We start from the raw sequence: 69,362 nt of genomic DNA on the forward strand, positions 1-69,362 counted from the left end.
TTATTTGATTCAAGGAATAGCAACAGGGTCGAAGCCATGTCAAAAAGTAATTTTCTCCTCTTCAGAATCTGAGCACAGGAAACAAAAAGGTGAGAGAAAAAAAAATGTTGGGGCCGGAAGCAACTCTATTTTATCAGAGCCAGGTTTCGATCCTGGGACCTGTGGGTTATGGGCCCACCACGCTTCCGCTGCGCCACTCTGATTTGGTGATACTTGATCGCTTTAGTTCTTCTTTAGCCCTTTGTTTGACTGTCGAGACATCGAAAAGGAAAGTTATAATTGTTTTGGGTTGCAGATCCTTCTGCGGGTTAAAAGCACTTATTGCCGTTGTCATGCGATCTTGATTTTCTCACAATAAAACAAAGGAACAAGAAAAGGCACAAAAAAGAAAAAGCAGAAGTGAAGGAATTACTAGAATTAGGCTATTTCAATTTTACAAGCTTTAGATATTGGGGCTATGGGACTCACCTATCTCGGGAAAGTGGGTTCAAACGCTCAAAATTGCTGGGGCAGATGGGTTTTCACAATCTACTTTATTATGCTGCCTAAAATTTTTAAAGGACAATAAATTCTTACAATGTATGTGACATTAATGTTTTATCATACTTTAAATGGTGAATATAAGCCTAATGTATGTTTTGCAATGTGATTTGAAAGAAACAGTTTTTCAAAGAAAGTATATAGTATAAAGTTTTTTAGCAATGAAAGTTAACCCATGGCAAGGCGTAGTGGGACAAGTGGGAATATACAATTATAGTTCAATTAATCTTCCTTTTTCATTTTAATGTCAAGTAATAATGGTAACGTCTCATGAATTTTTACAGAGGGAAAAAAAAAAAGAAAAAACATAGTGAATGTTGGGGGGCGTTAAAGTAGTGGATCCTTGTCCGTAAAGGGAAGGTAGAGAGTGGGACAAAAAGCAAAAGAATATAGAAAGTCGTGCCTTGAATTTACTGTTTATGTCATTATCATGCTAAATAATATGAGTATCACGATCAAGGTATTTGATGCGTTACTTAAACTGGAGACTTTCTTCTGCTTCAATCCAACACTTTTCTCGATTGCTAGAGATGGTCCCTTTCATTGTGGCAACTTTCAAGATTCCATTAGGTTTTTACACTTCCTACTCAAAACATGTAGCTGGACTAACATGAACATTTGTAGCTTCAGAGTATTCAATAATTTGTCCAAATTTTCTTTATTTCTTCTTCCAAAGGTTAAAAAAAAAAAAAAAATGAAAGCCTTTACTATCATCGGTCCATCTTGATAACACCTTTTTTTTAGCCTTCAATTACTATATGACATATCATTAATTTAAAAAAAAAATGCAAAAAAATAAAAGTGAACAACCATACCAAATCAAAATGAAAAAAAAAAAAAAAAAAAAACCTAGCCGGCGAGACCCACGGCATGGGTCTCGCTAGACCTAATGCCTCTAAACCCGCTTCTAATGCCTCATAACATTTTTCTAATGCCTCAAAACTCATTTTTGGATTCAAAACTAAAACCTAAAAGTGGAAAGTTAACTCTTTAAGAATTTTATCACCCTAAAATCTAGTGTATTTTGATCCAAGTTATTTTTATGCACTTTTTATATTTTTGCTTATGTGTCAGTTATTAATTAGGGATTGTAAAAATAGGGTTTTAAGGATCATCTTGATATAAGTTAAACTCTAAAAAAATTCTTTTTCTTAATCCTGTCATTAATAGAGTCCATTTGGTGTCACAATTTCGCGGACAAATATGTGTTTTTGAACAAAATCTTGAAAAGTATCTTGTTTGAATGGATGTGAAATTTGTGATTCTGTAAACATATAGGGTTGACTCTTGACATCTCATTACTAACTTCAAAGTTGTTGGATTCTATACTAAAAAAGAAATTTTATCAATTTCTTTTACAATTTCAAACAAAATTCAGCCATTATAAAAGAATATGCAGAAGAGCTCTTTGTCGATAATACAATGTTAAAAAAAAATATATACATATATATTCATATTCATGATCGAGATAATCCAACTTGATGTCCTTACGGTTGTGAATTGCTAGTTGCAACGACTATGGCAGTGCAATCTCCATTTTCTCCATCATCAGGAACATTACTTCTGTCTTCTTTCTGCACAAGTGTGTAACATTAGAGAAACTAAACAAGGTGACCAACATTTAAAAAGAAAAAGAAAAAAAACTGAAACAGCAGAGACCATCTAACAGAGCAGAAATGAACTTGACCCTAATAATAATTATTAAATCAAAAAACCACCAAGCCGCTAAGATTCAACCATTTAGTTCATGATGGGAAACCAAACTCAAAAGGGAAAGGGCTTGTTGCCTAAGTCGGATCCTAGGAGGGGTGAGGGTAGAGACAACACCAAAATTTACTTCTGCCCTTATAATTTTTCCATCTTCTTTACGTAGCGCTAAAAAGAGAAGCCAAAGTAAGTGTTAAGTCTTTTCCGACTTAATGAAAATTTAAAAATGAATACATTGAAACAAGAAGCTGTTGAATAGTACAAAACCATAATGGAATAACTAACAGAAAATAAAGAACGATAATTCTGGAGTGTTATATGAAATATTTCTATCAGTCAAGGAAGACTGCAGGTTCTGAGAGCAGAACTTATTATGCAACAATTCTTGAGTCTCTCAAACGAAAAATCATACAAACTCAATGCATAGATATATATAATTTAACATATTTTCTCATCCTGTAGTCAATTGTATCCTACAATTTGACACATAGAAATTGTGTGAAGTTTTCAGAGAAAGAGAGAGAGAGAGAGGATATATAATTTCCTTTAACAAATTGTAAGATAAAACATGACTACCTACAATTGTCTCCTTGACTTTCTCAAAAAAAAAAACAAAAAAACCATACAAACTCTATTAGAAGATTTATAATTTGACAAAAACAAACTGTTAATCATAAAGTTCTCTCTGTGAGTGTGTGTGTGTGTGTGTGTGTGAGAGAGAGAGAGAGAGGATATAATAATTTCCTTTAACAAAATGTAGACAAAACATGACTATCTACTAAGTGCAATTTGCATTCTCAATGCTCAAACGAACTGAACAAAATTGCCACCAATGGACACAGGAAAATTACAAGCAGCAGCACCATACTAGGAAATGTATGGCGTGAATGCATCCCTTCTTAACTCCCTGTTGTAACTACAAAGAAACCTCATTCGAGCTTGGTGTTACATGAGGGACTTTGGAGTTTGTCTACTTTACTAGGTTTCAAGCATAATTTAAATCAACTATCACAGTGACCGACTAAGATGAAGCAAAACTATAAGCCAGAAATCCAAAGACCCAAAAAGTATTGCGGATGAAAATGATATGAGCAATATTTTTGTTTCTTATCTAAGAAATTCCAGATTATGAATTTATTTAGGCTCCTATGAGAAATCTTGTTTTCCCAGGAACACTTGAAAGTGATAAATAAGATGCTTAGGCCATCCTAAGATTACTGTATAAACTCCAAGATGAACATACCTTTTTAAGTAGACCATGTGTTGTCATTATTTCATAAAACTTGCGCATCAGCATTTCTTCTTCTACCTACAAATCACAAATCTGGAAGATTCAGTATGGTCCATTTCAAATTAAAAAACGGAACCAAATAACTACATGATATTCTTCTTCTCTCAATATACACTTTGCAATTGAATTGCTCTCTTAGGAAGCATGTATGGAAACTTGTATGCATGTTTTCTTTTAATTTGTAACTTGTTTGAAACAGTACATTCATGCAGACAAGTCAGACCGATGAGTGTATGAGAAAACCTAAAAATTGGGAATCCAACATTGATGATTTAAATCGACTAGTATCATGTATGTATTGTACAGTAAAAATATGAAAGGGAAATAGACAAGCACTGCTAATCCAAGCATATCATGATAAGAAACAACACTATGTTCTTATCATGAATGCACCCAATTGGCTATTCTTGAAAGCATCACAGATTCACAGGGATTGAGACTAAAACTGCACAGCAAGATAATAAACAAGCAACTGGGTAATTAGAAAGAACCTGAAGTTTATGCAGTTCATTTGTCATTGTTCTATAGGAATCCAGAAGGAGCTCACTCTGCTTCTCCAAGTGCCTAGAAATTCACACGGAAGAGAAACCAATTAAATCAAGCAAAACCCAAATAGCAAATCAAACATAAAGCGCGTCACTAAAGGAAGAACCTTACTTCAATAAATCTCCCTTGGATCTTGGATCCATTGTAACGTTATACTGATACGCAACCCTTCAAAACCCTAGGCACCGATGCGAGCTCCAGACTCTGTTTCCCTGTAAAAAGTTCTGGTGCTAAGAGAGCACCGACTTGATCAAATAGCAGAAGAGAAGGTCTTACCACAAATCAAGAATTTTGTGCACTTACTTATAAAAAAATAAAAAAAAGAATTTTGTGCCCTCCAATAAGATGTGGACACATAAGCATGTAACAAAAAATCCAAATGCTACCAAAACATCATATCTTACCCTTTCTTTCCCTCATCTACGTAAAAAAGGAGAAAAAAAATAAAAATAAAAATTCCTCCCCTCTTGAGTGACAAAACATCTCCCCACAACCGTTTCCAGACGCCACCCTGCGCCCAACGCCGTCCTGCGTCTATTGCCAATTCCACCGCTTCTGTAAGATTCGCCGCTGCCCTTCTTTGCTTTTCCTACCAAAACTTTTCCTTCACCTTCTTTGATTTTCCTACCTCGTTAGACCAAGAAAACCTCTATACCACCTTCCTTTACAGCGCCACATACAAGACAAGAACCAAGAAAACGCTTCACAATGTACTTGCACGAACAGAGATGTCTGCAAGGTAGAAAAAGAATACACGGCGGTGGAGAATTTTTTTTTTTTTTTTTTTTAACGGAGATGAGGGAAAGAAAGGGTAAGATCCGGTGTTTCGAGAGTATTTGGTTTTTTTTGTTTAGGCTTATGTGTCCATCTCTTATTGGTAGGCACAAAGGTCTTGTTTATGCCAAGTTATTCTATAGCAGAGCTGCAGAAGCCAGAAAACCTATTCTTCTAGGCGCGACCCATTCTCCATGGGCCAATCACTTAGGCCTCCAATGGGCTTACATAGTAGTCTAGTCTTCAGGTTGCCGATTGCCATTATAAATTTGGGCCCGTCTGTTTCAGCCTAAAATAATTTCTGGTAAAATAAAAGGCTCAAAATATTTTGGGAAAAAATTGATTATATTTCGATGTTTGTTTGTAACTCTGAAAATGCTATAAAAACCTCTCTCTCTCTCTCTCTTCTTTTTCTTTTTTCTTTTTTTTTTTTTTTGGGCTCATATGAAAAATTAGCATATTTTTTTTTTATATTTTCATCATACTTATATTAACCTATAAATAACAACTTGAATTCACAACAAAAAATATTAATACAAAACAACTAAATATATTAACCTAAAAATTGGGTAAAAGTTTTACTGAAAAGGTTTTATGCTGAAAGAAACGGAAGGCCTTGGTTCCCTTTCAAGTTTCAGGGTATAGGTTCTACAATGTTAAATATCTTGAAAACCCAATTAATTATGTTCCTTTCTATAAGATAATAGTAGCTCTCATCACTCAAATTTGGACGGAATTCATCATTTATGTGAAGAAAAAAAAATATTACTTTAGAGTGTTGAATTTTTTTATTTTTATTTTTTTTAAAGGAATGGTCCAATCATACCATAATTTTCTTTAAAAAATTCAAATAAAGACAGACTCTACAGTACAAGAGCAAACATGAGGCAATAAGCATGTTTTGTTGTTCCTTTTTTTTTTTAGTTTCTATGGAAAGTAGGTGTGTAGTACGTTCAGGTTGCATATATATTCAGAATGGCCATCATTAAAAAAATCAAAAAAAATCAAAGTGGCCATCATAATGCCACGGTCCTAACTGTAAGCAGAAGCATCTCATGCAGGGCGTGGCCCTTTATACTCATCATGCATGAGTAGGTTAGCGTGTGATCTCTCTCTCCCATGGAACATATTCAATATTCTCTTCCAATATATATATATATATATATATATATATATGAGAAAGTCAACACGAGACTCATCTGTCTCAATAAGTGGCCGAACAATTCAAAAATTATCTCGACAAATAAGTTCAAAGTGTTGTTTCCCATTCCTTTTTCCATGAATGTATTCGTATATTACATAGAGCCTCTTTTATGGATATTTTGTGACAAGCTGTTTTGATACGTAGAGTATATTTACGGGAACTTAAGGACTAGAACAATAAAATAAAACATGTTGCTGATGGGGGTAGACTCGATCGGGGCATGCTATAGCCTCCAAAATTTTAAAATTCACCCCTAATTTTATTTAATTTTTTTTTAAAATATATATACTCTTAAAAATATTTTTTTTGCCCCCCTATTATTATTATTATTATATTTTTATTTTTGCCCCCAAACCTATAAAAGTCTGTTTCCGCCCTTCTTTGCTGAGTCATACGTCTTGAAGAAGAAGAAAGCATGTAGGAATTAGGATATGCGAGCGCTGGCTTTAACGTAAACTAAGGCATAAAATGGGGAAGCTAGATAGATGCTTTTAACTCTTGATATGATTGTTGAAAGATTCGAAACTGATTTTTTGTCACCCTAATCATCACACTTTTAGAGCAGCCATATATACACAGCAATTACTTTTGAAACTAGAATTCTATATATTATCTGATAATCTTGACAGAAATATGTTCTATCAGTACCCAGGATGCTTACATGCATGTTCATTGAACCCCACTTTTCACACCTAACCATCATGTTCCTGGTCGTGTTCAATGTTCATAAAAATTTGAGTTATAATGTAATTGTTTACTCCACCACCTCGGCCCGCCTCCTCTGCTGCTACTGCTTGTGCCACCGTACTAACGACGTCAACCACTTTATCTCTTTCTTTTATCCTAACTAGCCGTGGGTATCTAACCATAAATCTGGAGTTGAACCGATAATTTTCATTTAAATTGTCATGTCAATTTGTGAAGATTGAATTTATAAAAAAAATTGTATTAATGATGTTATGTTCAAAAAAGAATTGGCTCGATCCCATAATTAGCTCATAGTCCTCGCACAATTTTTGGGTACGCATGGGAATCCTACGAGATTAGCTTTTACATAAGAGTCTGTGGCCATGTGCCTTGCTATAATGATGTTAATTAATTAATTAATTAATATGAGTATCAAAAACCATTCCTTTAGAATTGCTTGCAAATATATTAGTACTCGGGTGAGTTGTAAATGTGATACACAGCTTCTATCCAAGTTTCTTTGGATGCTTTTCTTGTATTGAAATCCTGCTCTTTTCAACAAGATCCTAAGGGTCAAAGGGTGTCCTTAAAGGGGATATTAAACCAATTTAAAAATATTATTTAGTAAATTGTTATACAACTGGCATACGATTCACTGACACGTTATTTAAATTATATATCAATCGTATAACAGTATGCTAAATCACATTACTCAACCAATTTAGTCTCCTCCTAATTTGCCAAAAAAAAAAAGGCATAATAGTAACAACTATTAAATAAATAAAATGGTCCCATTTTCCATTGAGCTGCAAAGACAATTCTTTCAGAAAAGTAGCAGATAATGTTGGGCAGAGGCTTCAAGTAGCTAGCAAGAGCACATGGTATGGGTCATATATCCACAATGTTTCCCCCCTATCTTCTGTTATCTTCGTTGTGGGCACATCTTGATTTACTTAGCTTGTGTGGTATGCCATTGATGTACTAAAGTTCCAAGTTAGCAAATGTAGGACCTAAAATTCTCCACAAGCATGGCATGTATTGTGATAGCAAAATGGAATAAAAGGGTATTGCGATCTAGAAAAGTCAGTCTCATGTTAAGAAGATGAATTGTCTATATAAGTAATTTCATACACGGCAGTGACCACACTTTTATCTCACTTTGTTATGTAATACTACTAATTAATCTTTAGATTTATTTTTTCAATGAATGGTACATGCCACATTTTTATCTCATAATGCCTTAGGATTTCATATGATTTAAATTAGTTATTGAGTTTTTTTTAATTTCAAGAATACAATCTTTAAGTTTTGCCCAAATTTAAAATAAATTCCTCTATTACTTTACAATCAAAGGTAATGGTTTATCATATGCCACATTTCTCATTTAAACGTCATCTACACTCAAATGCAATGTTACGTCAACATGTGCTAAGTCATTTATAGGAAAAAAAAATCAATATGACACGTTAAACTTAGAAAAATATAAAACCTAAAGAGCAAACCTACAATAACAAAAGACTTCTGTTCCATTGGCATGGCATTCTATTAGGGTGTTGAAATGGACATTGACGTGTCAAATAAGACACACGTGGCGGATGACAAACTGTTAATTTTGACGGTAAAGTGATAGAGTTTTATTTTAAACATGGAAAAAATCTAATGACCTTATTCTTGAAATTGAAATCCCAAGAATTAAATCCAAATAAGATGAAAATCTATGGGACTAAATATAATTTTTCCCATCTTTCTAAAATAATAATGCGTATATGTATAACTAATTTTTTGTTTTTAATTTTTCATATCATTACAAAAGAGTCCTTTTGACTGAAAACAATATAGGGAGTCCTTCCACTTGAAAAACATTAAATTTCCAATGTTGATCTAACCCGACCGGTTCTTTTGGACAGGATCTTTCTAAACATCGCGGCACAGATGGATCTCATCTTGCGCAGATTCTATAGGTGTAAAATCAGGTACGGTGCGCAAAGCAAATATTTTAAAATTTATATGAATGTGATCAGATTCTTGATACAGAGTAGTAATAATAAAATCTGAGCATTATTATTGGGATGTGTTAAAATTATAAACAAGGAGAATATAGGTATAAACCAAGTAATTGTATACAATAGTTGGATGATTTTTAGTGACATTGGGGGAGGGGGATTGGAGGATCCATTGCATGTGGGTGGAGTGGAGGGAATAAAAGATTAGATAAGGGAAAGAAAGCATTGTGGTCACAATTCGTCCACCAGGAGAGAAGAGTTATGATTGATTGTATGAGTCCCACACAAACAAAATGAAATTAATACATTCAGATGTATCTCCTTGGACTTGGGTCACTGGGAACAAATTATACTATTACAAAATTGAGAACAAATTATGCTGAAAAACCACCCCATCACTCATTCCACCCATGTTGAATCTTATTTCCTGTTTGCCAAATTTCAGGATAATCCATGTCGAAGTACTCGAGGGACCATCACTCTCCTTCAGTGGCGGTAACAGTTAGCATTTAATGCCAACTAAACTATATTAAAATGAGGATTATACGCAATCCATTAAGGGGTGACACTCAATATAATTTTACGAGAAAGGAGAGAAGACCAAAAAGAAAAGTAGGCCACTCATCTCATTCATTGCTAAAAAAAAATTCTATTAGATATTGGATCACTCTTCTCTTACAAGATATTTTTTTTTTAGTATAATAAATTTACTAACTTAAGTATTAGAAGTATTTGTCTGTCGGATCAAATCAATAGGCCTCAAAACTATTTTGTCTTATGATTTTAAAGTGTTTCTTGTCGTGAACTTGGTTGGTAGTGTGAATTTCAATATCATCATAAATGATCATATCAAACTCAAAAAGCTAGTATTTTTAAATTCACATTGCTTTTTTAAGTGAATCCTTGGTAGGTAGAAGAATCACCACTCTATTTGATTGATACAGTTTATAATGATCAATTCAAATCTCCACTTTCACAAAGAAAAAAGAAGGTATAGTTGTTTGATACAGTTTATAAATAAAGAAACCAGTTCTACTGGCGGCTTTTCTTCGTATATATATTTCTTTTATTATGTCAAATTTAAAAAAGTGAAAAAGATCCTCCTCCGTGATTTTCGTGGCCTCCTGTTTCTGATAGGCTTTATTTTGGTTCTATTTCTATTTATGTTGTATTTCGGACTGGCTTGTTGTTTCTTTGTATTATATAATCTACGTATAAGAGAAATATTAATTGATTCTTTTTTATCTTTTATTTAAATTAAATTAAATAATTCCAAAATAATCTTGGTCAAATTCACTGGACTCACCCCCTCCGTGGTGGGTTCCTGGAGTACTACTATATTCTCATCTGTGGAGGGAGAGAGGGAGAGAGAGAAGGCACCACTGAGCCATGTGATGGCCACAGTTTGGTCCAGGGCTCCAGGCCCATCTCTTTAAGTCACAGTAGTGTGGTAAAAATATTGCGAGAAATCAAGAGACAACCTTTTCTATTTGTCCATTCAATCTTTATAAAGTTTTGGGTAATATTATAATATTAATAAATAAAGCTTCTTTCTTTTGGCAGTGAGATGGATCGGTCGTTATCTTTGTACACGGCCACTTCTCTCTCACTCACAAACGCACACTCGAACGAGTTGGGAAAGTCAGATTGTATTTGGGAAGGGGGGCAACAAAGCTGTGGTTGTCAGATTGGCGTGCATTAAATGGTGTGGAGATAGAGTCATAGAGAAGAAGAGGAGGAGAGAGAGGTAGGGGCCTCATGAACAACTCCCATGCTGTGTGTGAAAGAGATTGTTTTGCTTTCTAGCTAGCTAGAGCCGCACAAAAATAAAGTTTCGTCGTTAAAAGAGAAATAGAGAGTATAAAGGGGGGAAAGAGAGAGGAATATCGCTTACTTTTTTCTCATTTTTCACAAAGTAGGACTAATATTCAAAGACTTTTTTGGTATTTTTTATAAATCTCGGGGTGGTGAAAAAATGAGTATATGGGAAAAGTGGTGGTGGTGGGGGCGGTGGTGCTGATTCAAAGGGGGATGAGATAGAAAGAGAGTAGAGAGAGTGGGAACATTCTGAGTCTTGTTGGCTTTTTGTGTTTGGTGTAGCTGCGGTGGCTGTCAAAGATGAGGAACAGCTCATCTTTTTGATAGCTGCCTTTTTCGGGTTTTGTTGGGTGATTTCAGTGGTCTGTGGGGTTGGTTCTCTACCTCTGCGGATATAGTGCTTATGCAGTGAATGTTTTGTGTCTCTTGTCGTTGTTCCACTGATATTTGATTCTTCCTACTATGCAAAGTGAGCTGAGAAGTACATTGGGACATTTAATAGGTTGGTTTTGGAGACCCCTCTTACGGCTAGGTCCTGATTGCTCTAATTTCCCTTCTCTTTATCGTTTATACAATCTTTTTAGTTTCTAATTTCTTATGGAGGGGAGATTCTGAATGTTGTTATTTGGGTCTGGTTTGCTTTCGTTGAGGTGGGATTCAGTTCTTTCAGTTTCTTGTAATTTATTCTGTTTTGTGCATTAGAGTTGGCTCCTTCTTGCTTAATTTCAAATAGAGATCATTTTGTTGATGCAATACCATATTTAGTTGTTAGGTTATGTTGAAGTTCTTTCATTTGTTTGTGTATCCAAGCTGAACAATTATTTGTATGATGGGGTCCAATATGCTTTGTTGGGTAAAGAACGTGGGATGTTCTTGGATTCATTTCTGTGTCGCATTCTGACATTGATCCTTACAATTCTCCTTTCCATTTAGTTTGACACATTTTTGTCGTCACTGACGTTTGCCTATAGTCTTTACAACAGAGACCGCCATAAATTATGCCTTTTTATCTTCTGTTTTGGTGGTTGATTCGACTCATACCGAGATATGCTGTTTTCTGCTGCAGGTGTGTTCTGGGTTCAAGACAGGGAAGAGGTGAAAGAGGATTTGTAAAGGAATGTGAATTCTGGGTTTTGGGCTTCCGAGACTTTGTGGACCATGAATGTTCTTGGTGATCTGTGATCCATTGGATAAACAAAAGAAAAGAAAAAGAGAAAGCGAATATCTAGAATGAGAGCGATAAACAATTAAGGGTAGGGTGGTGGTGTCAGTTTTCAGCAAGTGGGGGTGTCTCTGGCTTTGGAATTTATATATCTTTGGGAAGGAATCTGTTGGCAATGTCTCCTAAGCTGACCCTCTTTGCCCGGGGTCCTTGGGCTGTGTTACCAATCTAGGAAGCAACCACTTCTTTGGGTCTCTTCCCATTCAAGTGAAGGCTTTGTAAAAATCACATAACTCCACTCACACACACACACACACACACACACACACACACTCTTCCTCTCTCTCTCTCTCTCTCTCTCTCTCTCTCTCTCTCTCTCCCCGACCTTGCTTTGTGGAAAAAATCAGGCCATACTAGGAAATACCAAAACTTTCGTGATCCATCCATCCTTATTACTTTGAACATCAAAAAGTTGATCTCTTTCAGGTGCTCAACCCTGCTTCTGCGATTCTCTTCCTATTCTTTGAGGAAGATTGGATTTGATTGGTGGTGGTGCTTCTGCTTTGGCCATTCTCTTCCTATATAATCTTGTCGTCGCCAAAAATGAAGTTTATGAAACTTGGATCTAAGCCTGATTCTTTTCAGACTGATGGGGACAATATTAGGTGAGTATGATGTACTTCTTTCAAGATCCACCTCTTGTACATATAGATATGCCAAAAATTTATATAGAGTCATGTGCTTGCTATTGTGTTTGCCAACCTTCATCCTACCCCACCATTGCGTTTTTTTGTTTTTTGTTTTATTTTTTTTATCAATTTTCTCCGATGTGCTTGTTTTCTGTATGCCTTATGTGTTGTAGGAGATATCTTCTGAAGCAACTTACTCTGAAAAATCTTTTTTAAAATTTTTTTTGGGTTTAAAAAAAAAAAAAAAAAAACCTTAGCTGATTTAGTGCATGGCTTGTTCGAAAAATTACTATTAAAGTCATTGCAAGCTCCATAGTGTGGGCTTGGTTCACAAAATTGCTTAATTGAAGAGGTTTTCTTTTGCTTCCCTTGTGCTTCTAAAGATTTATGGGGTTTCTGCATACCACACCCGAAGAGAATATTCTGTTATGTGGCATTTGGAAGAGAACTTTCCTGTTCTTGTTTATCATATGAAGGATAAGTTCTTCATCTTCAAAAAATTACAGGGTTTCTTCTTTTTCTCCATAATCATATTAGATAATGATTGAATCCTCCTATAGCAGTTCCCATATCTCAATGTGACCATCTCAATTCTGTATAATTTGATTTCTACTTGCCAATGAATGTCACTCCAATTTATACTTGGAGTTAGTTGGCCTATCCAATCATCTTAAAACAAGGCCTATTCGATCCGCTTGAAAGTTTTGAGTAAGGGTTTCAAACATGCTATGATTTTGCCCCAGGGTATAGAACTAGGCTGTTAACATTTCAGACATCTTATTCAATGTATGGAACTATAAGTGTACTCTTTGCACTTAATAATTCTACATATGTCATAGTACAACCTCGTTGTCTAAGATTTTTGCAGCAAACTTTAGGATTTGAGCCCACCGCCAGTACTCCATGATGACTATGCATTACCACTAAGCAAGCTCACCTATATGCTGTCTATGTTAAACCTTCAAAAAGTAGAGGGTTTTCCACTATAGTGGGTAGATGGTTTCATTAGGATTTCATCTAGCTTCCTTTCAACTGTTGAAGAAGAGAAATTTTATATTTTAAAACATAATAATATGGGGACAGTTTGGTTGATAAGCATCAAGCTTTTCATGTCTGTAATGTCTCTTTTTAGGGTTATGCACCTGCATCTAATAATAATAATAACCGTTATAACTAATATATTATTGTTTTCATAAATAATCTTGCATGTTATTTCCTTCTTTTGATGAGACAACTAACAGATAAAGCACACTGAAAGGAGCGCTGGGGGGAGTCATTCAACTTTACTCAGTCCAGAACCATTAAGTTGTGGTGCCTGAAAAATGATACGACTAGCCTTTGTCCTGATTCTTTCACTTTATTAACAATTTTCATTCTTCTTAGTCCATGAAGCTATGTATATCTGTGTTTTCTTGTTCTGCTTATGCTTACATTTTTCAAATTCAAATAAACTACATATGTGTATCAAGTTTATTATTATTTTTTTTTGATAAGTATCAAGTTTATTATTAACTTCGAGGATTGTTTGTTCTTTCAGGTATGTGGCGACTGAGTTGGCAACTGACATAGCCATTAACATCAGCGATGTGAAATTCTATCTGCATAAGGTATAAACCCATATGATATAGTTTAGGTTAGTTAATAGCTTGTTGCGTATGAAAATTATGGAATGGGTCCAAAATAACGTTTTGAGCTCACTAACCCTGTCTGGCACATGGACTTAATTCTGGTTTTAAACTTAGTTAATCAGGTCTATTCATGTAATTTTCTGTGCCTCTCCAAACCTTATCTAAGAGGTGGGGATCAAGACCCACCTAATTGTACAGGTCACCTTGGTTCATTCACTTTACATTGGTTGCAGCTGAAATCACAGACAACCATTTATAGGTCAAAGGATGTCAAACCATTGCTATGGCCTTTTTTGATGGTATAACCTACTTAGCCAGACAGATTGGCCTGGATTTAATAACCCTCAGCAAGGGTTTTAGAAACAGAATTATAGTAGTTTTTTTTCTTCTTTTTTTTAGCCTATTGGTTTTTCATTAGGTTGCTTGTTTGGTCATCTAATACTGTGCAATATGTCTGTAGTTTCCTCTTTTGTCCAAGAGTGCACGCTTGCAGAAACTAGTTGCAACTGCAAATGAGGACAACAGCTATGAAATCCACATCCAGGATATTCCTGGTGGGCCTGCTGCTTTTGAGATATGTGCCAAATTTTGTTATGGCATGACAGTTACTCTCAATGCGTATAATGTGGTTGCAGCTCGATGCGCAGCCGAGTACCTCGAGATGTTTGAATCTATTGAGAAAGGCAACCTTATCTACAAGATTGATGTCTTCCTCAATTCTAGCATCTTCCGGAGTTGGAAAGACTCAATTATTGTTCTTCAAACCACAAAGTCTCTCCTTCCGTGGTCTGAGGAGCTTAAGGTGGTCAGCCACTGCCTTGATTCCATAGCTTCCAAGGCTTCCATTGACACTGCCAAGGTGGAATGGTCATACACCTATAACAGAAAAAAGCTCCCATATGAGAATGGGAATGATCCAGTTTGGAATGGTGTTAGAAAACAGCAGATGGTTCCAAAGGACTGGTGGGTAGAAGACCTCTGTGAGCTTCAACTTGATTCATATAAGCGGGTCATAACAACAATAAAGACAAAAGGCAAAGTTTCTGGTGATGTTATTGGAGAAGCTTTAAATGCATATGCCCTGAGGAGGTTGCCTGGGCTTGGCAAGGGTATGGTTCAGGGTGGGGATGTCGTAAAGAATAGATCATTGGTGGAGACCATAGTGCAGCTACTTCCCTCAGAGAAGGGCATTCTCCCGTGCAGTTTCTTATTTAAGCTATTGAGAGCAGCGATAACGTTAGAATGTGGAGAAATGGAAAGACGGGAACTGATCAGGAGAACTGGCCAGCAGCTTGAGGAGGCTACAGTGGCAGATCTTTTGATTCGAGCCCCAGCTGGGGAAACAACGATGTATGATGTTGATATAGTGCAGAACTTGGTTGAGGAATTTGTAATGCATGAGCAGAATGCTCGGACTGATTCTCACATGGAAAATGAATTCCAGGAGATTAGAAGCCCAAGGCTTGTGCCAGATGCTTCCAAGGGGATAGTAGCAAAGCTGGTTGATGGTTACCTTGCTGAAATTGCAAAAGATCCCAGTTTATTTGTGTCAAAATTTGTCAATCTTGCTGAAATGGTATCAAGCTTCTCAAGACCATCTCATGATGGACTCTACCGTGCTATTGACATGTATCTGAAGGTAAGCTCCAGAATGAAACTCTGTCCAACAACTAGTTTCTGAATAGAGCGAAAAACTGTTGGTTGTTGACTTAATTGATTTTATTTTGGTGCAGGAACACCCTGACATCAGTAAGAGCGAGAGGAAAAGAATATGCAGGTTGATGGACTGCCGGAAGTTGTCGGCAGAAGCCTGCTTGCATGCGGTGCAAAATGAGCGGCTTCCCTTGCGAATTGTCGTGCAGGTCCTCTTCTTTGAGCAGCTTAGAGCAACAACATCTACTGGCAACAGCACACCTGAGCTGCCTGGTCCAATCAGGGCCTTACTCCCCGGTGGCTCTCATGGGAGCTCAAGGTCTACTACAACCAACACAGAAGAGGACTGGGATGCCGTGCCAACAGCGGAGGATATAAACGCTTTGAAAGGGGAGCTTACTACTCTGAGATTAGGGGGTGGTGGCAGTAACAGAGATTTAAATGATGGTGCTAAAAATAATGCAGAGAAAGTTGGTGCCAATAAGATGAAAGGTTTGCTCATGTCAAAGCTCTTTTCAAAGCTCTGGTCAGGCAAAGAAAGAAGTGGTGAAATTAGCAGCTCTGATACATCAGAAAGCCCTGCTTCCACCAATGCAGATGAAACGAAATCAACCCCTTCCAGAAGTAGGAGGCATTCAGTATCTTAGTGGCAGCCATTCTTTGCGGTTTGTAAAAATTGTCCCACTCAGTTGACATCAGGAAATTAGAGCCCAGTTTTGTCTTCCAGCTGATTTTCTAGTGGGAATTTTAGGCAAAAGGTGGCATGTAGCTACAGAAAAGAAAAGAAGTCCCTGGAAATTCATTTCTGTGTTTCTATCAGATTTCCAATTAGTTATTGTTGGTCATCTACTTTCGATATGGGGCTCGCCCAGTTTTGCTGTACCATAACCAAAAGAGGAATGACAAATTTATGGTCATCCATTTTGGCTGCTTTGCCTTTCTTTCTAGACTGCACTGCACTCAGTCTTAGCCAACTAATTAACCACTTCCATGCAATTAATCAATCTATCTTAATCTTATAACATGTTAAATTATCATTTATCTTAAAAAAAAAAAAATTAATTAATTAGAAATTAGAAATTTAATAATTTAATCAATAATTTTTTTAATAATTACAAATTTATAAGTAATTACAAATTTAATATATATATTGTCAAAACTTCAGCAGTTAATGTCAACCAAGTTTTCCAAGCCCTAGGAATCTATTTTACTCTAATGGTAAGGCTGGTTGGAATGTACGAGTCCATTGAATGTGTATTGTTTAAATAAGGTACTAAATACAGGGAGGCCTTCATGAAGGCCAAGATGGTAATAAGGCCCACACACTTTTTCATGGGTCTGGACCCATTTCAGCACATTAAAACCACATTGGTACTATCGCTATCTTTATTGCCCAACCTTTTTTTAAAAAAAAAAAAAAAAAAAAATCATCTTTATTGACCCTGATGTTTTGTTCACCGGGATAAGTCATTGTCACTCCAATGCTGTAAAGGCCATATTCCTTCTGAGGTTGGACCCATACAGATTATAAGCACATAAATGAATAATTGACCTTGACTTGATATTTAATGGGAAATTTCAGAGAGTCTTAATCAAAATTAACAACAAATTTAACCATATCCTGACTAAAAAATTGCAGTTTATCTTCCCCACTAAACTCCCACATCAAATACTACCTAACATTAGTACTCCTCCAACTTCAAAAGACTCTCGCCATTCAACCATTTGATATAGGGCAGCCAAGGCCGACCAACTTTTAAAAACTCCTATAATTTTGTTACTCTTTTGTTTTTGTTTTAAATATATATATTTTACTTTAAATTTCTTACCCGTCGTCCTCATGGTACCTACCTAATCCACCACAGGAGTAGTTCAAGTCAACCAGATCATGAAAAAAGACTGACACATATTTTGATGGAAACCCAAACCCTTGTCTTGGGGAAACGTATCTTCTAATGGGCAACTTAAAGATAGGTAGTTAAAGCTTCCACGCGGAAAATACCAACAAAATATCTATAAATTAGTTCACAGCACTTTCATTCCTACTTACCTAATTCAGACTTTAGCAGGAAAGTTCTTCGGTTTTATATAAATCAATCTTGTCTTGACGCTTTAGTTTATTTGACACTTCCTTGCTCCTTAAGGTAGATCAAATACCTTATTGTAAAGAAGGTATGTTTATGTCTTATTTTCTATGTGCACATGACGCAAGTTAGGAACGTGTGGCATTTAAACTTATGTCTCGTGTACTCACAAAACACAAACCAAAAGCCTACAACAAAATTTGGTCTTACAATTTCTTTGGGATATTCGAAAAATTTAAAGTTAATTGTTGCAATTCAGTGTATCTCACCTAAAGTTTCTTTGGCTCTAAGTCTTAATTAAAGCTTACACTTTGATTGACTCATACTTTTTATGCCCCCCTTCATCTTCAAAATTGATTCCTCACTTAGGTCACTTATGGGAAAGCCGTAATTGGCACCGTAAAACACAAAGTTACAAATTGATGGGTCAGTGCTCAATCCATAAAATTAGTATTTTTTTTTTTTTTTTTTTGGGTTAAAGCAATAGATTTCAAGAAATTTTGGGTATCAATAGATTTCTCATGGTGAAAGGGAAAAATGAAAGGCTATAGAAGTGCTACTATCTTACTTTATGATAGGAAACAATTTCAAGAAAGAATGAATGCTATGACATAGCCAAATAAGTGAATGAAACAGTTACCATATCCATAATCGTTTATATATATATATGTTGAAGCACGATTTTTCCGTACGACAGTCTCCAAATGGTGTGATCTTCGTTCTTTGTGGCGTCTCTGATCTTCAGCTCCTATAAAATAGTAAGAGCGTCAAAGGGTCTCTGGGCTGGGTGTCGCGAAGGCTCTTCGATACTTAAGTCAGTGATGTGTTTAAACAATAAGAGCTTAAGTAAGAAAGAGATTCAGAGATTAAAGAGCTAACCCTGAAAATAGTGTGGAGGTCTCCTTTTATAGGGGTTTGATAGCAACTTGTTAACTGAGAGTCCACGTGTCCACCTTAGTGGTAGGTGATATGGTGCTGTTTGATGATATAGATTGCTGAGGATACATGATGTATCATATGGGTAAAGTGATTCATGGTGGTAATGGCACCTGGTGCTTGGTGTTTAGCATAGTTGGTTAATTTATTTGAGTGAAGTCATGTGTCTATGCTGTTTGTTAAATAAATAAACTATTGATATGTTGACTCATTGGTGACAGGTGTTAAGTGTCCTGTATTATTGTTTATTTGTTGGAAAAATATGACCCAACAATATATATGGTGATACCATTTACTAAGGGCTCACTTGGCCTCAATTTACGCCAGGCCCCATCATCCCTCTTGGAATAATGAGGTCCATTTGCCCTTCGAGTTAGGTCGCGCCCATAGGCAGGCGAGCACCAATGCTGTTGGGTTAACTCCTTCCCCCTAACTAGGGAGTCAGCGATCGGCAATTCCCAACCCGTCACATGCTTTATAGGGGACCACTGACAACTGCTCACTACAACAAACAATCTAATCACTTTGATAACTGTACCAAGTGGATAAAAATATTTGTCGGCTATTACTTGTGTCACAATAACTATGTTTTTCACACTCTAAGACGGAGTAATCCATAGTATTAACAAAGATGTCGGACACCTCATTTGAATGGTGCCACGTGGCCCAAGTAGCTACACCCCCTCCCTATAAATAAGAGTCCATTGTACCGGATACATTTATAAGTTCTTCCTAACTTTATAGATTTTCATTCATGTCAAGAATTTCTCATTGCATCAAAGTCTTCATCGTCCTACAAGAAGTCACATTTGTCTATTTCTTGTCTCTATGCATATCTCTTTGACTAGATTATCCGCGTTCGGTCAACTGGATTAACGATTCTATAGATAAAATAAAATAAAAATGACATGAGAGAAGAGAGATATGAACACAAAACTTCAAATTCCAGCTGGAGATCTGAGATCACGAGAGCGCAGACATGTGTCAGAATGCAGTAGATCAAAGAATGGTGCCACCTAGCACCCACATTAAATTGTTAGTTGAACCATTCCACCTTCCCCCCTGATCTCCATGATTCGTATGATCTCTTTGTGCAAACGCCGTGAATTGAAGGGGAAGGAAAAGCTGGTCCAAACTGGTGGCTCGCTATAACTAGCGTTTATTGCATGCATATATATATATATATAACCTATTTCTGGAACCCCTTGTACTTCCCATTTGCCTCTTCATCTCTTAAATGTCTATATGTTTTTGGACTTTTTTTGTCATCTTGGATGTCCTTTCTGGCTCAGAGATTGTCCACAAACTAAAAATAATAATAATAATAAAAAAAATTGAGATAAATATTAGAATTAATTGAAATTTAATATAAAAATAAAAAGTCACAATCGCAGAACCTGCTTTTAGGGTCCAAATATCCACGAGAGAGGACCACCCTATTCTAATACGAGGGGAAAGAAAAGGAAGTGCTTGTGGACCTGTGGTTGTGGAGGAAAAGACGAAGCAGAAAATACATCCACTCTCCCTCCACTTCAACCCAGCAGAAAAAGAAAAAGAAAAAGAAAAAGAAAAAAGAAAAAGAAGAATCCCCCAACAACACCCAGCTTCGTTCACCAAAAAGTTACCCATTATTATGATTTTATCCTTTGTTTTGTTCATATTATGATTTTATCGTTGTCATATACATATATATATATAAATTCTTGTTGGGACACCCAAATCACTCTGCCAAAAGACAGATTTACCCAAGGCGTAAACCAAGGGCAACATGTTTGATGCTCCCATCCACCACCCCTAATTAGAAAGATACTAAGAACCCTATGGGATAAGATAAGGTCCGCCGATAGGATGTCGGCATATAAATCAAGGATGCAAATGATACGTCCCGTCCAAAAGTGTCCGTTGAAAAGGCTATTCTACTTACACAGGATATTCTCAATGGACACATGATTTCCAAGTCCCGTTAGAGATAACCGTTCTTTTGATTTGAATACGTAAAAGGCAAAGGCCCCAAAAGATAACCAACCCCACACCAAACTAAGGCTGCGTTTTGCTCGAAGAGGATCTAAAAAGCCACATCCATTTACACGAAGGAAAAAAAAAAAAAAAAAAAAAAAAGTTATGGGATATTCTCTTTTTTTACAAACAAAACCCATATCTTCTTCATTCTCTCTTTTCTCTCCACCCTCAAAATCCTCACCCTACAAAGTTGAAAAAAAACAAAAAGAAAATTAAACGATTCGTGTTCTGTTGGGGCTAATTTGGTTTCTTTTTACGAGATTAGACCTCTCTGGGGTCGACAAAAATGGACCAGCCAGGGGGTGATTTGGTCCAGTCACCGACAGAGCCGTCACAATAGTCCTCCCCGAGTTTCTTGATGCACCATAAGTCCTCGGCGCACGATAGCTTCTTCCAGTGCGGGATTCCTAACCTGAGCGGCTCGCTACTGGAAACCTCCGTGGCCACCACCCCACACCCACACGCCTTAGCCAGATTGTGGGCGTACCCGCACAACGCCTTGACCAAATTCACAGCGCGTGGGCCTTCCCCTCCCAGACCGTACAAGAAGTGCAGCCCAAAAGGCCTGAACAACTCCGGCACGGACGGCAATTGCAGCCAGGGAAAGGCCCGGTCAACGATCCGGGTCGTCTTGGCGAGGGCGCGCTTCACGCGCGACGCACCCCGGATCTCCAGCGTGAACACGTCCTTAGAGTTCCAAACACTCAGTACAGCCCACGACTCGGGCGGGTGATCCAGGAACCGATCCGACCCGGGAAAGTTCTGGACGCTATAAGTCCCACGTGGCACCGCGAGGAAGGTCCCTAGGCTGAGTTTGTTGTTGAGCACCGAGTCAATGTCGCGAGGGAAGAACTCGGTGGTTGAGAATCGCCGGCGGTAGAGTACCTCGGCGTCGGAGGGATCGAGTTGGATGACGGTGACTCGGTCGGAGAGCCGGACTCGGTGAGCGAAGACGGGGTTGACAAGGATAGACGGCGTACGGAACTTGACGTAGCCGCATTTGTCGGTGAAGAGTTTGACGGAAGCTAGATTGTCGTTATCGGTTGCCATATACGAATACTCGGCGCCATTCTCTCGAAACCACTCCTCCATTCGACGCACCAGCTTTAACCCTATTCCCATCCTCCTGCAGTTGCACACACCAAAATAAATTAAGTGAATATTATAATACTAGCAAGTAGTTTAAGATCCAATAATTGGAAGGCATGTCTTTGTAAGTTGCTTTGTGATAGTGGGTCATCTCCATTGGTCACACTTTTCGCTAATTTTTTGAGAGTTTCTTTGACAATCAATATATATATTTTATATATAAAAAATTAAATTAAAAAAGAGTGTATGTTTTTACCGGTGGGAGGGCGAGACTCGGAGGCCCAAGATGTAGGCCAGTTTGGTGTAAACAGGGACCGGTTTGAAAGTTTCAGCGTTGGTTTTTGCATTTCTGGTGAACTTCTTACCGCATGTAACGGTCTTGATGCAGCCCCTGATCATGCCCACTATCTCTTTCTCCTCCCCCATCTCAGCCACCTGGTGAAGAGACAAATGATATAAGCGATTATTTCGGTTATATTATGTTTGTTCGTGGAAAAGTCGAGAGGGCGTGAGAAAGTGGGGAGGGGGTTACGGAAAATGGGAAAAACGACAAAGCATTTTTGTATTGTTTACCAGCATGATGAAAGCAGGAGAGTGGCGGACCCTGCAAATAGGGTCACACAGGAGGTCGGTGAAGAGGGAGAGCTTGCCGCTGGGTCCGACCTCACACCTCCTCTCCACATCTTCCACTCCCACAACGTCTTTCTTCGAGTCGAATTCTCTCACCACTACCACAACCTCCACACCCTCCACACCCATGCTGTCTTTTTCTTTTTTCTTTTTTCTTGTCTCTTGGTATATATGGAACAGTAGCAGATCACTCCCCAACCAATCCCACAAGAAATATTACGAGGACCCAAGTACTATATATATGATCAAGATCGTTCCTTTTTAGGGTGATTGAACTCCCTCCTTGACAGAGAAGCAAGTGTAAGGGAGAGATATGTATATATATATATATATAGGCGATAACCGGCTAGGAAGGGGAAGAGAGAGAGTTTTTACACTAGCTAGCAAAAGCTATATGTCATCCATCACTAACTCGATTTTAGGAATTAAAGGGAAGTAAAAAAGGAAGGTGAGGAGGCCGCTAAAAGCTTTCTTCTTCTGCTGCTACTGCTTTTCTTAGGTAGTGAGTAGTTCATCATTGCAGAGCTACAAGTGCTCTTGTGCCACCTTTAAATACCTGAATTTTGGGCTTTTTTTTCTCTCTCTTGCGGAATCCCCACACCTTCTTTATTTGTTTTTTTCTTTCGACTCTAATTTTATTTTTATTTTTTTAAAAAAAATTTTAGGTGCTTTTTCGTGTCTCCATCTCTAGTCTCTCTGTGTCTGTCTATATAACTTTCCGTCTCTTTCTAGGACTATAGTGGTGGCAATAATAACAAATTGATAAGAAATAAATAATAAAAATAGAAATTTTTGTAATCATAACAAATATAAATGGTGAGAAGAGGAAATGGCGGCTATGGCTGCGCAGTCTTGTGGTGGGCATTGTTCTCTTGGGTTTTAATCATTTATTTCTACGGAAGGAGGCGTTGCCATCATGACCCCATTTATAATCATTAACTTTATACTCTCCTTTCGCTCACCCACACCATCCCCCACCATCATCATCATCATAATATCATGCACATATACCTCATGTCGGGGTCATCATCCACCGTATACCTTTTTCTCTCATCCCATCAGAATCATGTAGTTTTTACTTTACCAGTTGTGGCCTACATATATTGTGCACCGCATGTATGTCATCTGGCTTCGGTTCTATCATCTATGACCATGCGCTAAAATTACTGTGGTAGTTTTTTTTTTTTTTTTTATCCCCACTAACGGAAGCTAGAAAGTGGCAATCATGGGAGTAACTCCCTGAAATTTCGGCCGTTGATCTTAACTCCCTGCCTGAAAAAGCGGCTTTCTCTCTCTATTAGCTACTAATAATAGCGTGTCCTTCCCGATAATGATCACGATCATGATCTTAGCCTGAATCTAGATTGACGGCCACGATGATCCTCAGAGTGATGGATCATCCTAAAGGGCCTATGCTATCTTCCTAATGTGAAAGGGATTTTTCACAGTACAACGCAGCCCTACCACTATGATGGATGGGCAGCCTACGCTAGTGGGTATCCCCATATTCAGCGTTTCGTGACAGTGTGACAGTGTGACACAAACATGCATAAAATTTTAGCAACTTGATGAGATCAAATATCCTATTGGTTAAGCATCACACAAATCTACAAAAATTGATCCGTTGATTAGGGTAAAAAAATTTTTTTTTTACCGACCCAAATAGTTCATTTGGCATCCAATATCAAGAAAGCTCCAATAATGCTCTTACTGTAATCACAAACTATTGGCATGTGATCACAATCCTGTTATGGGTTGTACTTGTTTCCCCAATCACTAATTAATTATATATTTTTAAAATTATTTTATTAGTTATAGATTAGCATGTCGGTTTATATAAGGTAAAACAATTTGAGTAAAACAATTTGGTATATACCATTTTCGAATAGTTCTAGATTATTTCCTTAATAATAGAGAAAATTAGGTTAGATCTTGTATTTTCAATCGTGCCAAAAATAAGTGTAGAGGATCCACGTCAAATATGATGGAATGCCACAGCATGCTGCAATTACCACTTTTAGATAGCATATTAAGTGAAGGCAAAATTCGGTTTTCGTAATGATTGGGAAGTCAAGGAAGTGTAGACGTGACTATTAAATTGGCTTATAATTTATAATTAATTATGGGTGGAGCCTCAGAGCTCACCCCCATGTCACTCGTTCTCTACCGATAGAAGACACGTTATGTTTTGAATAGCATTAGAAAGCTATTAAAAAATACACACCGTTAGATTTTCTTTATGGTGATGTGTCTTCTATCTGGAAGAAAACCAGAGAGAGTTGACCCGGTGGTGAACGTTGATATTATTATTATTATTATTATTATTTGATTAAAGGTTCACATTCATTATTTATTCAATTATTTTCTCATTAATTTTGGTATAACTAGTAACTGTATTAGAGTATGACCCGAAGAATAAGAAGGGTTTTGATCTCCTCCGATAATATTGGTTTGTGAAAATGACATAGAATTATTGAGTATATTTAAAACAAATGCCTAGTGTTCGGAAAATGAAAGGAAACACGCTTTAAAAGTAATGTCCAGAAAAATGTATATTATTTTTAGAGTTTAGCATGCGGACAATCTTTATTTCTATATTACTTTTGACTACGTATTTATGGATCAGGATACTAAATTCAGGTTTAGAGGAATAAAAGCAGGGGCGGAGCACGTCCGTCCAAAATTTCAAAAATACTTTTAAAATTTGAAAGAAAAAAAAATGCATTTTTCAATAGTAATTTATTATAAATTTAATTATATTTTTAAAAGTCACATCAACATAAAATGATTATTCTTAAAAAAGGCAAACAAAATTTGTATAGATTTAATTGAAAACAAAAAAAAATTGTTCACCTATACGCTAACTTATTCGAAGACATACAAGGAAGGGAATCTAATGAATTTGTGATTTTATTTTTAAATTTAAATGGAGAATATATAGAGACAGACAAATTAATTGATCAAAGTAGCGCAATCGGACAGTACAGATTGACTGGACATGCTTAAAATATCTATGTGGTCTATTTCTAAACTTAGGGGATCAATTGGATGATTTAGAGTCACCAAGAATTTATTATTAATTTTTTAAATTCAGATTATAATAAAAACAGTATTGATTTTTTTTTTTTTTTTTTTTAAGGGAGTATTGATTTTTTTTTATTAGCATTTCGTAATGCAGAATGATGTGTGTAACAGTGATGCAAGGGGATTAAGCCAAGCTTGGGTTCAAACGGTTTACTTTCTTTCTATAATCTTTCCTTTTTTTTATTACTTTTTGTTATATTATTTATTTATTTTTTGTTCTTTATTCTTTCAAAATCAAAGTCTTCTCTGATTAAAAAGGGGGACACGCGTAAGCACCTAGAATAAGAGGTGGATATTCCGTCATATTCGTTGGAGGTAAATCAATAAACCATCTTTCTTTCTTTCTGTTTTTGTTTTTTTTTTTTCATTTCTTTTTAAAAAAAATAAATAAATAAAACCTTCTCAGTTATATAATTAGTTCTCACCCTGTCACCCATAGTCTTAGGAGGAAGTCATCCATTCAGTTTCGAAGAGTTTTCTTTTATTAAATGAATATGTGTCACATACATTTTTAATTATCCTATATATTTTTAATAGCTACATATCAATTGTCAAGAGTCAAGAGTCAAGACACTATTATTATTATAGGATGGGCATTACTAGAATAATTTTTATAAGGTCTTGACACAAATTAAGATCTTTATGTCAGCCAATAAGATCATGACAAATCAGTGTGGAACATCATAACAAAAAAAAACATAAATACTTAATTTATTCTCACCAAAACCTTATATGGGTTAAAACAAAAAAATCTTCTAAAATAAACATTTCCTCTTCTTCTCCTTTTGACCCACCATTAGCCACCAACCCGTCGCCGACAAGCCCAGATCGCGTCAGAGACGATGCCAGTCAGCCCAAAATACTAATAAGTATTTATGTTTATTTTTGTTATGGTGTTCCACACTGATTTGTCATGATCTTATTAGAGGGCACAAAGATCTTAGTTTGTGTAAAAACTTTATAGAAGTTATTCTCTATTACTTATTAGTGTTCCCAATATTATCAAATTGCAGATTAAAAAGAAAACCTACTATTAAATTAAGTGAACTCGATTGAATGATGAGTCAGCCAACTCTTGTATAATTATTTAGTTTAAATAAAGATAAATTATATATCTTCATTTCCAGTGAAACCTAGAGTATTCGTATATATGTTAAAGCACCTACCATTAATTAGTTTGTGCTAAATAAATCCCTGTTTACGCTGACATCGTATGTTGTTTTGGTCCGTCTCGATAGTGGTCCTCTCTCCCAAGGGAATTCGTGAAATCATGTCTTAAGCCGAGTTGTCAACGTGTTCACCACGTGGTCTTGATCGAACACGTAAAGGAGCACTTTCTATATGTATATATGCATCCCACAAAATATTTTCAAGGTGGGCTGTTAATTAGAGTTTAACAATGTCAATTAGCTTAAAACAGAATAGAGACAAAAGACCTAATAAAACTCAAAATGCTACATTATACTCTTATGGCTTGATTGTATGATTTGACTATATGATTCTATTTATAGAGCTTTAACATAATTTCAAATATAAAATAAATTCCTTAAATTAAGGATAATTAATTACAAATCAAATTCTCATTAATTAAAATGATTTTTATCCTTAACAATTTCAAAGCACCAAAAAGGAAAAATGAAGCTAATAAATAAAGGAAAATAAAGTGTAATTCCTGCTTCTGCGGTTGGGCCTGTTGAATAAAATAGCACGAATTATTAGAGAAAAAAAAAAATGGAGGAACATGCAAGAAATTCCAGCTCCTTCAATTAAGCTTAGGGACAATTAAGGTTAATTTTTTTAAAAAAAAAATAAAAGGTCTGCAAATACTGTAAATAAGATTAGAGTTACTCCTTAAGTTTTACCTAACTATATTAATTAATATATATATATACCACTTGAGATCGTCCAAAACTCCTAGAAGCTAGGGTTTCTTTTTCTTTTTTCATTTTTTTTTTCTGAGCCTCCAAGAATCTCTGCATTAGACAAAAACATGCATATAATGAAGAAGAAGATAATGATGAAAATGATAAAGACGATAGTGAATGAATATTGAAGAATAATATATAATGATAGCTATGATGATGTGTTTGATATATATAAAAATATGCTGGCATCTATACATATTAACTTTTAATTAGATTACTAAGATGACAAAGGGAGGAATAATACTCCTAATCATTGTAAATTTGGTGAAATATTTTAGAATAAACATTTTTGTAACAAAAAGCTAGCTTTGAACTATACGTTGAGTACTGCCAATTTTTCGGTTTCAAAAGTTTTCTTTGGAATCATTGGTAGCCTAAATATAATTAAAGATATTGGATATTATAAATATATATACAACATGCACCTCTATTTTTATTTTTATTTTTTTTGGTAGAAGTTGAGATTAGAATAAATGGTCTTATGGTCCTTCTCCTGGCCTCCTCTCTCTCAGAATAAAGCGATACAAAAAAGACAGGATAACATTCTTGCTCATTAATTATTAAATTCAATCCTTTCAGGCATGATTCTTAAAATCCATCTATAATGTATATATAGACCATAATATTATTTGTCTAGAGACTTCACTGAACCTGGAATCAAGGCAGATATTTGAGATGCTTTTTATCTTACTTAAAGGTGGTAAACCTTGATTTATATATTTGACTAATTTTGGTGGAGAATAAATATGTGAAAAAAAGGAAATATTTTCTAATATTGAAGATTTAGTTGGCAACCCAATCCTTTTTCCACCCTTGTGTTTGGTCAGAGAATATCAGGATCCATATATATATATATACTTTACACCGGTACACCCCATATATATATGCAATGGATGAGTTGCTCCATATTATTAGTCCAACAAAATATTTGTCAATGTAATATTCGTAGGATATATAATTAAGATCTTTCTAGTTATCTTAGGCTAATTCCATAGTGGAGTTTTTAAAATCCTAACTATTATTTAATTAACTAATTAATTTATTTATATTTAATCATATCAACGTTTATCACTAATATGGATCTTAAGTAATTACAAAATTATATATGAATTATTTAATTAATTAAAACTTTAAGAACTACGTACTGCATCATCAAAGAGAACGTTGCATTAGAAAATTCAAAAGATTTTGATCCTTATATATTGTCTCCTAGTGATTAGACAAACAAGAACGTACATCAATTAAACTTGAAGGCCAGGGAAACAAAATAAATCAAGGTGAAGGTGCAAGAGTTGACAATTAGCACGATAATCATAATTTGACACATGAGTCATGCGAAGTTTTTGGCTTTTGTTGCATTCTCATGCACCAATCTGTTTCTTCATCATCAAACTTTTAGAATTATGGTGATTGATTATGTCGATGATGGATCAAATTATGTCGATGATGGCCAATCTTTGTTAATTAAATTAACTATATAATATTATATATAATATACAAGTCTTTTAACGTAATCAATAACTAGGTCGAGGCAGGACCACAACCTCGTTTGAATAGAACTCTCTAGCTCTCTCATACACATGATTCAACGTCACTAATGATATCAAGGTTTTATTAAAATATGGTCCCCAGTCAAAATGTGGAACATGAGTCCTCGACACCTACTGTGTTTATATATGTTTCACCTGGATGATCATAAAAAGTAATGGAGAAAAGTGAACAATTTGGGACAAATACGAAGACAATTGCCTCGGAATGGTCGTGGTAGGGATCTTGTTGCCTTTTTGTGTAATCTAGAATAGCCTTTGTATAATGCCTTTTCACCTCATCATCGTCTATTAATTGACTAATGGCTCCCAAGCACAACCAACATTGTAGGGCCGGTGCGAAACATCAAGTCCTCACATTAGGCGGCTATGTCCCTTCCCGGATACTGCTGCATGGGGAAAAATTACATCTAGCTGTAGGAACCACCTAACTGCATGCGTGTCGAAAATAATTGATTCATCCTCCTCTGTCTCTGCCTGTCTTTATCTGTCTCTTCATGTGATTTGAGAATTTTTACTAAGCTTACTAATTGTTTAAACAGGTTTCGAACAGTTTGTCCATTTGCTCAGACAAACGGGTGAATTAAAACTGTATTTATGTTTATATTAATGTTTTTGTTTTGATCCGAACAAAAATATTAACAAACAAAGGCGAAACCCTAGCCATTTGTAGTGATTATTAAGAGTAAAAAAATTATCAAGTAGGCAACATGTTCACAATGATTTTGCAGGTTGTCTTGCTCAATGGGAACGATGGAAAAACAGGGTTGTTAATGGAGGTGTTTTTAAAATGATAAAGACAGTTGGACAGGAGAGAATTGTAGCAAGTTGACCCGTTTATAAGATTAGAGGAAAATGAGTGGATAGTGTGGCTCGAGGAATGATATATAAGAGAGATTAGTTAAGTGGACCCTTTTAAGATCTCTTTCTTGGGTCTATTATTCTGCTTGCTTATCTGAAAAAAAAAACAAAGTTGGCAAGTAGTCCATGTCCATGACTTGGTCAGGCTCCACTCCACCTAGGTATCTTTTGGCATCGAGACCCCAAATTGACTGATATCATGGTCCAAATCTTACAGAAAATTGCAAATATTTTAAGCAACTTAACCCCACCTTAAACAGACCCTTGTTCCCTTCTCGTTACATGTTTTTAGGGTCGGTGACATAAGAGGACCTTGACCTTTTACAGCAACTATCATGTATATATATGGTTACAATTTGTGTTTGCAAATGCATATTGGGTTTAATTAGGTCCAGTTTAGATATGGGAATAAAATTATATATATAGATTAAATTTAATAAAATGGTTTAGACTTTTCAACTTTAATTTGTTAATTTAATGTTAAATTCATATCAGAATTCGCATTGACAGCCCTATAATGAGTAATATATGAAATGAAAACCCATAATTTGAAGTTTGAAATGGATGACGTGGATGCATCTCCGGCTGTAAGTGTAAGTAAGAAATTAAATAGTGGATTAGATCTTGATGTCGAAAAGAGCCCAGCCATGTCCATATTTGTTTACAGGCTTACAGCATAGGGTGTTGGGAGATGGCAGAAGAGGGGGGGACAAAGGCAGAGATAGGTTGGATTTGGTAGTGTACTTGAGAGGAGGGTAGGTGGGTTGGGGGTGGAGTGGGGGGGACGTATTTGAAACGGCCGAGGAGAAGAGCTGTCATTTCTGGCATTTCTTATTTGTTTTGGATGGCTTTGCAAAAATTTGCATGCCAAGAGCCCGACACTAGGGGTGCCGCCCTGGCTCGACTGATTCCCTAAACATTATGCACCATGTCTATGTCCCTTCTTCGAACCTCATTGAGACGTGCCCCTTCCCCATCACCCATCCCTCTCTTCGTCATCTCATGAAATGACCTCTCATACTCATTATCATCCAAATTTTACAGAGAAACGTGGAGATATTGTATTTGACTTATTTCTCATTACGAACCATCATCATTGATGCGATGCGATGTGATGTGATGTTCCCTTCACAACCCCTTTCAGTGGTTTCCATCATCTTCTATTAATACATCCCAACGGCTTCGATTGTTTTCATTTAGTAGATAGAGAATAATTTCACTATTTTCATGTTAATTGTACGTGTTTTAAAAAAAAATAAAAAAATAATAATTTAAAGGGTAGTTTCCTTTCCTTTACTCACATATCATTACAACCTTCATATATATATATATATATATATATATATGATAAGTTCAAATTTGAAAAAGTGGGTGCCTTTATTTATTTATTTATTTTTTTCCATAAAACAATCCCAGACAAAACAAGTCTTTTTCCCTGTCTTGTTTGCCACTTCCTTCGCAACTTTTGTGCAAGAATAACTTTATGAAAATAAATTTGGACTATAAACACGTCATCTCGTTACAACCTTCCAAATATGCATGCTTGATTTGCTCTTCTCTCTCTCGCCATGGCAATACCAGAGCGAGAAAGCTTTTCAGTAAAATAATCGGAGACAAAAGATGTTTGCTTGCCATGCACAAGTGAAAACAAGATGTCAGCCAAAACAGCTCCCTTATTGTCTTTTCCCCACTTCGTTTTTTTTTCTTCTTTTGGCCCAGTCTTCTTCCTTTCACTTCATTTGCCTCTAACTTTGACTATGTAAGCTGTACTGTCCGGTGCTACAGTTTTTTTTATTTATTTTTAAATATAAATTAATGTAAAAGTTCATAATGAACTAGTAAAATAGTTATAGTAATTAACCTCTTAATTATATACTTTTAATTGTTTCACTAATTATAAATTACTCCATCAATTTGTTGGAGCTACCACAATTTTTTGATAACGGATCTCTTTCATTTTATTATCAAAATGTAATGTTGTTGCATTTAATTTTGTAAATTAACGATATATGATATTATCTACACATTTAAATGAAATAAAAAATAGTGAGGATTTTAATTGATAAAATAATTAACAGTGTATATTAGAGATAAGGAGCAGATTTGTTTATTTAATTATAAATTTTTATAAAATTAGAATCATTCTTATCCGTTTATTACAGCCAGACAAAAAGGTGAAAGATTATCTTTATTTTTTTTTAACAAAAGCTATAATTTACCTAAGACGACAAATGACAACTGTAAACATAATAATTTTCCTGATCAACTGTCAGAGCGTAAACATTTTACAGGAGAAAGGTCTTTAATTCTTGATAATTCTGAGATTGAATTTGTGTATTTACAATAGTGCCCATGGTCTTCTGGGAAATATTTCTATCTTAACGTATCGTAGTATTGTACGTTCGTCGGCAAAGGTATAAGAAGACAAAAGAAGCTGAAACCGAAAGCATGGGACACTCGGGCTCATCTCTGTCGCGGATAAGAACAAATTCTGAAGAAGCCCTGCCACCTCATCATCCCTCATCAATCATTATGGCCATCCATAGCGCATACATGGATGCCATGCCATGTTGTGGTAGGTGGTGATTGTTGACATGCATTCAAGAAGCAACATGAAAAAACATTGGTGGTGTCCACAGGGAATGATAGCCCCACACCAGTCCTTCTTAATATTATATGCGATACATTCGTACTGGTTCAAATTAAATTGGGATATAATCATTCTCTAAATCTTTTTTGGCGTGAATATGCTGATTTCAAGACTCACGGCGGCAGAGTATTCTCTAAATCTTTTTCTTAAAAAGTAAAAGTAAAAAAAAATCAAAATTAATTAAATAATATTTCCCCATCAAGAGACTTTCCCTTTGAATTTACGTGGGCATGAGGTTCCAATAAGTTATCACTCATTTCCGCATCACATTTTTATAAATGTGATTTTTTAAAATGTGACTAAACACATGTTATTTTGGGCATATTATACAACCCTTTTTTTTTTCAAACTTAACGGGGAATTCATCCATTCACTATATGGAGATGGTTGAAATAATAAATTTTATCATTTTTCTTTTTAGAATAATTATAAATCTAGCAGGATTTTTGGGAATATGAGATTTTCATGTTTGGTTTACACCTGGCAGTATGTAGAAATTATTTATTTTTCCCATAATATCATAATATTTATGTTGGAGAGAGAAACACCAAATGAGTCAAACAAGAGTATATATATATATTAAGACACCACTTCTAGCCCAAAGCTTATGAACTTGGGTCTATATATATATATATATAAAATGGCCCTTAGAAAGGGTTGTATGGTTGAGAATGCAGTAGTGAGGAAATGTAGGCAAAGAAAGCCAAGGGAGGCTTTGGTTTGTGGCCACATCTGGCAGTGGATGGTCGTGTCATGCTCAATAACATTTGGACACGTGCACATGTTGTTGAGTTAACACCAATTATGAAGTCCATTTTTGTTTGGTTACATTTAATTTAGATATGCCTTTCTGTCTTTTAATACTTCATTCTTTTGTTGTTCTTGTTCCACGAAATGTTATGGAAAATTTGAGACATTGTGAGATGGACATATGCACCCTCCATAAAAAGCTTTACTATTAATATTACGTTGACGATTTCTCATCGGAAAAAAACCAATTCATTGCATGATCTTTTACTTGAGTGAAATTTAGTTTCTGCTTAAAAAAAAAAAAAAAAAAAATCTGGAGTAGGCAAGGCAACTATGGAAACTGCACATGCAAAACTTCTTCCATTGATAAGCTACAAAAAATTGCTTTATGATTAAAGTTTTTGAGTTTTGGAATTTAGCTTATCGATCTTGTTCGTCAATGAGGGATAGCAGGCCGTTATGAATATAAAGTTGAATGAAACCTTCAACCTATGTTCACGGCCACCCGTGAACGCAAAAGGAACCATTTTGTTCTTTCGCCAAATGATTATGTTAACTGTGTAATTAACCGATTCGTGTAATGTAATGGGATTAGAATTTCAAGTTGTTGTCATGTAGAATACTTCCATTTTAATCCTTTTATTGAGATAACCTTTTCAATTAAACAGGAACTGCCAAAAGTAGCGAAAATTATCCTCAACAACCTTAAACGATATGTTATACCAAAGAAAAGTTACAGTTAAAACTATTTAACAACTCACTGACATCTGTCAACATTATCACTCTTTAGGAAAAACCAAACATATGCATCGACATCTGTGTAGAGGACTGGCCCATTACATATAGGGGCTGCTGCCCCAACCCGGTTTTCTAAGAGAGAAAAGTCCAACTAGATTGTTGCTGGTACTCGGTCTCGGCTAACCTTCAAGAATCCAGTCGACCCGGATAAGAAAAATACCCGTTCATGCTCTCAGGGAAAAGGAGAAGAACAAAAAACCCAAATAGTTCATGGGCAACTGGATTGTAGGAGAAACAACACCGCGCAAGGAGCATAGGAAAACTGATGAGAACAAGGTCCATACCCTAATCTTTAGGCCCAAACATCCACTGCAAACCTAGACTAAAATGTATGCAGTTGCAGTGTTTATTGGACACCATATATGGAACTAGCAGATTATAGATCAGTGAGTCATTTACCGTCGGAATACCAGAAGGATTTCACTTTCCATCAATCTAAAAGGTTAATGTCATCCAATTGGATTTGTCGAGCCTTTCCTCTAGGAATTTTGAGTTCTGTTTCATTCATATCTCAAGAGGTCAAAACAACTGAAGAGAGTATATGTTTGTTTTTCCTTATTCAATTTCATTAAAAAGCGCATTTGCGCAACCAAATTCACATTTAGTACACCAGAGAAATACCTAACCAGAAGATTTTTTTTAAAAAAAATCTCCAAAGCTAGAAAAATGAAAGCAATCCAGGGCAGCCGCCTATTGGTAAAGGGTATTGAAGAATGCAGCTTTTAAACGTCTATGTTACAGAAGGAGAGGGGCAGTTCACAACTTGGGAGCACACAAACAATATAAAAAGTTTACAGAAACCTAATTGGTCAAATGAAATTATATAATTCAATATAAAATGACAGTTCCATTATAACTCGAGAACATGGCACACCATCCTACTTGCAAACCAAACTGAGTTTTTAAAGAGCAAGGTCAGCCTGACCAAGAAAAGAAGACAACCATCACTTGACAAGCATCTACAATTTGATCTATTGCGTACGCATTCTGCTGCTTTCTGCATTTCTTATGGGATAAAAATACGGATGGGCCTGCGAGACATCAACAACAGTTACTGTAGAAAGTAAAGGGGTACCGAATTCGGCTGTGTATCATACTTTTAACAGTTGCCAAACACTCCACATTCAAGTGAAACAGACAAAAACACAGCAGACAGAGTTATTAAGAGCTGATAGCATTAAGAATGAACAAGGCAATGCTAAGTCCACACCAGACTGCTTAATCTGAACAAAAAAATGACTGAATCCGAACAAAAAATGACTGAACAACCAAATAAAAGAAACAACAGACTGATGATAGCCTCTGAAAGCAATATATATGTGAGTTGTGTATAGTTAACTGTGTTTCTGGCTGAGTAGTTAAGTACTGGGCTTTACCATTGCTTCTTTTGCAGTAGGCCTCTCTTGGTGATCATACCGTAGCAACTTGTCTACAAAGTCAACAGCCTCCAAAAAGTAGAAAGAGCATGTATTAAAGATAGCACTTAAAAACTTGGAAAAGAGCAAAATAATTTCACTCATTATCAAGATATCTACCTCAGGAACCGCCAAATGTTGATTATCAACATTAATGAACTTTGTCCATGGTTTCCGGCTATGCCTAATTCAGTTCAAGAACAAATATTTGTCTGTGTTAAAACTAATGATGCCTGGTAAAACAACATCAAATAAAATAAAATAAAAAAGGATAGAACCATGATATTGATCCCAACCTGCCCACTAATGCTGCAAGGTGAGGGTCTAACTCTATCCGGTATTTGTTCAGATAAGTATTTAATTCATCTGTCCCAAGCACCTGTTGTAGAAGAAATACAAATACAAACTTTCAATTAGACCGACCTGAAAGTAAATACAAACCGAGTTGTAAATATTTCATTCTAAGGTTTCACAAACACATTAAACAAAAATATATAATAAAATTTCTATAAATACCCAGCCATCAACTAACCCTAAGGGGTAGTTCAATCGACTGAGAACCACGCCTCATAAAGCGAAGTTTATTAGTTTGAATCTCCCTTTCCCCCTTTCACTGGGGCCAATTACTTAATATTAATAAAAATAAATAAAATAAAATAAATCAAAAAATATGTTTAAACTTCAGAAGAAAACTACACATACCTTAGCAATTTTGACCAGCTGATCATAATTATCATGCCCATAGAAAAATGGCTCCTTACGAAATATCTGTACAGCACAAGCCTCCATAATAAGCATGACAATAAAGAGCATCATGTACCATGACTAGGTACCATACTTTGAAACATCCTGCCATCTGCCACTCATTGATGAATAGGCAAGCAGATCAAGATCCACTCATCTATACACATCAATAAAAATGCAACCCCATATATCTATAATACTAATCCTTGGAAACAGCCATTGCAGACCATTCAATAAAGGTTCCAAAGTGCACTATGTTATAAGAAAATAATTAGAATGAATGTTGACAGAGAGGAGGCCCCTCACTTGATCCAGACCACTTGTGCACACACCACAATGACTGAACATCAAGGAGGATTTCAAATATAAAGTGCCTCGGTATGATACACTAAAGCCTACATCCACAATGCATAGAGATCTGGCCTACAAAATCGAAATAAAATTGGTGGGAAAGTGCTCACCATTCCAGCAAACATACAACCAAGGCTCCACAAGTCTAAAGAGTAATCATAGTCTTGCAAATCAACAAGGAGCTCAGGACCTTTAAAATATCTGCAAAACAAAGGTGAATTGAAGAGAGAAGAATGACACCTATCAATTTAAAGAAGAAAATTGTACATACAACACAGAAACATAAATAAGCGTAAATGAAATATCATCAAACTTCAACCCAGTAGACATTGCACAATTTTGAACTAAGTAGCATCATCTAATTTTAACAATTATTAATTTTCTAATTCTCAAATTCTTTAATTCATTTTCTCTGGTCCCAAGAGGATTAAAATTAAAGAAAAAAAAAACTTGGGTCTCTAATTTGACCTTTTATCCCATTACTCCTAAGGGTTTAAAACACATCCAATCAATCCATTCATTGGATTTTTTATCGGTGAACAATGACATGTAGGCTGATAGCCATGTCATATCCAATCAAATTTTGACACATGTACACACGTTTGACTCAGCACTGCCACACCAAAAAATTTAAAAAAAAAAAAAAAAAAAAAAAAAGAAGAGAGAAAAGTATAGAAAAAAAGAGAAGCGAAAGAGAGGTGGTCCAACCAGCCCCTTGGAGGATGGCAAGCCATCCCCAAAGGCCTGATAGGGGTTGGCTAAACCACCCCCAAACTACAAAGGGGGTGGTCAAAGTTTCAAACCACCCCCAAAGGCCAGGGCCTCCGAAGCTGACTTTACTTAAAACTGACTCTATTTCATTAGTTACCCACAAAGAAAGAAAGTGGTCTCCTTTGCCACTCCAAGTAATATAAGTGATCTCCTTCGCCACTCCAAGGACTAGACTAGAAAGTGAACTCCAATGACTAGACTCACAAATCCATAATAATGAATTTTGCAGCAGGAAATCCATGATATATATTCCTCAAATCTGCGATTATTCAAAATTGTTGCTAATTCATAATTGCAAATGAACATTTAAAAGCAATTTCCTTTGCCATCCCATGTATAATTTACACAAATAGATGCATGCTAAGATGCAAATATCATTTAATTTCTAGATGGAAGAAACCAAAAGGAAAATACAATAGGGCAGTTTTGAAAAAAGAAAAAGAGAGGCTCAGAAACAGAAATCACCATCTTTCCAGAAAAAATATAAAGGCGAACCTTGAAGCAACACGGACATTATATTCTTTCCCTGGATGATAGAATTCTGCAAGGCCCCAATCTATAAGACGAAGCTTACGCTGTTCATGATCAATCATTACATTATGGGGCTTCACATCTCGATGCATAATACCTTGTGAGTGGCAATAATCCAGTGCCTAAAAATACAATAAATAGAAATATGAGATTCTCCCAAGTTATTAAATCAAGGTGCACGTTTGAATTGACGAATTTGAGAAAAAATAGACATTAAACAAAATAGGGGTACAGGGCAGAGATCTAACTACACACATAACACACCAAACTCCAAACCATAAACAATTCCCATCCAAGCCCTAACATGAGATATAACACCCTACTGCCCCAAGTCAAAACCATTTGCATTCAGAAACTTTCTAGATGCAATCTAATCTCAACTTTGATTTCAAATCAAATCTTCCAAAAAAAACAAATTCATCACGAAATCTCAAAGAAGTTTAGTTCACATTAAATTAGATTCTAAGAAAACCTGAAACAACAAAGATCAAAACCAACAAACTAAAACAACTTAATTATCTCATTTCTTTGAGAAACTCCAATTTAAATTTTTCCAAATCTCAATGAGAGAGACAGAGAGTTGGATGATTTTTGAAGATTTGGTGGTATTGTGATTCCATGAAGGAAAAATGACTAAAGAGAAAACACAAACCAATGAACTACTGGCCTGGTTAATACTAATTTGGTGGTACTACTAATTGTATTGGAGCTACTTCTAGTATCCCAACTCGCAAGTAAAATTCGCCATTGAACCTGAATCCAATCCTTAACATTCCTCAGGGCTGGTGCTATTGAGCCCCCATGACTCTAGTCTTATTTCTTCCCTATTATTTAGTAACTTTTTAGCATGAGAACAGACCAAGCCCGAAATAGAAGGGTAAAGCTTGGACCTAGTTCAATTTGGCCTAGTTTAGGCTTATGTATACATATAAATTCAAACACACACACACACATAAGAAAGGTCTGTAAAACAAATCAAATTACTCATGAATAGTTCAAGTTCAACTCATTAAGATGTTTATTTGGAAGCATTTATTAATTAACAAACCAAGCTCATATTAAAAACTTGAAGCTCAATTATTTTGGCAAACCAAGTTTGAAGTGTCACAGACTCACAAGCTTGACTCAATAGGTTCATAAAAAACTAACAGTTATATTTTGTTATCACCAATATATGAAAATTCAAAGAAAATTTAGGCAAAGAAAACATTTTTCATGTTTTATAAAGAATTACTACTACTTAAGTGTAAATAAATCAAAAAGTTATTAAAATATTTTATACCATATCTCGTTTAATTGGTAAGAGTAGCCCAGGCTCAATGGAATCAGGTGCAAAGAATCTCAAGGGCTAGATTTGGATTTAAAAGTAGATCCTGCCCATGATTTGGGGTATAAGAACTAACTCCAATATGATTAGTTTTTCGAGAAGTAAAGAAATAACTACAATATGATTAGCTATAAAGAAATGAGATCTAACCCAACCCATGGTCCCTCAATTATTTATTTATTTTCTCTCATCCTTTTTCTTTCATGAAATCCCAGCACCACAGAAATTTCCAAAAGCTTCAAACTATCATTCAGGGAAAATTAAAACCAGTTTCTCTAAGAGGTCAGATACTTAATCTTGTTTTACCTCGTTGATTTTGATCTTTGTTGTTTTTGGATTTTCTTGGAATTCAATGTGATAGTATGTTGAATAAATTATATTATGGATTTCATTTCTGGAAGATTTGAAATTATCGTTGACATTGGATTGGATCTTGAAAGTTGCAGTTCTGATTGGTTTTGACTTAAGGTAGTAAGGTCTTTTGTTTTGTGTTAAGGTTTAGATGGAAATTGTTTCTTGTTTGGGATTCGCTATATCATTTGGGGGATTTACCTTTTTTTCTTTGAACTGCATATTTTTTTTGTTTGTGGGTTTGTTGTCACGTTACTTTGGTTTTGTTGTTACGTTCTTCTAGGGTCAACATCTTTCTTGTTCCTATTTGAATCTTGCTGTTTGTTCTGTCTTATGTCTTCACTTCTTGAGGGATTTTTAACTGCATCTTGTTTTCTTGATCCCTGTTCCTCTTTATATTATTTTATGCTTTTATGTTTAGCTCTAACACATTGGTGTAGTCAAATTTATAGAATTTTTTACTTTCTTTCTTGCATCTTGTGATCATTCCATGTTTTTTGCTTTTCCATTCTTTTCCCTATAAAATCTGAACCAATCTAGAACATCTTGGCTCTTTAGTTTTTTCAGCACCCTGCTTGGTTGCTGAAATAAAGTTTTAAAAGAAAAGATGATTCAGTTTAACCACATCATTGAAGAATCTAGCCCCAGATTCCAAGCCCCAAATGATAAAAGGAAAATTCTGGACAAAATAGAAAGAGAACAGTAAGCTGACCTTCAGAAGCTCATAGATGTAATATCGAATATCATAGTCAGAGAGTGTTGGATAAAGCACTTTAAAATCTGTATTATTCACATGTTCAAATATAAGACTTGGGGTCTTCGATTGCTGGTCTCTAACAATATCAAGCAGCTTCACAATATTAGGCCCGCCACACAGATTCTGCAGTATCTTTATCTCCCTCTTGATCTGTTTTTTTTTTTTTTTTGGGAGGGGGGCAGGGGGAATAAAAAAAATAAGTCTTGACACAGTGATTCAATAGACCAAGCTATAAAACAAAGGGGGAAAAAAAAATAAACTCCATAAGCATCATGGACACATATATCCATTCACAAATTTAGTTTGACCAAAAAATGACAAGGTTACATCCATCAAACAAAACTGTAGATTTAGATCTGTTTTCGACATCCATACAAGTTGAACACTTGCATGAGAAATCTCAATAAAAAATCCTCAAAATTATCATTTATGAGAGTAAAAGCAGAATGTCATAACCCAGCTGAAGCACCATCCATGGTCTATACAGAAGTCACATAAATCACTACAATGAAAGCCATACATTAAGTGTAATAACTTGGATGGATTGCACATGACTAATTCATAGTCCTGCGTTAACCAAAACAAAATTTATACAATATTAAGATAGAAAGTTAACAGAGGATCAAACTATCAAAATGGCTTGGTGATACAGAAGCAGTGTTGTGCCCACATGAGAGATTATGGTAGATTCATCACCATATCACGTGTTTATGAATACATTATCCTTCACTAACCATGGTCCGGTATTCCCTTGTTCCCTGTATTGGTTATGTTCTTCACTTCTTGTCTAGCAGAAACTAATCGAGGGCTTTAAAAGTAATCAATGGTTCAAATTCAGGACCTGAATTCTACGATCAGAAAGTGCAGAATAACACAGGTTACAAACAACAAGTACACCAAATCAGGCGCGATGACAAATGCATTAGCATTGAAACGGCATAAATCAACGAAATTCTATATATTTTTTTGATATATATATAACAACATTGATATGATGAAAAGCCTGCAATAAGAAGCAGAGTCTATGATTGACTCGTTGTATAATCCAATTGCAATAAGAAAGCAATGAAACTCCTAACCATACATTAGAAGCCAACGACAACAATGCCGCAACTCACCTTCTTCTTCTTCACTGGTTTGAGAATCTTAATTACACACTTCTCGTTATCGGTGCAGTGAACACCCTCAAATACCTCGCTGTATTTTCCCCTCCCAACCTTCCTCACCACCTCATAGTCATCCTGCTCCCTGTACAATTAACCAATACGACATATACACCGTCAAACACAAACAAAACCCCAGTTCCACCGTAAAATAGCAGCCAATTTCGAAACTCCAAACCCTAAATACAAATACATAGAAGGCTATTACAAGAATTATACAATAACGCATATGTCAAAAGGAAGAGGAGAAGTACCCCCATTGGACAGTGAGGGACTCGTAGTCCCAGTAGTCTTTGGGGCGAATCACGTTGACATCGGCGTAAACCCTAGCCTTGGAGGGGGCGCCAGGCCGACGGACGGCCTTTCCGATCTTCTGCGCCAGGGTTTCGGAGAGCGTGGGTAGCGGGCGGTTGCGGCGGACCGAGGGGCTGTGATGCTGTTGCTGCTGTGGGCGAGACAGCGGGGTGGCGGAGGCGGCGATGCGGCGGAGCAAGAGGGAGGGATAGGATACGGACGAAGAGAGGGGTGGCGTGAAGAAGAGAGAGAAGAGGTGCCTGTGGAGGTTGAGGTTGAGGTTGAGGGCGTGATGGTGGTGCGAGAGAGTGAATTGGAAGGGCCTTATGGCCATCAAATCGTTGGAAATAAGGGGAAAAGGAGAAGTCAGGATGCCTCTCAAAGACTCTCATAACCCTCTGTCTCTGTCTCTCTCTCTTTTTTTTTCTTTTTTTTTTTCTTTTTTTTTTTTTCTCTCTTTCTTTTTTCCTCTTTTTCTTTTTAATTTAATTTGCTTTTTCTTTTTCTCTTTTCTTTTTTCCTTTTCATGTTTATAGATTGTTTATTATTGTGGCTTTTTTTATATATAAATGATATATGCATTTCAAGTTTAAACTATAATTTGCTCATGGTTTTTCTTTATATATAAATGATTTATTTATGAAACACAAATAACGTATTATCAGACAAATACATAGTATAAATGATTTTTTTTTTTTTTTACATGTCCACACAAGAGAAGAGATAATGAAATTCGAACTAGTGACCTCTGCTTCATGAGGCGTGATTCACAGCCGATTAAGCTACTCCTTATAAATAAATTTAATTATTTAGTTCATATTTTAACACACTCCTTGTGCTCAATGCTCATTATCTAAAATTAAATTACTTTCTTATTTTAAAATTTAAAATTGATATAAGAAATTAATTATTTAACTAATACTTTAATAATATTAATATAACTTTATTCCATTAATAAATCGACTCACGCTTTTTCTCATAGAGATAATTGGAATATTGGCTTTTCTATAACTTTTTATAAATAATATAAATATTATTACAAAATAGCCCCTCCATCGCATTTAACTATGAAGTGTGAACAAGCTAGTTAGCACTCTGCAAGTTATGGCAGACACTAGAGCCCACGGTATTCTCTCAGAAAGTACAAGAGATTTAGGTTTATTAATTATCTCTGGTCATACATTTGGACATGGCATCGTAAATATATCCCAAAATAATGCTTGAAAATACGAGCTGCGCGCGGCCGCTATCAATTGATCAAAATCATTCTTAATGGGGGATTGTGTACCACATTCTCCACACTCATAACTTATATATATCCACAAAATTGGTAAAGATAAAAATTTCTCAAAGTATCAACATATAGAATAATAATTTTCTGTATGAAAAAATTCATATGATTTCAACTTCTTAAGAAAATGTTCATGAGATTCGAGATGCTCACCTTCTTTTGTTGCGAACAAGTTTCAAGAACCACACAATCATACCACTCCATCGCACTTACGAAATATGTCATAGAAATATACCGTTAGAATATTATACTCGGAATATATTCTAATATTTACCTAATTGATTTATATAAGGGAACATAAATTAATTAGGTAATTTTTCATGTATAAATCAATTAGGTAAATATCATAATATATTTAGAATATATTCGGTTTATATTCTAACATATACATTGCATGAAAGATATATAAATGTTAAAAATCATTATTTTAACCATCTTTTACCTATTTTTGTATAGTGAATGAGTAAACTCACAATTAAATTTGTATGGAACCCATATGAGCCCACAAATCCAACAGTAAGTTCATTTGATTTGCAAAAAGTGATGGCTGAAAGGATGATGTATAACATATATATGAATGAAAGGTTATATATATTAGTCAGAATAGCATATTTTACCTATCTCCCGATAATGGATGACCAAAATCATTATTGAATTTGTGAGACCCACGTATGCGTCAACAAATCAAATAATGAATTTGCAAAAAGATATAGTTTTTTTTTTTTTTTTTTTTTGGAAATTGCAAAACGAAATAGTTGAGAGAATAATGAGTAACATGTTATTTTTATTCTTTTGTTAAGCTATTCAAACTAAAATATTCTAAAATTACAATATGACAAATAAAAATAGGATATTCTTCCATCAAAACTTACTCTAAAAATTGCTAAAAGCTCGATCCGCCTTTATCCAACGATAAATTGTCATATTTTTTTTGCTTTCCTTTTGACGCGATTCACATACAAAAAGTTTATCTATTAGCTCTAGCTAGCCCGCTACTTGTATTACAAAGAATTCGATAAGCATAAGAAACTTAATAGGTTCAGTAATATATATGCACGTTTTTAGAGTTATAAAATTGATTACAGAATTAGAAGGTGGGAGTTAATTAATTAGGGTAGCCATTAATTCTCCATCACTAAATAGAAACTCCCACATTTTTTTAAATCTACCAACCATTAATTCAAATTATCCCCATGACAATAAATTAAGATTTTAACCATTTATTTATTGATTAATATTAAAGTACATACGCCAATCCCTACACAAGACGGGATAGCTCTTCCCCTATCCGTAAACTCCACATGCCTGGGGTACGTGAAGGTGGAATTCAATCTCATGCAGGAAATTAAATCACATTCGCAAACCAATAGAGCCAATTAATCTGGTCAGACCAAAAGTAATAGCCATTGCCACCCATCCTCCGACCAACACCCTGAAAGAAGACTTCACCACCGGAGTCCTCCCTACCCGTGCTCCGACAGCGCCAAAAGCAACAAGTGCCGAGGTAGCCACTGTAACCACCACACCCAACCTCAGTCTATGCTCCCTTATAAATGCAGCCGCCAATAATGGAAGCACCGCACCAACAGAAAATGCAAGGGCTGACGCAAAAGCAGCCTGCACTGGATTAGGGAGCTGCTCCCCCTCAGCTTCTTCGTTACAATTATTCTCTCCACCAATTTTCATTGCCTTCTCCCTCTTCATCTGCGCCATCTCTATGTCCCTCTGGGTGTTAACGGAGACAAACTCCCCTATTGCCATGCTGCAAGCCCCTGCAAATAACCCAGCAAAACCAGCAAGGAGCATGGGTTTGATGTCTTCTTTGACAGACCCAACACCCATCATTAATGATGTTACAGAAACAAGCCCATCGTTGGCTCCCAACACAGCAGCTCGAAGCCATTGCGCTCTTTGGAAGTAGTCAACATTGTTATGATCATTCACATGAATAGGAATTTCTGTGTTGCTAGCCATGAGGAGATCGAAGCAAGATAATTGGCAATTATCGGAAAGGAATTAATAATATATATGAAAGGGAGCTAGCTGATTTCTCGTGGAGAACAAATGGCGATTGTGGAGGACATTTATAGAGTGTCAGAGTAAAAAACTGAAATAATTTCTCATGGTGGTTAAGATGGCCGGTGACCGCATGGCACGCTCGTTCAAAAGTAAAATTAAATATGCAGGTTTCTTATACGATGAACACTGAATCAATATCTAAGGTGGAATGCTGAATAGGGCAGCACCTAATTAAAGAGATAGAAAGATGAAGAGAAAAATATTTGCTTTGTTATTATTAAATGGAGGCGAGTGTGCACTCCACATAAAGTGAAATGTATATTCCATATCCGGGAAGATATACTTTTATTTATTTATTTTTTAGATACAATTGGGATTTGGCAACGAGGAGAGTGGTCAAGACGGGTCTTTCTTTATCTTGATACGAGTAGATAAAAGAAAAGCAAAAAAGATAAGAATGCTTTCATAACAATGATGAAAATCAGACCATTTAGTTGTTGGGTAGTCTTGGGCTTTTCTCAACCCCAAAAGCTAGTTCAAGAGGTGAGACATTCTGTCACACTTATAAATTGACCACCAGCCATTTTTACAACCAATGTGGGATAACCCCAACAATCTCCCTCTCACACATCGGGCCTTGGGTTGGAGCAGCGACAACCCGTTTCTCCCGTAGACTGTTAGGCTGAGATTTGTTGGTAAACTTAAGCTCTGATACCAATGTTTGATGGTGTTGGGCTTTTCTCAACTCTAAAAGCTAGTTTCAAATGTGAGGTTTTCCTTCACACTTATAAAGTGATCACTAGCCCATTCCACAACAGATATGGGATAACCCCAACAATCTCCCTCTTACACATTGGGCCCTGGGTTGGAGCAGCGACAACCTGTTTTTCCCGTGGACTGTTAGGCCGAGACTTATTGGTAAACTTGGGCTTTGATACCAGTGTTGAGTGGTCTTTGGCCTCTCTCAACTCCAAAAGCTAACTCAAGAGGTGAGGCTTTCCCTTACACTTATAAATTGACCACCAACCCCTTCTATAACCGATGTGGGATAACCCCAACAATCTCCCCCTCACACATCGGACACTAGGTCGGAGCAACGACAACACGTTTCTCCTGTGGACTGTTAGGTTAAGACTTGTTGATAAACTTGAACTCTGATACCAGTATTGGGTGGTCTTGGACCTCTCTCAACCCTAAAAGCTATCTCAAGAGGTGAGACTTTCCCTCACACTTATAAAATGACCACCAGCCCATTTCATAACTGATATGGGATAACCTCAACATTAGCATGTTCTCGGAGATTAGATATAGGCATTTTCCACTTAAGAGGCATGTCCAGGCTATCTCCCAATTTTTTTTTAAAAAAAAACCCTTAAAATGCGAAAAATACGTGAATGGACCCATAAAATTTCAAGCAGAGGGAAACCAGCCCAAAATTCATGCGGGCCTCGAAAGTGACAAAATTATACTCCATGGCCCAAACCCACATTCAGCCCACCCCATTATTAGACCGACACATTGGTCAAACGGTGATAAATTCTTTCAAAAATGGTTGGCTTTTACTACTTGTTTTAGTAAAAAATTTCGGCATTGGCCCCTACATTTCTACGTGACCCCGTGACCCCGTGACCCATCACCCATTCATGGAAATCTCGTGGGACAAACTAATTTCCCAAACAGCGTTATAGTGACTGCTCGTCCAATGAGGGAAGCACGAAATCAACCAAAGCCAGGATCTCGGAACTCGGAAGGTGGCCTCGAGTTCTGGCTGCTAGGCGTGATGGAAATTGCGTGGCCCAAACGTGTTTCACACACACGGGTGTTTTTCAGTGACATCGCGGTCAATATGGAAGAAGTGACCACAGCAAGACACCAACAAAAGCGGGAAACTTCGAATTAGGAAAAACCACTCCACCACACACCAACCTTGAATAAATGCAGTCTGAACCATACATTTTTAGGGTTTAGAAAAAAAGGCATACCAAGCGCTCGACGATTCTACGCAGTGTGGTGGTGCACCTCCGCGACGCCATGGACGATGTCAGGGAGAGCTCGGCGTGGGTCGCCAGCCACTCCTCCCACGTGCTCGTCGACTCCGCTGGTTCGTATTGAGCTGGTGGTTGTTTGGTACATAGCAATGCTGCGTCTGGATGGAGGTTTATGTGATTCTGTTCTTGTGCAGGGATTGAGAAAGTCGTGGGCAGTATTGGTCCTATCCCGAAAGTGGAATGGGATTTCGAAGGGATTCACTACTTTGACAATGGCCCGCTCACTGTTCAGTACCTGTTTGTTCTGGATGCTTTGAATTTCTGCTTTTGGCCTGGTATGCTTTGTTGTCTTCCACGGGGTTAGTTGTTATTGTTATGTTATACTATTTGTCACTGTGATTGTAGGTTTATGACATCTTTGAATTTGCGCCCTGTTTGGTTGCGTTCTTTGGGAAACTGATTTTTGAGCGACAAGAAATTTTGTGACGAACAGTTTTTTAATGTCTGCTTAATTGTGCTTTATTACATGGCTATAATTTTGCTGGGCTGATGCGTTTGGTTGACTTTGTAATTATATGGAAATTAGAAGACAATGGTATTTCATAATGGTATATGCAGACATTGATTCTAGTTCGTGCAGTTTAAGTAGCCAGATTATTCATACTATTGTGTGAATTAGTTGAGGCACAATTTGCGTAAGAATAAAACTTGGATATATTCCTTGGTGCTAAAAGATTTTACTGTTATAATTGTTAAATTATTACTTATCCGGTTATCCCAAAAGCTGAAGCTTATAAGATTTGTTTAATTTAATTTGTATTCTGGACTTAAACTTTGCTCAATAAGTAAGGCCAAGTGAAATACAAAGATAAAGTTTGAACTCAAAATCTTTGCTATGATATCATGGTAAATAACCACTAACCTTAAGAGCTTAAGTTGATAAGAAATGATGAATTAATAATTTAATAGTATTTCATAATGGTATATGCAGACATTGATTCTAGTTCGTGCAGTTTAAGTAGCCAGATTATTCATACTATTGTGTGAATTAGTTGAGGCACAATTTGTGTAAGAATAAAACTTGGATATATTCCTTGGTGCTAAAAGATTTTACTATTATAATTGTTAAATTATTACTTATCCGGTTATCCCAAAAGCTTAAGCTTATAAGATTTGTTTAATTTAATTTGTATTCTGGACTTAAACTTTGCTCAATAAGTAAGGCCAAGTGAAATACAAAGATAAAGTTTGAACTCAAAATCTTTGCTATGATATCATGGTAAATAACCACTAACCTTAAGAGCTTAAGTTGATAAGAAATGATGAATTAATAATTTAATTATTATTCTAACAATAATTGAATTGAATGTGCTTGTTAGAGCAGTTTGTTGTGGAAACAAGACTTTTTTTTTTCTTTTTTTTTTTTGTTTGAGTTTTCAATTTATTAACAAGATATTGAATTAAGGAATTTGCAACCAGCAAGGGGTACTTCTCTGTTCTATTCATTAAAAAAATAATAATAATAATTCTTGCTTTAGTTGATTGCTATATGGCTTGAACATTCCATCACATGAACTTGACCTTACCTGCATCAGTCAACTCAATATTATATGGGAAGTCATAAATGCATCTGTATTCAAGCTATGTAAATGCAAAAGGGTTGTTTCCCACGCTAAAATCTTTCTTCTTCTTCCTCCTCTTCATTTTTCTTTTTTTTTAAATTTTTATTTATTTATTTATTTTTAATTTTTTTAATTTGTTAATTTGCCCAATTGCTTACTCTGAACAGATAAGGATTTAAATTATGATAATTTGGCATCCGGGCTAAAGGCAGCTCTACAGAATGACAAATCTGTGTTTGATGCTGATCATCTGCAAAAGATCACCGGTATTATGTTTCTTCAACTTCGTATCTTTTTGTCATGCAGATGTACAACACAGTCATACACAACAGCGTCACATGTATAGCAACATGTCGAGGGTATCTTGTCATAAAAGAACCAGAATCAGAGTCTAAAGAAAAGAAAAAGACTCAGTTGGCACTATGAGTGTTCTCTTATTCTGACTTCCTTGGAGCCTATTATACGGTCAAACTACCTTTATAGCTGAATGTTTTCTATTCTTAGACTGGTAGAATTCATATCATTTTACACTGGTGTAGCTTCAATTGAAGAATATTGGATATAACTACAATTAAAGAAGGATTTCATATCAAGAGTGGTTTCCCTTCAATGGGGGGCGGGGAGGAATTTTGATGGGAAAGTTGTCCCCCATTGGTAGCCTACTATTCCCATTTGAGAAAAGAATGAAGCTATTAAAATTATGGGAGTAAGGCCTCTAACTAGGCAAGCTGAACCCGTCCTGTCTTTTCAAGATGCATTTGTATGTGGAGTGTATGTGTTTGGTCTGTGGAAATCTTTATGCTCTCAGAGATACAATGTTATTTTGTTAAATAGTTATGTAATGACATCAGTGTATGTTGTCAGGTCCTCAATTACGCGAGCTGTTGAGATGGCCTAGACCACTTCCTTTGGAGGATGAACGCATTCGTTTACTGCATGAGGTTAATTACCTTTACACTTACTGAAGTTTAAATTACTAAATTGTCACATCATGTGTTGTATGTTTCTTACCCTTGTTACTAATAGTACTTTTCAAGTCATATGGATCTACTTCTAGTAGCTTACCAGGAAAATCAGTTGTTTGATACAATCAAGTCTAATGCCCCTTAGGTTGGATTTGAATTGGAAAGAAGCTTTGACGGCAAAGCATCCAACCTGGTGAAGTCCTGTGGAAAATCGGCTGTGAAGCTTGTGGCTCTTGTTACCCGTCACTTTCCTGGTATCATTCATTCATTCTTTCTTTTGGTTGTGTCTGATTATTTTCTGTTGTAGATTCTCAGTTTGTTGAATACAAAACGATTTAAGATGGCTGTATATTACTATATTGCATGTAAAGCTGTATAATGATTCCTAATGTTAAACTGTACTAGGCTTTCGAGACCACTCACTTTACAAAGGCCACCAAGTATTCTTGTATAAAAGAGCTCAGATCTTTATAGCAGACTTATGGGGTGCATTCAAAGGCCAATCATATGGAGAATTCAATGACATTGGTTCAATCACTATAATGGCGGACTATATTGTTCCAGCAGTGCTTCGACAGCTCGGTGTCCTGAGATATAGTTCAACCCTTGCCAGCACTATTGAAGCCAATAGTGAAATATGTCCTGGCAGTGAGGAGGAAGTTGAACTACGAGCTTGCTCTGTCCATGCTGTGGAGAAAATGAGGGAATTGATCAGTATGAAATTAGGCAAGCCGGTATGGTTAATCTTTTTGTTTTTGTTTTTTTTCATTTTCAGTCTCTGTTCATTTATATGCACATGGAAGATTTATTTTTTCCTGTCCAAAGTTGAAAATGCTAAGTATACGTGTTTTCTTTTTTCCAATTTTAGTATTCTTTTCCCCTACTATTTTTCCTTCTTATGTTCTTATATTTCGATGTGTTTACTGCTATGCTGCCACACAATTTAATTAATTTAGAAACAAACAGAAAAGTGTACGTGTTTGTGTTAGTCTGTTAGATGATGATCTAGGGTGAAATGAACAAGCCATCACACTACAATCCATGATGCAATGATATCATGGAGCCTGACTACAGCATCTTTTAAAAACCACCAGTGATTAAGTTGGCGCAATGGTGGTAAGTTGGGATTTTGTTGCTATGTACAACAACATTTGAGATTAAGAATTCTTTCACATTTGTAAAACTAAGTACATTCACGATAGGCAAATACTGTAGAACAGTGTAGTTTGCTACTGGCAGAACTAAACCTGTTGCATTGGCTATTGTTAACCTCTTATTCAAATTCCTCCTTGCGATCTTATCGTTCTATATGGCATTTCTGTATCTCTTTTCATTAATAGAAATTGCCCAGTTGGTGTTAGCCCATGCATCGGATTTTCCATAACTTAGAGAACACTCCTTTTTTTCTTTGGAAAATCCAAGCAGGCCCTGGCAATTGGTGCTGAAAAGAACATATTTTGGTTCTTCTTCAGTACATAGGGTATCTTCTTTCATTATTATCTTCTAATTCTACAACTTCTTTCTTCAGGTGCTGAGCGTGGAGTTGGACCTGTGGCTCTGGGCTTCTGGAATTCAATGTTCATCTCTGCAACACCATCGGACGCTCTCAATATATTATTGAGTACATCTTACACCATGGTGGGGTTCTAGATTTAGTTAAAATTTTGGAATTGAAGTTATAGGTAATATCTCTGGACAAGTGTGATAACTGATCCATAGCACCCTTTTTGAACTTCTTCCTGGAGCCTTACAGCTTATGGAGGATACAACTTTGGTAGCTAATTTTTTGTTAATTTGCTACAAATGTACCAATGAATCGTTTAGTTTCAAATTGAATTACTTCAAGTTTTAACAAATGCTCTGCCTTTTTCCCCTGGGCATCACTCATATTATTATTTTAACTATGTGCAAAATTAATGGCGGCCTTGGAACTGTGGCAGCTGGCATGTATCACAAAATCCTAAGTCTTAAAAAGACTTACAAATATCATTTTGATCACCGAATAAGCCAACATTAAAAACTTTACGCTGGCAAACTAAAATTAGCACCTTTCAAGTACTTTAGTCTATTGAACAGAGCCTTCTTTTGTAGTAGAGGACATTGTTACGTCTAGAAGGGGTAAAACACCTTTAAATAGTGCCAATAACATAGATGCTTTATAGTTATGCAAGGAAAAATATAGAAATATACTTCAAGGAGAATGGTGATACTAATCATTTGTATCAGGGTAAAAGTTTGTTTTTGTTGTAGGCAATAGATATGCATAAATGCCTTGTTGGCGTAGAAGGTATCATTCCTAGTATCTCCTTGGCTTATTGAGCAACCCTGATAAGAGTTATGTTGAGGCGCTAGGGTTCCTTGTGACTGGCAAATTTCCATCATAAGTGCATTTTAGGACGTCTGGTTTCCGGACCAACCGGGGCCCGACAGGAACCTTACTGCTTTTTGGACGAATATCCTGCAGAGAGACAACTACACTTATAAAGAAGCAGATCTTACAACCATCCAATAGCTTAATATTTGATACCTATTTAACCTGAAAGCTTGTTCATGGTAAATCACTTTTTCACACCCTCAAAGATGGAAAAACCCATCTTTGGTGGATGTATGTTGAAAAATTAGAGGGAAATAGGTACCTGGTCAAAGATAGCTGTTGGGATTGCTAGGGTAGCACAAGCATTTGGGGAATCGACTATTCCAGAAATCCTTCCTTCGCACGGGCAGCATGAAAGCAGAAGATAGACCTGATAGTGACCATGATGTCTGCTACATCAGTAATGTAGTACAAACCTTATTTACCATCTATATCTATTTGGGTGCATCTCTGTGTGTGAATGACATTGTGCTGACTTATAGGAATCGTTGATATGATATGGAAAGAGATCTTGAACCTGCTCTTTGGAGTACCCAAATTTAGAGAGGTAGTCAATGGCATTGAGTACTGCTCGCTTGTAAGCAACAGTTGCGTCAAGGTAGTGTTGCCTCCCACTCTCATCAACACTGATGCCCTCAAATACCAACCATTCTGAGAACCTCGGCTCAACGGGACCTATCTCAAAGATCGGGTTCACATGAAGAGGAGTCGGACCCATTGGTGTAAGGTACTCTTTCATTCCACCTCTTATAAGTTGACACCTGAAATAACAAGATAACAAGAGATAACACCCTGGATAACCAATAAGCCATGAACAACGTAAGGAATAATAGAAATAGCTGTTTTGATACTTTTGCTCAATAAATTGGAGTCTTAAATGAAAGGAATAATTGAACTAATTATAATGAGAATGGATAATAATGGACGACACAATACCAGTGTCAAAATTGTTTAGCGAGAAGTAGTTTATGTGACTTGTTACTTAGCTGTTGATGTCAGTGTTAGTTTGTAGGTTATTGAGATGGGTAAAAATTGTGGTTGACATTTGGACTCTGTTTGTTAATATGTTTTGGATTTTTGTTTTGTTTTTGTTTGAAGAAGTGTTATGATACGACATAAAGGTAAAAACTATATTTGTGTATTTTAGGAACGTTTTATATATGCCTTGTTTCTTAATATTTTTCTTTTGAAAAGAGAACAAATTTTTTAACAAACGGAGCCGTTTGGCCTCTGAGAGCTGGTTGGTCTCATATAATTTTTAACAAAGTGAAATTTGAAGTGTTAGGTTTTTACAAGGATGTTTAAATAATTTAGCTCTTAAGATGTCTAAGAAAGTAAACCCTGCCTTGAGAATAGCAGTGACCTCTTAATAGCGTAGTATTTCTGTGACTGGTGTTTTCATGATTTTTTTTCTTCAATTGGAGTTCCAAATATATATATATATATATATATATATATATATATATATATAAGAAGTAACTTCTGCTATTCTTCTCTTCATTTAAGCGATGGGTCACATTGTTGCAGTCGTGCCAATGGTTGCTTCTTTAGCAAGAGTAGTTAACTGTCATACTTGTGCTTACTGATAGATTGTCAGTCACCTCTCTTTAATGATTTTGGAGATTAATTAATGGGGGTATACCGGCCCTGTGCTTCTGGTTTCTTAAACAATCACAATCGGTTCCCTCACTGAGCGTAACAACTTGGGGTAGGAATACAATCATTTTTGGGGTTTTAGCATGTTTGACACCTTGATTTTGTGGCAGTAACTCATTTTTTCTGCATTTGGAATTCCTTAAAATTAAAAAGCTCCTAATTTTAATATATGTATATTCAATTAATTCAAATCTGTTTTCACCATTTTTATGCTTTAAGATAGTAGTAACCATGAGAATATATTATAACTTCTTACCAATTGAAAAGGAAAAAAAAAAGAGAAAAAGAAATAGACTTGGAATTTTAATTGTTGATATTCATCATGTTATGTTGGGAAGTCTACTATTTTATATTTCTAATTATCATCAAAGGTGTTCAGAATAATTTTCCTAAGATAGAAATAGAAATGTTAAGAGATAAGGAATGTACTTGAGTTCTAGGAAACCACTCATCTCTATGGCCCCGCAGAATGAAATTTCACCATCACCCTGAGAGAAGTGCATGTCACCTGTGCTGAAATTTGCTCCATCTACAAAGACTGGAAGGTATATTTTTGAACCTCTACTGAGGTTTTTAATGTCACAATTTCCACCATTCTCTCTTCCTGGAATTGTTCTTGCAGCTTCCATAGCTATCTTTTCCCATTCCGGGGTGCCCCCTTCAATCTACATGACCATGACACATTGAATAACTACTTTGTGCTAACATTTGATACTAGAACTATTGTAAGTTCTTTCATTGTCACTTTGATACTCATTAGAATTCAGTGTATCATACCTTTCCAAGGAGGCAGCCTTTGGTTGTCGGTAGGTTTGCTAATGGTCGTGAATGCACAACCTCGCATAGCTTGAGAGTTTGGAGCCCGTTTTCTTCAAGCTCTCTTTCCCTTTCATTCCATATGTTGAGCAGTTCCATTGATGGGGCAGTTCCAATTACTCCCGGGTGAGTTAAACCCGGAAATCGTACCCCTGCTAGGCACAGCGCAAAGTATGAAATGCATCCTATTCATTTTCTCTGCGTAGTTATGAATACTTCAAGGGGAGTAAGGTTGAAAGTAGAAACTTTACCTGGTATGTGAGGAGAGTAGGCATATATTCCTTCAAAATACCAAATAGCTTTGGTTGCACAGGGAAAATGGTCAGTCAGGAAACCACCTCCATTTTCTCTGTCAAATGATGCTGTAAAGCCCCATTCATCACCAGGGAGAGGACCCAAGTTCAATATTTCAACTGCCAGAAGATCGCCCGGCTTGGCCGGTATCCCATCCTCGTCGACAACTCTGATCGGCCCACTGAGGTAATGGACCTGAGCCAGTTTCCAGACCACAATCATTACCTAAACTCAAAATGATCTTGCTCATAGGTTAATATGCTAGTCTCTCAAGAAGTGGTAGTATCTTGTTTATCAGATTGATGGCAACAATGACCTCTAGTCCTCTAGTCTAGGGATAGTAAGTTTCCCCTCATTAAATAGGTTGAAGTTCATACTTACAGTTGAGAGGTCTATGAATTTTATATCCAGTGAAGAATTATCATCTTTGATGACACCACCAGTCCAGTCTGCCATCTCCACTCTAAAGACCTCCCCAGCCTTGACCTCTGCAGCAGGGGGTATCTGAGGGTGCCAACGGTTGTGAAGAGGGAGTTTCTGCTCCCATGGCTTTTTTCTCAAGTCTATGGGCACCACCAGTCTTGGGGTTGGAGGAGCCATGGTTGAATAAGTGGAAGAGCAGAGAGCATGCGATTATCGTTTTGGACTTAATAGACTAATCGAGTGGCATCATTTGCACAGAGGAGGTTGACTTCCATGCATGCATGGGACCCATCACCAGTAGACGGTGGCGTCTCTGATGACGGATCGAGATTCCCATAAGTGGGAATCCTGACTTGGGCAATCGAGCTCGGTCTTACAGAAACACCACACAATTACTTACAATAAGGATTAATCTAGGGGATTTCGATTGCTCATTGGGAAAAATCTTTAGCACATATAAATAAAAACTATATGTTTACAAATTGAATGAGACTGAGGACCAACCATTTGGTAGACGACAAAAGAGTGACAATTTTTCCAAACGGTCCCCGGGTATCTCAAATCTATTGAAGTAGTGGTAAGAAACCGGTAATTGAGGGGAAACAATGACTAGTGGGTGTTTGCAATTAAAATCCGTACTTTGGCAGGAAAAATATGAACTTTTAAATCATGTCCAAGCGACCCATGTTTTTATTTCTTTTTATTTTTATTTTTTCAAGGTTCAAACTCACTTTCAGTTCAAAGATGTTGATCGTGGCGACCAAAAAGTTTATGTTAATATAAATAACTCTAGAGAATTCATGTCAATGTTAGGATTAAATAACCAATCATCGAAAAACACTCACCTACAAAGCACTTGGGAAATGAATTTTTATTTTATTTTTAGAGAAATCTAGCCAGGGACGCTAGGACTTGGAAGAGCCAAGGCGGATAGGGTCGGCCATTAAAGAAAGAACCATGCTAATCTTTACACGCGTATTTTAATTAAATTTTATGTTAGTAATTTTTTTTTTTTTTTTAAAAAAAAAAGATAAAGTCCACTTAACCTCCTCAAATTACCACCCCAATAATAATCTACTCTCCAAACTATCAATTGTGACAATTTACCTCCTAAACTATAACACAATGACAATTTACCCCAGTTTAAACAAAATTATAAAATTATCCTTATTAAAATAAAAACAAAAATACTAAAATTTATTATTATTATTTTTTTTTTCAAACTTTTAAGAGTATTTTTGTCTTATAAAAATTTTATAGGAGTAATTTTGTCATTTTTTAGCATTGAGGGTATATTATCATTGTTTTAGTAATTTGGAAGGTAAATTATTGTAATTGATAGTTTGGAGAGTAGATTATTATTGAGGTGGTAGTTTGAGGGGTTAAAGTGGATTTTAAAAAATAATAATAATAAAAAAAAAAAACTACTTAGAACACACTAATATACTTTTAAAAGTAAAAGAAAAAAAAAAAAGGTAATTATCTACGTAACGTAAGCATTTCCAGAAAGTATTCCTATTTATTCGTGCTCCTTTCTTATTTTATTTCGTACATACGTGTCTTATTATTATTGTTTTATTGTTATTATTAAATTTGTTTTATGCTCTGAGAATAAAACTAGGAAATGGCAAATAAAGGCTTGGTGTCGGTGGAGGAAATAAAGTATCTCCTAATTTTTTTACACTGACCCTGGCAAGAATTATAGAATGGCCCCTCAAACTTTTGAATTGACTAAATCGTCAACTGTATATGATAATCCTTCTACTATGGCCCTAATCATCTCTTGAATTTTCTCAGAGATCGATAAAGGTCGACAATTTTGGTTATAAAGGGCATGAGTTGGATGAAAAGAAGAAATAGAGAATTGTCAAACATTGTAGTAGAAAGCTAAAGAAAGAACTCACAATAGATGGGTCGGCATGCTTGATGTCCTCTGCAGTGTCGTCCTGTGTTATGCGGCCTCCACTGAAGTCTACCATCTCTACCCTAAAAACCTCTCCAACTTTAACCTCTGCAACCGGGGGTATGGCCGGGTGCCACCTGTTGTGGAGGGGAAGTTGCTGCTCCCATACCTTTTTCTTCACATCTATCGGCACAACCAGTCTCGGACCATATTTAGCCATGGCTCCGTCAAAATTCTGAGTCTCACAGTCTTGGTCTAGTTGGAGGCAAGGAAAGTTAGGAATCTTATTAAGGAAGACATTCTGCAAGAGTGAAGCAGAGACATATATGGGTCTGTCAAAATTCTCAGTCTTGGACTTGGCTTTTCATTTTGATATGGAAAGTTTTGACAGCCATGATAGGCACCATCTTCGGCTCTGTTTGCCAAATGGCCAAAATAAATAAATAAAAATACTATTTTCTCAAAATCACCCCAACTTTCTTATTTTGTATTTTTTTTGTTTTTTTTCCACCCAGAAAGTCTCTTAGGAATATCAATTGCTTTACACTTTTGTTTTGTTTCCATGTCAGTTGTTATTCAACTTTTCAATTCAAGAACGAAGATAGGCGAATCCAATGCAAAGTCACCTTTTTTCTTCAACTTCATTTTGGTTCACCTTTTATGTTGCATCTACAGTCGATTAATGTAGACCGTTTTATGAGCCTTTTGATTCAATTCCTTTATGGAACTTGTAAAAAAAAAGTTAAAAGAGTTTTCTCCAAAGTAGGTCGGAGGAACTTGTAACATAAAAGAAAGTTTTTTCTAAACTAAGTTGAAGGAATTTCTTTCAACTAAATCTATAAATATGACATGTGTCATTTTAACATGTGAAAAATATGTACTTTTTTAATATTAGGGACAAAATTGAAATAAATTTTATTAAAAACTCATGTGCATTTCACATATTAAAAAAAGTGACACTTGTCCCCCAAGGGGTAACTCAATTAATAGTGGACCATGCCTCATGAAGCGAGGGTTACTAGTTTGAATCTCCCTCTCCTTTCTCTTCTGTGGACATGTCAAAAAAAAAAAAAAAAAAAAGTGACGTGTGTCATTTTTATAAACTTAGTTGAAAAAAAATTCCTCTAACCTAATTTGAAATAACACTCTATAAAAAAATAAAAAAATAAAAAAATAAATTCTCAATCAACCTTTACTATGGGCCTTTCAAAATAGAAGAGAGAGATACTCATGGGCTAAAATCATTAAACGCAATGTTTTTTACCTCAATGATTGTCATTTGATCATTTCCTCTTCATGGGCTAAAATCATTAAACGCAATGTTTTTTACCTCATTGATTGTCATTTGATCATTTCCTACAATCATACACTTTAGAAAAAAAAAAAAAAAAGCGGCTCTGTTTGCCAATGGCTTGGAAAAAGAAAGTTGCTTGAAACTGTAGCAAAATTTAATTGAAATATGGAAAGAGATAAGAATATTTGATATGAAAAAAAGTGAAAAAAAAAAAAAAAGTTTTGTAGTAATTTTTTTATTTGAATAATAGTAAAATCTGATTGATGACTTGATGTAATGTAAAAAGTAAGAATATTGAGAGTTGAATTTAAAATGAATAATATAAAATTTTTTTTAGTCTATTAACAAACAGAACCATTGCATATGAATAATAGATTCTTGAGCTCCATTTGGGAAAGGCTTTTAGGGTTTAGTGGCTTGGAAGTATAACAAAAATTGATTGATATAAAAAAATGATAAAAAAAGTTTTGTAATTATTTTTTAATTATTTTTTATTTAAATAATAATAAAAAGTGATTAATTTAATATAAAAAATACCAATATTTGAGAAAATAAAAAGTGAGGAATAGTATCATGATGGCGTTTGCCAAACGAAGCCCAGGAATTTATGAAATCATATCTCCCCAACCTCTAATGGGTCACATCGTTAATAAATTTTGCACCTTGCTTTTCGTGTTGTTTCTTGAGATCACATAATTTGATCGGAGAGTGACCCCCAATGGGTGAGGAAGTCAAATTCCTAATCTTCTTTATACGCATATCACATCTAATACTGCACCCACTATAAGATTTATTATTATTATTATTATTATTATACTCCATAAATCTCTCTCTCTCTCTCTCTCTGTTTTTTACAGGTCCATTAGTAAACCTGCAAGTGGGAGGGTGACATGCTTGGGGGTAGGATAAGGATGCCACATCCGCACAGATTAGGACAGATCAAGATTCCTCCTGTTCAACCTTCACGCGCCTCAGAATTCACTCTCCAAAATCTAAATCTCAAATCCAATCTGAGACATTTGTATACTTGTATATGTAACATGTTTTTTTAATGGGATTTAGATTTATCATTTATTTGTTGTAGGAGGACCTCTCGAGCTGTTCGAGTACTTGTTTGCGTAAGTGTGGACCCTGGACCCTGTCAAACACTTTCTCAACTATAATTAGATACATTGTAATCAAAGTAATAGATTGCAACAAATCTCAATTAGTCGGAGTTTAATGGTCAGTGCAAGTGGTAGTAATGAAAATTTTTTGTTGGTCTAAATTAAGTAGCTAGAACAAATTTATTAAGTAAATTATTCTTATGCATCAGATGATTTTTTCCTCAAATAGGGCGTGGGTGGGTTTACCTTTTCACTTGAATGTCAACATTATTAATTAAAAAGATTATGGTGTTTGCTGTTAATTAAAAGTATCTGCCTACTTCTCCATACACTTTAAGTTACTAACATATGGTCAAGTGGGGTGAGTGGTTCAAAGTTTACTGTGGGTTGCTCCCACTTTTCAGCCTCTTATTATAATTTTAATCGAGTTGAGAATTATTAAGAATTTTTTGTATTCTATTTAGGAAAAACTAAAGAATCTTTGTTTTCATTCCTTTCGGTGTAAAATATTTTCTACTATAAAACGTTTTCAATTGAGAATATTTTGAAGGAAAAAAAAAATTGGCTGAATAATCAAGCTAAGTGCAAAGATCTTCCCAATATCACAAAGTATAATTATATAATATGCAAAATGAAAACCTTATTACCTGTTACTCTGATAGTAAAAATAAAAAGAGATTTTTTTTTTTTTTCAACAATTACTAATTTACACTGCCACATAAAAAACGTGTAGTTTTGGCTTTTTTTTTTTGGAAATATATTTTACCTCCTGAACTATTAAACCATTTGCACTTTGATCTTTAATGTTTAAAAAGTGACACTTGGCCCCTTGAAACTTATAAATTGTTGCAATTCGACTATTCTAACTTTTTTTTCCCCAAAATGCCTCCATCCCAATTTTTTTTTTTAAGAGGTGGCCATCCCAGACTGGACACCCCATAATTTTTTATTTTTTTAAATTTTTAAACTTGAGATGGGAGCATTTTGAGGAAAAAAAAAAAAGTCAGAATGGTCGAATTGTAACAATTTGAAAGTTTGGGAGGGGTCAAGTTTCACTTTTTAAACATTGGAAACCAAAGTATAAATAGATGGATAATTCATGGGGTAAAATATTTTTATTTTTATTTTTTTTGGTTACAAGTGATCAGGGTTAAACTTTAGTTGAACTTTGGTTGGGTTTGTTGCTTGGTAAGGTTAGTTGGGCTCAGCTTTGAGTTGGACTTCCCGTTGGGTTGATTATCTGTTACTGTATATGCTTGGTTGGGAGAATGTATAATAATGTGTTTTCTTATCTAAATTTTATACATGTATATAAATTATTTATTAGTTAACTTATTATTTTCCTAGAAATCAAAAAACAAGACATGACCATCGATCACTTACATGCGTGCTGGACAGGAATTCCAAACATCAATTATTAATATATTATGCGATTTGGTAGCCAGTAATTAAGAATAACTCCACGTCAAAAGTGTAACAAATAAATCAATTAGTACTAAAATTATATTAAAATGGTTGTTTCTATTTTCCAAATGTCTATCTAAGTTTGAGCAGCGTATTATCCCCTGTAAAGAGCCGCATTATACAATTGTTAACGATAATCTATTATTAATCTGCACCGTTAACTATGACTGTGTTTCCTGATCTCGAACAAAATCCTCAATCATTAGTCTCATAAACAATCATATCTTTTCTCCCACTACCATTATAATATCATAACCCCCACAACACTAAAGCGAATATCTTGCATCATAACATGTTCCAAACCCAATAATATACAATAAAAATAAAATTAAAAACCCATTTTGGTAATTCCACATATTTTCGGACTCCTGGAACTTGGTATCTTTTGAATATGAAAAAAATAAAAAAATAAATCCATCCCAAGTTTTGAAAGGCGGAATTTTGATACCTATGTTTTGCAATTATTATTATTTTATCCTGAAAAACGAACCACGTCATAGTTGCCATGACAGTGAACTAGACACGTCAAATCCCTGCAAAGGATTTTTTTCACACCAAACCTATGTCAGCTCCACATCAGCAAGAAAGAAGAAGAGACAAAAAAACAAAATAGATCATCGTCGTCCTCCCCCTCCTCTTTGAAAAATGTCGCGAGGAAGAGGAGCGTTGATCTGGCGATACTGATCAGCAGTGACTTTCGGATGCAGAGCATGAAGGTCGGTGCTCGCTAGCAACCACGAGATAGAAGGCTAAAAACCAAAAAGTGTTCTGAGACATTTATTTCAGTCACTTGTGCTCAAGTGGCCAGGAAGAAAATTTGGGCATAGTCATCTCAAAGATTTGGGACCAGTAAGCATGCTGGATGCTTTCATTAATTTCCTCCATAGATAAGCACATGTTATCATCTATGTGTACAAACCTAACTCTTAAATTACCAGTTATCTCAAAACCTTAAGCTAATAAAAAGAGATAAATTTAATCACTTAGTCATTGTACTTTTTTTTTTGACATGTCCGCACAAGAGGAGGGAGGGAGAGTCGAAATAGTGACCTGCACTTCATTATGTATGGTCCCAGCCGATTGAACTACTTCTTGGAGACTTAGTCATTGTACTTTTAAGTTTTAACACCAACCATTTGTGTATTTGGATATTCAAGATTTTTGTGGCTCTTATAGTTGAACCATGGTGAAACAATTGTACTTGCTGGGGCTCACGGCGTTGGGGGTTGCACGGTGGGTTGAGGGGGTCTATCTGTTGGAAGGACTAGATCCCAACAATTACTCAAAATTGAAAATTTTCATGTTACAAAATTGTCGCATTGCATTTTAAATTTAGTAATTTATAAAATTATTTAAATCTTGATAAAATAAAAATTAGCTTAAAATCAAAATTTAATGTCTCGATTATATAAAAGCAGCTTGCATTTTATAGACCATTAAATTTAAAATGAAGAATCACAATTTTATAACGTAAGATTATTCAATTTTAAGTGATTGGAGGGAATCTCAATGCCTGTTAAAAGAGGTGGGAGGTGCAAGCATGATTGCAGCCGGTTATTTTCTTTGCTTTTTTGTTTCATGCTGACGCGCGATATGTTTGTCGATAATTTTATTTTAAGAATAATGCTACAATTTTAACCTTAAAAAAAAGTTTAAGGTATGCCAATGGCGTAAAATGATTGTAAAAAGTAGGATTTTTTTTATTATATTTTATTATTGAATCACAAACCAAAGTTTTCTTAAAAAATCATTCGGTCAATATCAGGTAGAAAAAATGCCACTTTGAAAAATCTGGGTAATTATATAGAAAAGAAAACTTATAAAACTCGAGTACCAAAATGAAATTAAACCCAAAAAGGCGTGGAAAATTATGAAAGAGAAAGCAAGCCCGTCAATTATCCCAATCCAAAAAAAAAGGGAAAAAAAAAAGAAGCATCCAACGGTGGAGGAACATCCATCCGCGGAGACACGGAGCCGCTCGCGCCCAGCTCCTTGGAATCTCACACACGACCCAACAAAACAGTGTGCCCCCGCGAATCACACACCTCCAAACCCACTACCAAACTAACCCAACCATAGTTAAATCCCCATTTCCTTCCTATCTCTCTCTCTCTCTCTCCTCTCGAGTCTGAACCCTTCAGTTTATATATACCCCCTTCCCTTCTGCTGCCTGCGCCTAACTTCCTTCTCTCTCGACTCTCCCCTTCCATGATTCATTCAAAAAGCTCTGTTTCTTGCGCTCAAAGAAACTATTACATTCTCATAATCTGGGGGGCATTAGCTGTTCATTTGAGAGTGCGACAGCAAAACACAGGTTGAGTTAATAGTAAGGAAATGAGTTGCAATGGGTGCAGAGTTCTCCGAAAGGGGTGCAGCGAGTCGTGTATTCTACGCCCTTGCTTGCAGTGGATCGAGACCCCTGAAGCCCAAGGTCACGCCACCGTATTCGTCGCCAAGTTCTTCGGCCGCGCCGGCCTTATGTCCTTCATCTCCAACGTCCCCGAGTCCCAGAGACCTGGTATTTATCATTTTCTTATTACTAGCCGTGTATTCGTTTGTACTCTACTTTATCATACCAATTAGTCTTGGTTCTGATTTTTCCTTTTCTTTTTTTTTTTTTTTTTGTTGGTGTGTTTTAGCTTTGTTTCAGTCGTTGTTGTTTGAAGCATGTGGACGGACCGTCAACCCGGTGAACGGCGCCGTTGGACTTTTGTGGACCGGAAACTGGCACGTGTGCCAGGCGGCGGTTGAGACCGTCCTACGCGGAGGCACGTTGCGCCCGATGCCGGAGCTTCTTGGCACCGATCGAACTCCGGCGTCCGACGAGGCGTCCGAGGCCGACGAAGTCACCTGTACCGACATGTGGAGCCTCGGCTCTCCCAGTCCCAAGTCCCGGCCCAAGGTCTCCCCGAAACGCAAGCGATCCTCCGACGAGCCGGCAGGTCTCGATCTCCGCCTGACCCCGAGTTTTCTGGCCAAGGCATCGGCCTACAAGCCCGAGATCCGGCGGCCGGGTACTCCGTCCATGAATTCGGAGGAGTCGGTGACGACCACGTGCTTCGAAAGCGGTTTGGCGGATCAGCATGGAAGGGGAGGAGATCCAAAGCTTCTCAGCTTGTTCTTTTGAAATTGCTTCCTCTGCGTTACGTTTTTTTGGGTGAATCTTAGGTTCACACGTGCGAGTACGCTGTAATATTTCTATAATTTAGTTTTTCTCAAATTTTTGTTTCTTTATTTGGGACTTGAGAGGGAGTTTCCCGGAATTGCATTCCGGCGAGATTTTGTTAAATTACCGGCACAGGATTTCTCTCTTTCGTGTGCTTTAGAGAGAGAGGGAGGAAAATGAGTCTGTCGGTAGCGTTGTATCGTTTTTGTATTTAGTTATGGCTTTCACACATGAATAATCATTCTCTTTTCTTTTTTTTTTCCATAATTCCAATTTACCAACATATACGCTGCATTTTGAGGAATGATTATTAATTTTGAGAATAATTTGAAGTGGGTCAGTCGGATAGAGAGCAAGGCTAAAGAGAAGGGATTTATTTGCAGGAAAAAGAATCATGTCAATGCTTATCCACAAGATTAAATTTTATTTGCAGGAAATTGGCGAATCAGATGTCTTCCTGTAATGGTTTGGATGGTTAGAAGTTATAAGATATATGGATATGCAAAAGAAAAAAGTAATTTGATTGGGATTTAGGATGAGAAATCCGAAATCAAATCACGTTACTTGAAAAATTCCGTCGCACGTGATGGTTCATATATAAAGAGTATAAAAGAGATTTTCAAATCTTTGAGGCAATGGTCTCCATGTGGTTGAAGGGGCTGTGGGTTATCTTTGACCTGCTCTGGGGTAGTGATGTATATCTCATCCCCAAAATTACGTGGCGAATAAGCTATGCTTCCAATGATTCCATTCAATTGGCTCATGAGTGATGACTGCGTATTAAATAAACTTCAAGCATTGTAATTTGGCATTTATCCTCTACATCACCATTCATGTCCCACTGAGTACCAAATCCTACTCCGTTCAAAATGGACCTCGAACAATCCTTCCCTTTGTGATTACAGCGTGTTCGCCACGTACCTAAAATGGCGCGTCCTCTCACATTCTTCAACATTACAAGAAAATATCTACACCTGAGTATCAGCTTAGCTACACTGTATTAGTATAACTTTTATTTTTAATTGTTAAGTATTTAAAACTATAAAAATAAATTTTATTTGTAGTATAATAAATATAACTTGAATTATTGTAATGTACATTCATCTATAAAGATAAACATATAAACTTCATATTTAAAATTTTAGTTAATTTCTCAAATAATAAATTGTAACCATAATTAAATAATTAATAATTAGTATGAATTCATATAAAAAAAAATCACAACATTTACTTTATATATGAAATATGAAATAAATAAAGTAATTAAATAGCTCGATCCGACTCCTTCAAAAAGACAAATAAATTGAGCTTGAATAGATTGTCTAACTTCGTGTTAAGGTTGAACTTGGCTCGTATTCGAAATAAATTAAACAAATTAAAGTAAAACATTCAATTCAATGCTCGACTCAGATCGATTACAACCTTAAAAAAAAAAAAAAAAACATTTAACAAACAAAGGGATTAGGATTAGCAAAGCCCTTATGTATATAAACAATAAATTTGGAGATAAGTAATATAATAAAGTGAGATCAAAACTCATTGATTAAGTGTTACATGAACCCGATATACTAACGGGACCCACGAATTTAAAGGTGTGTGTTAAGTTTATCCCATTGAGAGCGAGAGAGATGCAGCTTTTGGAGGAGGGAAAGAGGCGTAGAGAGATAGAGAAGGTATCGACAAAGCGGGGTTGGGGTTGTGGGGTAGAGTAGGGCCTACAAAGTAGCGGTTTCCGCGTCCCTTTCGGAGCCAGTGGGAAGCCAATAGTACGGCCCTCGTCAGCGTCGATTTTGGCTTGTGCCCTTTTTACTCTTTAATCCTCTATTCCTCCCCACTTGGCTGAGCGCATCCTCCCCTCCCATCTTGGGAACGGGTGGGTGGAGTACACGTCATCACATCATCTTCACGACTCACCCCCACTATATTTTTCAATTATTATTTTTGGAACCCCTTCCAACTTAGGTTGTATTTACAACCTAAAGCTAAAAAGAAAAGAAAAGAAGAAATAAAAGCAGTAGAGAATAGTGCGTGCGTGAGAATTGGCTTTTTTGCAATGCTGCGTCTCGCCGCATTTGCCAAGGGCCCCACGGAACCTTCCCCTTTTCATCTTTCAACTTGCCTGCTCCCAGCTCCCCCCACTTGGCCTGAAAATAAATTAATCATGAATACTTTTTTTTTTTTTAAAAAAAAAATAATTAATTTTACTCTTAATAAAAATCTATTTAACATGATATCAAATAATAGCAGGAGCCGATCCAGAATTTTTAGGGTCGGCTTGAGAGAGGCAAAATTGAGAAAAATAAAACCCACAAGGCATAAATAGTTTTTAAAGAATAAGCGTTTAAGAAGGAAAATAAAATAATAATAAAAAATAGGGAAGAAAAAGACGTGGAGAGGAGAGGAATGTGTATTGGGTGGCCAGCAAAATCATTGTAAACTAGAAAACGAGAAGGCGTGACGCGGATTTCACCACCGCTCACTTCCATTGAATTTAGGCAATCACGACAAATTCCAAGCTTCTTGGTGCAGATCAACCCCATTTAATTATGAAAGATATTTGATTACACAATACACAGCTTAGAATGTGGGTCCAAACTCTTTGTAGTCTTACAACTATCGACATTATAATAATGAAAAATAATTAATTAATTAAGAGCAATACCAAAAGCTGAGTTTTTTATTCTATCCTTTTCAGTAACGCCCTCATCTTATTTGTAAATAATGTAAAATAATTTGAAGTCTTCCCGTTAAATCATTTATCTTAAAATTTTAATTTATATTCTAACAGCTACCATTGTTACTTTTACGGTTTAACCTTTTCACTAAAAAGTACAAAAGTACTATTTTTACATTTACATGACGTCCCCTTATGGTTCGGAAAGACAAAGGGAAAAGAAACGATTCAATTTCTTTCGTTTTTTCTTGAGTAGTGCAAGATTAAGATAAAATTTTACTAGGCAACCAGACGGTTCCATGGGAGACACGCTTGTAGGCTTGTGGGGTGTTTGTCGACATAGGCAGGGCGGAACCACTCATAAGCTGTTCCAAAATTTAAAAAATTCTTTTAAATTAAATGTTTTTTTATTAGATACTCTCTAAAATTAATTTTTTACCTCAAAAATGATCTGCCAATACTTGAAAAACAATATTTTCAATAAAATGTTGACAGGGAAAAGTGGGGATGATACATAAATGTTTAATGAATAAGTTGTCAATGCAAATTGGGAAGCAAGTTGGGAGATTGGGGTCTACCAGAAAGCAAATGGGGATGACGTAGCTATCAATAATTCGCTATCCATGTTGGCTTTTGATGAGATTCGGAGTGCTGGGTAGTCTTGGGTGAACAGAAACCTATTTGTTTATACATACTTTACTTTTGCTGGTCTCCAATGGGTATCTAAAACTACAACCTTCATTGGAGGGTCAGACTCATGTCATGTTTCGAGAACAGACATCCACCCCCTCGACAGATTCTAGAGTCACTCTTTTGATTCACAATCACACACAATGCTCTAATCGCTCTCCACTCATCAACTTCTATATATCTTTCCAATTATTAGATTGAGCAACGCTATAAAACACTTTGGTTTTGCATTGAGAAGAATGAGTATTTCACATAGATTGAGGGAGACCGGAGTAGTTTATAAGTGATTTCTTTTGGAATGATAACCCAGATGTGACTATCGTTTTTCTTGAGTCGTTACAAATTGTAACCTAATAACACCATTTGGTACTCCTATATTGAAAAAAAAAAATGAAAAAAAAAATGAGTAGTTCATATAGAGCACATGGTTTATAAAGACATTATTGATGTTAAGTCTTATGCTAGTTATTTACTATACGAGAGTAGGTTTAGAGCTAAATGTTACTTTTATTTAAAATTACTTTTAAAATGTTTAAAAAACCCTTATATTGGATTGGCAAAAAAAAAAAAAAATGTAAAATAGATATTTGATTGAAAGAATTAAAAGAAAAAAAAGAAAAAAAAAAAAAAGAAGCTAAATGTAGCTTTCAAGGGAGCCATTTTATTTTTTATTGTTTCTCACCTGTTTTATCTTTTTCCAAAATCTTTACCTACTTTTTCTCGCACATGTTCTCTTTTTTCCAAAACTTTTCATATTTTTACTCTCACATGTTTTTTTTTTTTCAAAATTTTTCTCACTTTTAATAATATTTAAATAATATAAATAAAAATATAACTAATCAGATATATGAGGCATTTAAAAATTCATTAGGTAAATTAGATAAAATGTATTTTGAGAAACCATTTTGGAGGCAAATTTGACTCCTCAGTGGGAATGCTCTAATGAGTTGTTATGGCAAATGGCATACTGTGGGCCCAGAAACTGTGACCCTTCAATCGGTATGGGTACATCGAGTCTTGAATGTATTTTCTGCATTTATCAATAATTACAGATATATGATTTTTTTTTTTTTTCTTTGAATCACATATACAATATCGAACCGCTTGTTTTTGAATATTGTATCAAAGACTCGTTGTAGATTTATGTGGACGGGATACGTTAACGTTAATTTGAGCATATATATATAGAAGAAACATAATTACAACCACACACACACAAGAAGTACAACTTTTATACACAGTTTTGGCGATTCCAATCTGGCGCAATAGGGTGTTGTTGCATGCAGCTTATTTTACACAGCAATAAAGTGATCAAAGCATGGACAAGACCCATTTGCTCCAACAGCTACTCCAACATTTCAGACCCTACCCCTTCAACTTGTTCAAAGATCTACCTATATATATATATATATATATATATATATATGAAACCCCCTCCATTGAAATTGTCCTATTGTAGATAATTACCAGATTAATTGAAATTTTACTAGTTTGGCTCCACTCTCCAGCACCAAAATTGCATATATATATAATCTTTTGATGCTTCTGAAACGCAGACGTTGATATATCATGTCCATTATTATATATTTTTGTTGTTTAGCAAAGCAAAATGAAACACGACTCCTTTTGGATGCATCTACTATTTCTTCTTTTCGAGTCGACAACGTACAGCAGCGATCACCAATGCATCTTTTTCCTGCCAAGTATCTACAATACTCCCCAACATTGATTATAATAAGACGTAAAACATCTAATCAACTGCCATTTTTCTTTATTTTTCTTTTCTTAATACAAATTTCAACAAGTTATATATTTATTGTCTTCCCTACTTGAAAAAG

At 35.8% G+C, this 69,362-nt stretch overlaps 8 protein-coding genes and 1 non-coding gene across 15 annotated transcripts; 3 read left to right on the forward strand and 6 right to left on the reverse strand.

Annotated features, from left to right (window-relative positions):
* Positions 1–131: 131 nt before the first annotated feature.
* On the reverse strand, positions 132–203 carry TRNAM-CAU (transfer RNA methionine (anticodon CAU)). Its single transcript has one exon. It is a non-coding gene; the product is annotated as a tRNA-Met (tRNA).
* A 1,639-nt stretch (positions 204–1,842) lies between these two features.
* Positions 1,843–4,855, reverse strand: LOC132187534 (uncharacterized). Of its 2 annotated transcripts, XM_059601875.1 has the most exons (5): positions 4,489–4,855; positions 4,196–4,314; positions 4,030–4,102; positions 3,491–3,556; positions 1,843–2,114 (listed from the first exon to the last, which is right to left on the reverse strand). In XM_059601875.1, the coding sequence occupies exons 2-5, from the start codon at positions 4,225–4,227 to the stop codon at positions 2,028–2,030; spliced, it is 258 nt and encodes an 85-aa protein (XP_059457858.1). In that variant the 5' UTR covers positions 4,228–4,314; positions 4,489–4,855; the 3' UTR covers positions 1,843–2,027. The 2 variants fall into 2 exon arrangements, with proteins under 2 accessions (XP_059457858.1, XP_059457857.1); XM_059601874.1 differs by lacking the exon at positions 4,489–4,855 and having other exon boundaries at positions 4,196–4,423.
* A 5,652-nt stretch (positions 4,856–10,507) lies between these two features.
* Positions 10,508–16,635, forward strand: LOC132186386 (BTB/POZ domain-containing protein NPY5-like). 4 transcript variants are annotated; one of them, XM_059600334.1, is made up of 6 exons: positions 10,508–11,072; positions 11,637–11,823; positions 12,219–12,397; positions 13,959–14,028; positions 14,510–15,688; positions 15,783–16,635. In XM_059600334.1, the coding sequence occupies exons 3-6, from the start codon at positions 12,336–12,338 to the stop codon at positions 16,347–16,349; spliced, it is 1,878 nt and encodes a 625-aa protein (XP_059456317.1). In that variant the 5' UTR covers positions 10,508–11,072; positions 11,637–11,823; positions 12,219–12,335; the 3' UTR covers positions 16,350–16,635. The 4 variants fall into 4 exon arrangements, with proteins under 4 accessions (XP_059456317.1, XP_059456316.1, XP_059456314.1 ...); XM_059600333.1 differs by having other exon boundaries at positions 10,508–11,102; positions 11,637–12,397; XM_059600331.1 differs by having other exon boundaries at positions 11,637–12,397.
* A 3,963-nt stretch (positions 16,636–20,598) lies between these two features.
* On the reverse strand, positions 20,599–23,006 carry LOC132187295 (probable N-acetyltransferase HLS1). The gene is made up of 3 exons (XM_059601562.1): positions 22,404–23,006; positions 22,087–22,265; positions 20,599–21,867 (listed from the first exon to the last, which is right to left on the reverse strand). The coding sequence occupies exons 1-3, from the start codon at positions 22,587–22,589 to the stop codon at positions 21,003–21,005; spliced, it is 1,230 nt and encodes a 409-aa protein (XP_059457545.1). The 5' UTR covers positions 22,590–23,006; the 3' UTR covers positions 20,599–21,002.
* Positions 23,007–34,609: 11,603 nt separating this feature from the next.
* Positions 34,610–42,200, reverse strand: LOC132186318 (casein kinase II subunit alpha-2-like). The gene is made up of 10 exons (XM_059600227.1): positions 41,740–42,200; positions 41,441–41,570; positions 40,278–40,472; positions 37,852–38,009; positions 36,696–36,786; positions 36,193–36,258; positions 35,787–35,869; positions 35,611–35,674; positions 35,452–35,520; positions 34,610–35,106 (listed from the first exon to the last, which is right to left on the reverse strand). The coding sequence occupies exons 1-10, from the start codon at positions 42,111–42,113 to the stop codon at positions 35,047–35,049; spliced, it is 1,290 nt and encodes a 429-aa protein (XP_059456210.1). The 5' UTR covers positions 42,114–42,200; the 3' UTR covers positions 34,610–35,046.
* A 2,220-nt stretch (positions 42,201–44,420) lies between these two features.
* LOC132186517 (vacuolar iron transporter homolog 4-like) lies at positions 44,421–45,044 on the reverse strand. The gene has a single exon (XM_059600497.1). The coding sequence runs from the start codon at positions 45,042–45,044 to the stop codon at positions 44,421–44,423; it is 624 nt and encodes a 207-aa protein (XP_059456480.1).
* Positions 45,045–46,809: 1,765 nt separating this feature from the next.
* LOC132186255 (uncharacterized) lies at positions 46,810–51,509 on the forward strand. Of its 2 annotated transcripts, none has more exons than XM_059600134.1 (7): positions 46,810–47,190; positions 47,272–47,436; positions 48,867–48,965; positions 49,564–49,640; positions 49,810–49,918; positions 50,070–50,398; positions 51,193–51,509. In XM_059600134.1, the coding sequence occupies exons 1-7, from the start codon at positions 47,121–47,123 to the stop codon at positions 51,283–51,285; spliced, it is 942 nt and encodes a 313-aa protein (XP_059456117.1). In that variant the 5' UTR covers positions 46,810–47,120; the 3' UTR covers positions 51,286–51,509. The 2 variants fall into 2 exon arrangements, with proteins under 2 accessions (XP_059456117.1, XP_059456118.1); XM_059600135.1 differs by having other exon boundaries at positions 47,272–47,412.
* Positions 51,510–51,631: 122 nt separating this feature from the next.
* On the reverse strand, positions 51,632–57,550 carry LOC132186254 (uncharacterized). 2 transcript variants are annotated; one of them, XM_059600132.1, is made up of 7 exons: positions 57,132–57,550; positions 54,762–54,999; positions 54,472–54,662; positions 54,124–54,359; positions 52,556–52,799; positions 52,301–52,408; positions 51,632–52,122 (listed from the first exon to the last, which is right to left on the reverse strand). In XM_059600132.1, the coding sequence occupies exons 1-7, from the start codon at positions 57,348–57,350 to the stop codon at positions 52,000–52,002; spliced, it is 1,359 nt and encodes a 452-aa protein (XP_059456115.1). In that variant the 5' UTR covers positions 57,351–57,550; the 3' UTR covers positions 51,632–51,999. The 2 variants fall into 2 exon arrangements, with proteins under 2 accessions (XP_059456115.1, XP_059456116.1); XM_059600133.1 differs by lacking the exon at positions 57,132–57,550 and adding an exon at positions 55,186–55,561.
* A 5,549-nt stretch (positions 57,551–63,099) lies between these two features.
* Positions 63,100–64,418, forward strand: LOC132187092 (LOB domain-containing protein 38-like). Its single transcript, XM_059601265.1, has 2 exons — positions 63,100–63,512; positions 63,634–64,418. Exons 1-2 carry the CDS (start codon positions 63,329–63,331, stop codon positions 64,119–64,121), a joined length of 672 nt encoding a protein of 223 aa, XP_059457248.1. The 5' UTR covers positions 63,100–63,328; the 3' UTR covers positions 64,122–64,418.
* Positions 64,419–69,362: the final 4,944 nt, after the last annotated feature.

The sequence above is a fragment of the Corylus avellana genome, chromosome ca7, assembly GCF_901000735.1.
Source record: "Corylus avellana chromosome ca7, CavTom2PMs-1.0".
NCBI classification, from domain to species: Eukaryota; Viridiplantae; Streptophyta; class Magnoliopsida; order Fagales; family Betulaceae; genus Corylus; species Corylus avellana.

Excerpts from the sequence above, each read along its gene's own strand:
- LOC132187534 (XM_059601875.1), bottom strand. The coding sequence starts at position 4,227 with ATGGATCCAAGATCCAAGGGAGATTTATTGAA. Across the intron at positions 4,103-4,195 it reads TCCAAGGGAGATTTATTGAA|GCACTTGGAGAAGCAGAGTG; the intron begins GTAAGGTTCTTC and ends GTGAATTTCTAG. Across the intron at positions 3,557-4,029 it reads ATGAACTGCATAAACTTCAG|GTAGAAGAAGAAATGCTGAT; the intron begins GTTCTTTCTAAT and ends TGTGATTTGTAG.
- LOC132186386 (XM_059600333.1), top strand. The coding sequence starts at position 12,336 with ATGAAGTTTATGAAACTTGGATCTAAGCCTGATTCTTTTCAGACTGAT. Across the intron at positions 14,029-14,509 it reads TGAAATTCTATCTGCATAAG|TTTCCTCTTTTGTCCAAGAG; the intron begins GTATAAACCCAT and ends ATATGTCTGTAG. Across the intron at positions 15,689-15,782 it reads CTATTGACATGTATCTGAAG|GAACACCCTGACATCAGTAA; the intron begins GTAAGCTCCAGA and ends ATTTTGGTGCAG.
- LOC132187295 (XM_059601562.1), bottom strand. The coding sequence starts at position 22,589 with ATGGGTGTGGAGGGTGTGGAGGTTGTGGTAGTGGTGAGAGAATTCGAC. Across the intron at positions 22,266-22,403 it reads CTCCTGCTTTCATCATGCTG|GTGGCTGAGATGGGGGAGGA; the intron begins GTAAACAATACA and ends TCTCTTCACCAG. Across the intron at positions 21,868-22,086 it reads CGAGTCTCGCCCTCCCACCG|GAGGATGGGAATAGGGTTAA; the intron begins GTAAAAACATAC and ends GTGCAACTGCAG.
- LOC132186318 (XM_059600227.1), bottom strand. The coding sequence starts at position 42,113 with ATGGCCATAAGGCCCTTCCAATTCACTCTCTCGCACCACCATCACGCC. Across the intron at positions 36,787-37,851 it reads AATGTCCGTGTTGCTTCAAG|ATATTTTAAAGGTCCTGAGC; the intron begins GTTCGCCTTTAT and ends TTTGTTTTGCAG. Across the intron at positions 35,521-35,610 it reads AACATTTGGCGGTTCCTGAG|GCTGTTGACTTTGTAGACAA; the intron begins GTAGATATCTTG and ends TACTTTTTGGAG.
- LOC132186517 (XM_059600497.1), bottom strand. The coding sequence starts at position 45,044 with ATGGCTAGCAACACAGAAATTCCTATTCATGTGAATGATCATAACAAT.
- LOC132186255 (XM_059600134.1), top strand. The coding sequence starts at position 47,121 with ATGGACGATGTCAGGGAGAGCTCGGCGTGGGTCGCCAGCCACTCCTCC. Across the intron at positions 47,437-48,866 it reads GCTTTGTTGTCTTCCACGGG|ATAAGGATTTAAATTATGAT; the intron begins GTTAGTTGTTAT and ends TACTCTGAACAG. Across the intron at positions 49,919-50,069 it reads TGTTACCCGTCACTTTCCTG|GCTTTCGAGACCACTCACTT; the intron begins GTATCATTCATT and ends AAACTGTACTAG.
- LOC132186254 (XM_059600132.1), bottom strand. The coding sequence starts at position 57,350 with ATGGCTAAATATGGTCCGAGACTGGTTGTGCCGATAGATGTGAAGAAA. Across the intron at positions 54,663-54,761 it reads CTACTCTCCTCACATACCAG|GGGTACGATTTCCGGGTTTA; the intron begins GTAAAGTTTCTA and ends TGTGCCTAGCAG. Across the intron at positions 52,800-54,123 it reads AGTGGTTTCCTAGAACTCAA|GTGTCAACTTATAAGAGGTG; the intron begins GTACATTCCTTA and ends TTGTTATTTCAG.
- LOC132187092 (XM_059601265.1), top strand. The coding sequence starts at position 63,329 with ATGAGTTGCAATGGGTGCAGAGTTCTCCGAAAGGGGTGCAGCGAGTCG. Across the intron at positions 63,513-63,633 it reads CCCCGAGTCCCAGAGACCTG|CTTTGTTTCAGTCGTTGTTG; the intron begins GTATTTATCATT and ends GGTGTGTTTTAG.